A 60,948-nucleotide genomic window follows, 5' to 3' on the forward strand; every position below is an offset into this window, starting at 1 on the left:
CGTTGGTGGGTGTTACTGTGGGGGAACCCTTATTTTTCACTGTGTGCCCTTTGGTACTGTTTTAATTGTTTTTTACCACAAACATGTATTACTTTTTCAAAATTCATAATATGCTACTAGCTGTATAAATAAACATAGTTTATAAGAGATGCGAAAATCTGAAAAACCAAGAAACACAAAAGTGTTGCTTTTGTAAGCTGCTGCTAGTGATGGTATCTATGGGAAATGAAAGAGTAGCTCTAGGTTCAAATCTTGAAGGCGTATGTATGTGCTGTAGTGATTGACCTTATTGACAAGAACCATCTCTGCCTAAGGTACGTGTTCTCTCTTCTACCTCTTACCCCAACATATGGCATTACAAAAAAATATAGGAAGAGGGCTCCAAACATATTTTCTCAGGATGATGCAGGTTTTCCATTTTGCCTAACAGAGTAAAAGCAACAGTGACTGAGAAGAACCGAGAAACGGAAGAGGAGGACTACTCTGCGGGCAGAGATTCTGATACAATGAGTATTAAGAGTCTTGGAATCAATTCCCTTTTCTGAAGCTTCTGAGATGAGACACAAGAAAAGGGAAGCATGACAGTCTTCTTGAGAAACACACACACACACACACACACACACACAACCAAGACAAAACAAAAACAAAAAACGAAAGATCATTTCTGCTATATATATATTTCTGCTATATATATCACAGACATATGAAAGAAAAAGGTCTATTTTTCTCCTTAAGATTGTTAACCTGGAAAGTAGGCTTTCTTAAGTGAGTTAATGCATGTAAAGAACAGTGCGTGGCTCAGAATATGGGTAAGTGTAAGCTATCATTATGAATTTTTTTTAGGAAACATAAAAGAACAGTTGTTATATAGATGAAACAACTCTGTAAATGATGCAGGGATGGACTGGAAGGTCTCATATTTTTATAACTTAGATTTCTGAATCTAAGAATGCTAGTTTTCCAGACAGTGAACCAAGTAAATACTTGAGAGGCTACAAGGTATCTAAATAGCTTCTGATACTAATTCCAGTGTTGGCAGAGGGGGTGGATCCCCACACCATCAAGCATTTCTTGCTTGACCCCAACTGGATGTCAATCAATTCTGACATATCTACAAGGAGATAGCATCAGATCCCACAGGTTAAAGGTTTAGTCCTACTTAGACATTACTGATGAATCCAAAGGCCGGTGATGATGGATTCAGCAACCCACTAGCTTCCTCAGGCGCTTTCCAAAGTCATTTCATTAACATAACAAAAGACACTTTAATTGCCCTTTTAGCTTAGAAAATCCGAAGCATTTTAGGAACTCTGTGCAAGCAAGGGGGATAAAGAACACATGCATATTTCTTGTTGTAAATCACAATACCACAGTGACCAGTTTTTTTTTTAATTAATGATACAGTCCTATTTAAAACAGTTGTGAAGAACATGTGCAATTGGTTTAAAATTTGTATCTAAACTGTCATCAGTGGCAATTTAGCAAAAACATTATTAAAAGTACATCTTCACTAAATAAATAAAAAATCTTTAAAAAAAAAAAAAATAAAAAGGGGCACCTGGGCGGCTCAGTGGTTTAAGCCTCTGCCTTCGGCTCAGGTCATGATCTCTGCTCAGCAGGGGGCCTGCTTCCCCCTTCTCCTCTGCCTGCCTCTCTGCCTACTTGTGATCTTTGTCTGTCAAATAAATAAATAAAAAATCTTTAAAAAAAAAATTAATAAAAAAATAAAAAAAGTACATCTTCACAAACAGGCAAATATACCTATGACTGTTTTCTCTTTTATTTTGTTACTTTATTTTAAGATCTCATTAATTTGAGAGTGAGAGGATGAGTGGGGTGAGGGGTGAGAGGAAGAGGGAGAAGCAGACTCCCTGCTGAGTAGGAAGCCAGACCTGAGACTCCCAGATCATGACCTGAGCCAAAGACAGCCACTGCTTAACCAACTGAGTCACCCAGACACCCCTTATTTTGTTTTCATTTGCAAAGTTGATGAATACCCAAGCACTGATCCCCAGCTGGGTTTAAACTTTGCCCTAAATGCTTGAATAATGTCCCAGATTGTGTCCCTTTTTTAAAGCAACAGCCTTTCAGCCTAAAGCGAGTCACTCCTCCAGCAGATGTGGGTTTCTAAGTTGACAAAACCTGGGGACACAATCAGCGATCCTAGTTTCCTTGAGAGCTTCCAAACCTGCGTAATCCTGTAGATAATATGGTCTTTTATCAAGTTCCCTCCACTCCCAAGAGAAGAGGTTCTTTCAGTAAATATACCATACTTATATTTTAGAGGGCAGCAAGAAAGTTGGTTTTCAAAATGTTCAGTTCAACCTGGACCAGCATCCTCTGGGGGTCCCTCCCTCCCTTGAGTGCAGCTCCCAGATGCCTCATTAAAAAATATATAGGCATCTTCAACCTTCCCCGCTGAGCAGAGAGCCAGATGCAGGGCTTGATCCTAGGACTCTGAGATAATGACCTGAGCCAAAGGCAGAGGCTTAAACACCGAGCCACCCAGGCGCCCCCCTGCCACATATCTTTTGAAGAAAACCAGAGTGAGCACATCTGCCATGCAGGTTGCAGCTTTTCAGCTTTACGGAAATAGCTGTGATATTCCTTTCCATCATCTTTGTCTTTTCTCAGGCTCCTTCAGGTGGGAAAGAAGTATGCATTAGAATTTACTATAAATGTGAATCTAGTTGTACTTAATCTACTTTATACAGAGACTCAATAACCAAAAAAATCTCTAAAAGACATAGAGAATTAGAAAGCATTTGCAACCTAATGGGAATTTTTCCTTAAAAGAGGCGTGTATAATCAGTTCTTTTTCAGCAGGTAGCCTTGGGTGGTGGATTGTTTTTAGTGGAAAGGAAATAAAAAACATGGTGTGGTGCCTGGATGGCACAGTTGGTTAAGCATTGGACTCTTGGTTTCCATTTAGGTCGTGAGCTCATGGTTGTGAGATCGAGCCCCACATCAGGCTCTGTGCTCAGCGTGGAGTTCTGCTTGAGGTTTTCTCTGCCTGTCACTCTTATGCTCTGTCTCTCTCACACAAACTCACTCAAATAAATCTTAAAAAAAAAAAAATAACGTGGGAGCTCTGAAGTTTTGACAATGAGGGCAGATAAGTTTTATGGGGTACATAGTTCTCTCAGATGGTCCACCAGATTTTTAGGTTTTTTTGTTTTTTGTTTTTCTCAAATCATAGAGAGCGTGCACACAAGCGGGGCAGGGTAGGGGGGCGGCAGGAAGAGGAAGAAGCAGGCTTCCCGCTGAGCAAGGAACCCCATGCAGAACTCCGTCATGACCTGAGCCCAAGGCAGCTGCTTACCCTGTTGAGCCACCCCAGTGTCCCCAAGTTTTGAGTTTCCTGAAGGCCAGGACTATGTCTCATTCTGCTTGGTATCACCAGTGCCTATTAAAATCCCAGGCACAAAGTTTTAATATTAAAATCCCAGGCACAAAGTTTTAATATTAAAATACCAGGCACAAAGTTTTAATATTAAAATACCAGGCACAAAGCCTCTATAAATGCTTATTGAATAGAGTTTATTTGACTTTCCAGAAGCAGAAAGATCACTGAAGAGCGATACAGACCAAGAAAAGGGGACTGAACTTACTTCAAGGAAGGTCTTTTAACTGGAGTCTTCTGATCTTACTTCGGATTTAACAGAAATACCGTCAAGGAGATGCAACTATACTGATAAGCCCTTGGCAAACATATCTAGGGACAAACACCCCACCCCCAACCTTAAAAAACGCTGCCTTTTGAAGTGTCAGTATTCTGATCACCCAAAAGCAATGGCATCATCTGTGTCCTAACTGACATTCCTCCCCTTCAAGTCAATGTGCAATTTTAATATGGCCTTCTAGGGAAACTGATTTTACCTCAAGGAGCAAGTATAATGAGACAAAGAAGTCTTGGGAAGTTTTGGCGTCAAGTGGTGTCTAAAACTAGGAGTCAAAAATAAATAAATAAATAAATAAATTTTAAAAACCAGGAGTCAGAAAAACCCAAGTTCTTTGTTTGTTTGTTTGTTTCTTCAGGTTTATTTAGGTATAATTGATAAAAAAAATTATATTTAAGGTTTACCGCTTCATTTAAGATACTTACACTTTATAAGAATCACTGTAAAGGGCATATCCACCAATTCACTTAGCTTTTAAAACCCAAGTTCTTGACTTGGCAGAGATGACGAGACCCCCAGGAGAAAAGCTGGGGTGGGTGGGGAGTTGCTTGGGAGTCACAGCCAAGGCAACACTGGTTTGCTGGAACCCCCCAAAAGCCTTCTGACCCAATGACCTACTTCGTGCAGGGCTGGGAGTGCTGTAAATAACGGCACACGTGGAAATGGAAGAGTTCTCTAAGTGCAAAGCACCATGTCTGTTGTGCTCTTATATGAGGACTGTTTGTACCTTAACCAGGTAATTGGTTAACCAATTACCCACTCACCCCATCGCATGGGAATGTGGCTATTTTCTCTGAGTAAAACACCGACTAATCTTGGGATGTGGCCCAGTCTTCTCCTGTGGGAAGGGGGTGGGAGATTTTGACTCAGCTGACCACAGGAGCCCAGCCAGAAGGGCAAAAGATAGTGTCCTCGGGTAAGGCAATCCGTGTCTGGGATATCTGTTGTTTGGCGGTGGCCTCTACTCACCAACCAGCCTGGATTTCAGTGACAGGCTCTTCTTGGTCCTCAAGGAAAAAACAAACAAACTTAAGGCAAAACACCAGTACAAGGAGAGAAGGATGGTTAGTTAGCCTAGACTAGTACTGTGTGAGGCCTGTTTTCTTAATGTAAATATAAACAGCATCCCCTTTCATCATCAAGAAGTTCCTACTAGGGAAAACAAATGACAATCATGTCATTCTTGGCATGGAATTCTTGGAAGGATACCAGGAAAACAACTTTTGCAATAGGAACCAAGGCAGAAACTATCTTCTAAAAAAAAAAACTGGGATAAAGGGAGCCTGAAATGGAAACTGGCCCAGGACCACCCGTGGGAGCTTGAACGGACTGTTCTTGAGGTTACTGAGAATCTCAGAGTCAGTACTAACAACATCCACATCAGAATTGCAATAAGGGTCTGTGTCCTTATTCACGATGACTCCTGCCATCCTTCAAAATGCAGGGGGGGACATAGTTTTCCTACATTGTGTTTCTACTGTCCGCCTCATAGCTGAGAATGACTGGTATTTACTGAGCATATTAAAGTAGTGTTAAGTCTGCCTGAAGTAGAGAAAGTCTTGCACTGGGTATTCTTTCCAAATCTATGGGCAAGACCCTGTGCTGCATCTTACAGAGACTGCGAGTTACTTATAATCTAAGTGGAAAGTTAAGTAGTTATGAGTTTTAAATGGAAGTCTATGGGGCGCCTGGGTGGCTCAGTGGGTTAAAGCCTCTGCCTTCAGCTCAGGTCATGATACCAGTGTCCTGGGATCGAGCCCCGCATTGGGCTCTCTGTGTGGTGGGGAGCCTGCTTCCCACCCCTCTCTCTCTCTGCCTGCCTCTCTGCCTACTTGTGGTCTCTGTCTGTCAAATAAATAAATAAAATTTTAAAAAAATAAAAATAAATGGAAGTCTAAGGCAGCAACAGAAGAGTTATCACAACATAGTGCCCTGTTAACAGTCAACCCAGTTGTGTTAGCTGTGGTTTTTATGACAGTTCTGAGAGAATAACCAGCTAAGGTTGAGACGAAAGAAAATTTATGAAGGAAGTAGGACTTCCCATTCATTAAGGACATATTTCTTGTCTGACATTTTCGCATATGGATTCTAATGTCTCAGAACAACCTTGTGAAATGGGTATTAGTATCCATAATCTACAAGGGAGGAGACTGAGGATCAGACGGTTTAACCAAGTTGTTCTGAGTCACTCAGCCAGGAAATAGAAGAGAAGGCTTGAACCCATGTGTCTGCAAAGGAAAACAAAAAGCAAAAAAACAAAACCTACTCCTTCTGCGTCTCCCCTATTCTCAATAGCCGATGACAATACTAACTCACTCTGACACCAAAGGTGTGGGTTTTCCATATACCCACCAATTCTGGGATACCCCCAGGGTGTCCCACAATTTTACTCCATCCCGATGGTATCGACCTGGGCATACTATCAGATCCCACGAGTTAAGTAAGGGCTGTCAAATGACAAAAATAAAACAAATTAGTAACAAGTTTGATGTCCTTTATGCACTGGAAAGCAACCCATGGTTGGGGGAGTCCCGTGCCTCCCAAGCAGTGGAGCACTCTTCCCAAGGGCTGTTTGGGAGAGAGCGATTTTTAGAAAATGTTAGAAAAGGCAACGTGAAAACAGGGTATGATTGGCTAGGAGGTCGGGGATTTCCTTATAAGACTAGCAGGTCAATCAGAATCAGGAAAAAGTATTTGGCTTAAGTCGATTGGTTGAGGTCACATATCTGACCTTATTTAGAACAAGGAAATAATTACAATTTCTTGGCAGTTGAGAATTGGCTGGCTGGATATACTGCGATTCTGGACAAGCAAGCATTTACAGGTGTGCGAAAATTATCCAAGTTTTAGTTTGCTGATGTGGCACTCCACGCAGGAGCGTCTCCATCTTGGGCCTAGCAGTTTTATTTCAACAGGTCTCAGTTCCACAAGACTACCCACCCCCACGCCCCCTTCCCTTGCCAATCACAAGTCCAGCTTGCTACCTTTGCTTCTGACTGACCAGCTACAATTTGGAACTTCCCACAACCCCTCCTCGGGTTTGGTTAATTTGCCAGAGCAGCTCACAGAACTCAGGAAAACAATTTATTTGCTAGATTACTGGTTTCTTTCAAAAAGATAGAACTCACAAACAGCCAGATGGAAGAGATGCATGGGGCAAGTTATGTGGGAAGGGGCGTGGAGCTTCCCTGCTCTCTTTGGACACACCACTATCCCCAAACCTCCCTGTGTTTACCAATCCAAAGGCTCTCCAAACCCTGTCCTTTTAAGCTTTTATGGAGACTTCATGACATAGGCATGATTGATTAAATTATTGGCCCCAGCAGCGGATTCAACCTGCAGCCCCTCTCCCCTTCCTGGAGGCTGGAAGGTGGGACCAAAAGTTCCATCCTGTAATCATGGTTGGTTCCCTTGGCAACCAGCCCCTGTCCCTAGAATAACACATCTGTATTTATGTCACCTCAATAACATAAGCTCATGTGTGGTTGAAAGGGGCTTGTTATGAATAACAAGACATTCCTTACAGTTTTATGGCTCCCGAGCTATTTCAGGAATGAAGAATAAAAGACCGAATGGTATAACAAAAGATGTTCCCAGCGCTCCTATCACTTAGGAAATGCCAAGAGCTTTTGGAGGTCTGTGAAACGGAAGCAAGGATGAAGACCAAATCTATATTTCCCGTTATAAATCACAGTATCATGGTTATCTTACTTCAACATTTCTATTTTTTTCCCAGCAGGAGGGTCACAAAATCCAGTCAGAGGCCTCCAGTTAGGTTGAACGATGTGAACAAGTACTAGGAGATCTAAAAGTTGATGGAGATTTCAGGAAAGTAGAAGGGTGGCATCCCACCAAAAAAATTAAGTAAGGAGCACTTAAAACACCTTTAGAAAGTAAGGACTTTGTAAAAAGTTATTAAGTAGCAGTCCAGAGGACCCTGGAGAACCTTTCACATTTTGGGCCTGACCCTCCATGCCTGCAGCCCAAGGTGGGGCATGGAGTTCAGGGTCCTGGGTTGTCCGCTTAGGTTGACAAGCTGGGGCAGGGTAACTGCTATGGAAAGAGGACACAGCCTAAAATTAGAAGGAGCAGATAAACTGCAAAATAGAAAAGCAAACAAGAGACACTAGTGTCCTGCACTGCAAAGAACAAGGGCTTTAGAGTCAATCAAGTTTAAAATCTTGACTCTCCCACTCATTATATGCATGACCTTGGCCGTTCACTTAACATATCTCAGATTCAGTTTCCTCATTTGCAAAGTGTACCTACTTTACCATATACTTTGTGGTCAACTTCCCCAAATTCTTTTTATCTCAGCTGATCCATCTAAGGCAATGATAAGAATCCCATTCTCCTTGCTATTGATTGGGCCAGGGATGATGGCTAAGGAGATATGAAAGACTGTGGACTGAAATGTGTCCCCACAGAACTCATCTGTTGAAGCCCTCCCCAACAATGTTTCAAAAAAGCATAGAAGGAGCCCCCAATACCACCAGCACCCATTCCATATAACCAGGGACTTGAGCTTCAGAATACAGCAGACATACAATTGAGTAGAATTGCAGAAGAATGGAAACAGAACCCTGATTAAACCTTGCCTGAAGCCAATACTGCTTTTGCATTTTTCAAAATACAAACCAGTACAATTTCTTACTGTTTAAGCAGGCTTGAACCAAGGTTTATTATGAGGGGAAAATCAAATAATGAAAATAAAGACCTTATTCCAGCATCTGGTACATAAAAATAATAGCTATTATTATTTTAGGCAGACAACGAATTTGTAAGTCACCCAATGTAGTGGTCATGACTGGGAGATCTACCTGGATATAGAGAAATTTCCTATCAGTGAGTAAGGGTTATGGTGCACAGAACCACTATGGAAAAGGAGAGAGCCCTGGAGTAAGAGGTGGATAGTTGACCTAGGATTTGCCTCTCGCAAAGCAGATTTAGATTCTGGTTGATAGTGAGGAAACCAGCAGAAAGAACAAAGTAGAACTAAGATAAATGGTGACACCTACAGTCTCCTTCCTAATTTCCGCTTTTCAGCTAGTTTTCCTACAGTCCTAGCAAATCAAACAGCCAGCTCTGCTTTAGAAATTTCCTGAAGTCCTTTCTTCACCTTCACTAGATTTCCCATCATTAGTGTCTCCAGAGTGTGCCCTTCTATAAACTCTACTCTCCTGTTTAAATGTTTGTACTACTTAACCCAGGTAAAAAATGGTAAAAAGTAAAGGAGCTCCTTTAGTCCTTATTCAGTTGTATTTTCTTTAGATTCAAATGGCTCATTACAGATTTAAAGCAAAAACAATAAAACATCTGAAAATTATTTCAAAACCACATTGTTTACTTGATGGTAAGCAGCTTCGACACAAAACCAAAGTCGCCAGGAAGATGGTTGCTCTAGGCCACTGGACAGCTCTTCCTTGAATTGTTGTAGCTGGTAATTAAGCTGGTATACATGGTAGGATTGTTAGTGTTTTCTATTTTCGTCAGTTGCTCTTCTAAGTTCTGAAAACTGTTCAGGCCTTGAGCTACTTATGAAATCATTTCCTTGTTTTTAAGAAGCATGTAAAACAGATTAAATTAGCTATTATGATCCTAAAGCAAAATTTTAAGGAAAGGTACAGGTTTGACTGCAAGGATATTCAATGCAGCATTATTTATAATAACAAGAAAATAACCAAATGTCCAGTAATAGGGAATTCATTAAATCAGTTACAGTCCATGCATAAAATGCCATGCAAATGTGCAGTAAAACTATACAAATTCTCATGTGTCCATAAATAACAATATGAGCAAATGAAAAAAATTCCATATAATTATATGTATTAATATAGAATCGGTGATAGTAACCAACAGAGAGAAGGGTGCATTAAGAGTGTAGGTAAGGGACGCCTGGGTGACTCAATCAGTTAAGCATCTGACTCTTGATTTAGGCTCAGGTCATGCTCTCAGGGTCATGAGATGGAGCTCAGCATTGGGCTCGGGGCTGTGCGTTGGAGCCTGCTTCGGATTCTCTTTCTTCTCCCTCTGCTCCCCACCCACCCACCTACACTCACTCTCTCTCTCTGAATGAGTAGGTAAAGATATCAGGCAAACCACCCTGTGTTAGAGAATCAGAACAGCCCTGCCAGGGTATACAGCAGCAGCAGCCAGCAAAGCGTGGTACGATCTGACAAAGAAGGTACTGTGAGGCAGTGACAGTGCCCATGGGAAGAGACCGAGTTACAAGCCTGTGGGGAAACAGCTTCAGGCTGCCAGTGTGGCTAACCAAGGACCCCAGAAGCCCTGATGCTCATAGAGGAAGGGGTGGAAGAGCTCCCGCATCACTGACTGCAGGGCTGAGAATCGGTGAAATTGTTAGTACATTTCCATGTGCTTGTGAACAGGTAAGGCTTTGGAAAACTCGACATGTTTTTACTTTTCCCATAAGGAATGGTTTATCAGGACACGAAATAGCTGACATATTCATACACCTGAAAAAGCAAACCGTTTTCCATCACTTTCAAATAATTCAGAAGACTTCATTTGCTTTAAGGGTATGTTGACATTAATATTATGATTCCATTTCTCAAAAACTCCCTGTATTCCTGCATTTTGTGCTAAGTATACAGACGGATGAGAGAAGAAAAGGTTGCATTTCAAGCAGAACTCATTTTAAAAGTATCAGTAACTATGGAGTTGTTGGGAGTGACTAGATACAAGGAACCTCCCCCTTGCTATTTAACAGATTCTCATCAGGTTCCTACCATGTTTAAGACCCGCTAGATAGGGGCACCTGGGTGGCTCAGTGGGTTAAAGCCTCTGCCTTCGGCTCAGGTCATGATTGGGATCGAGCCCCACATTGGGCTCTCTGCTCCGTGGGGAGCCTGCTTCCTCCTCTCTCTCTGCCTGCCTCTCTGCCTACTTGTGATTTCTCTCTGTCAAATAAATAAAATATTTAAAAAAAAAAAAAAAAAAAAAAGACCCGCTAGATATTAGGTCTGTAAGGTTGAATGAGATCGGGTCCCTAAATGGGAGACAGACAAAGCACTTGATAATTGTGTTTCAGGTAACCCTTGAGATTAATGATTTCAAAATTAACATTTCTGAAATGAACAATGAGCCATCATATGATAGTGATATATGTAAGGCCAAATAATTGATCTGCTAATTGTTCCTCTCTGCTGCTAGTAAAATCCCTCAGCCTTCCTCTAGAAATAGATCATCTCTCTTAACAATTTTTTTAGGCTAAAGGTACAGTTGTGGATTCTTGAGTGTGACTGGAGGAGATCAGCTTGCAAATTTCTCAAAATTCATCAGTGCTTTATATATCTTGCCTCTTCAAGCAGTTGATCCAGTTAAATTGCTAATGGGCCAAGAGATGGATCCCTGCCCAACATCGATTGCTTCACTTTCCCGTTGGCTAGCAGCCCAGGGCTTGAGAAACTGATGACCTCTATAGGGCTATACCCAACCTGATAAACCCATCCCCTTTCCCAATCATTAATTCAGGATCTCAAGCCCAAGCTATTTAGACCATTCTTACTTTAAGTCTAGATTTGACTTGATTCAAGCCAATAAGGGAAGTTTGTTGTGGGGCTTTTGGGGAAGTATTTTTTAATATCTTATGACCATTCAAACTCCAAGTAATTCTATGACCTGGAAAGCCTACCATCCAGAAACAGGTTCCTTAATAGATATATATCCTTTAGGAGAGGATTTCTGTGCTGATGTTCACCCCAGATATAGCCAGAGAAGACACTGAATAGAAGAGTTCCTCCCAGAGGACAGACCTTGGGCTCAACAAAGGCAATAGAAAGGGAAGTCCCCTTGGGAGCACAGCTTCAGCTGTAAGGTCACATAGCTGGTAAGTGTCCATAGCCAGTGTGGCTAACAAAGTACCTCACCCCCATGCATGCGCGGGAACTCCTGCTATTCCCGCCCAACAGGAGAGGATATGTGTTTGGAAATGTGTGTTGCTGCCCAGCCACCCATGTTACAACTTTTTATAGTTGTCATGTTCTTTGTACACTTGGGGGGGGGTGATTTATAATTCAGACACGGGCCCCCTGAGTAGCTATAGCTGGAATCCATAAAGAGGACAACACAATGCCCGGCTTGCTGAAGATGGTGCTGATACCACAGCTCAATGTCTTTGGGTTGAGTCCTCTCTTAAGTGGGTCCCGTAGGAAGACATATGTGGTGCTTGCTGAGGGAACCGCCCATATCTCCCCTCCATGACTGAAGCACTCATACCCAGAGTCATGTCTGCCAGTGGTTCACAGCCCTGTCTCACCCTAGAAATTGTCCTGCCTCTGTGTCACACCTGTCCTCAGGGAAAGCCTGCAGCCAACATTCCTCACAGAGGGTAGGGAGGTGGAGTGAGCCCTGCCCACCTCTCCCTTTGGGCTGGGTGACAACTGAATCACAGTTCAACTCCTCCCTCTGCGCAATCCCAATCTCACTCCAGGGGTTGATTGCAAAGTACTGTGGGTTAACATGATTCTACCTAAATTCCTGTCTCAGAGTCTGTTCCCTGGGAATTCAACCTCCGGTAATAAATGATGATGACAATAATGCTAGCAAATACTTAGGGCTTACTATGTCCCTGTCACTCTTCAAAATGATTCACGTACATTAACTCACTTAACCCATCATTAACCCTGTCTTACTGATGAAGAGAATGGGGCACAGAGAGGTTCAGTAGGCTGTCCAAGGTCACATAGCTGGTAAGTGTCCAAGCTGGGATACAAGCCTAGGCATTCTGTTTTGAGAGTTCTGTTCTGCCTCTCATCCACTTGGGTAGTACTTATGATGTGCCAGCCATCTCCAGACCCAGTACTACTGCTCAGAAATTCAGGGCCAAGAAAAATAGCAAGTTGTCACAAGAAGCAGATGAGCCCGGATAAAACTCGGCAGCAGGCTCGGCTCACGCAGGGCCACAAGGATTACCGGCCCCAGGGAGCTCCCTGGCTCCTCCCCAGCCTGCCTGGCTGTCTCAGAAGGGGCTATCATCACCATGTCAAGGTTCCTCAGTGCAGACCAAAGACTCCAGTGTTTCTTAAGCAAGGAATGTGACAGGGGCAGGTGCTTCTGAAGACAGGAAGAAGTTTCAGAGAAAAGCCAGAAATGTGAAAGATCTCTGGCAGTCTTGTCTCCACAGCCAATGTTGTTCATAGCCATTGCTTCTCAGCAGGGAAGAGGAAGGCACATGTTCAGGATGCTAGTCAACCCCAAAGGATCTTGAGCAGACATTATGGAAGAAAATCCCTCATCTGTTCCTCGCCTGCCCTACACGAACCGCCATGATCTTCATATTCTCCATCCTGCATCCGATATTCCAGATGTTGGTTCAGGAACTTAGGCTTCCCCTGAGCACACGCCACCGCCCTGGCCACAGGAATTGTAGCAAGAACTGAGGGCCATGAAAATACACTGGGGACAGCAGGAAAACCTCCTTAAGTCACAGGTGGCAGTTGTTCTGCTACTGGCCTAAGAAGAAGATGGGCATGGAGTAAGCAAGACAAAAGGAAATGGTGCAACTGCCTTCGAATTAACTCACCCTAGAAGTCTGCCCTTGCTCTGAGCCTGCAGCTGCAGCAGCCGGTAAGTCTCCTTCTGGGTCCAGTTGGTGTGAGAGTCAGACTGTCCTTGCTCCCCGCTTATCGAAGAGACATCTGTGCACTTCACTGACACCGTCTCCCCTCCAGACCTATTGACATGTTTCTGAGACAGACAACTGGGCAAATGCTTAGAGCACTTTTTAGTATTATTTTTTTATTATAAAAAATCAGTTCAGAAGCCTGTGGCAAGTGACAAGAGCAGACTGTAACCGTCTTAAGTAAGAGAGAGACCTTCTCGGAAAATCGACACATTTCACAGAACCCAAGCACAGAGTCACAGCCGGGCCGTGGGAACAAAGCAAAGCCTGAAACCCTGTGGGGAGTCTAAGTGTCCTCCTTCTCCATCTCTCTCTGGTGCTCTGCCTTTTTCTCACTGTGCAAAGGCTGTCTTCTCTATCCCTGCAGGCCACAATGAAGAACGGGACTACGGATAGCTTCTGACGCTTACATGCTCTAGCTAAAGCAGTGAGAAATGGATTCATTTCCTCTCCTCCCTCCATTTCTCCCTCCTTCTCTAGCTTTTGACATCTCTCTGCCCAAGTTTCAAAACTCCTCCCGAACAAACTTCCAAGCCCAGCTTGGCTCAAGTAGCCACCCTTGAGCTAATAAACAGTGACTGGTGGCTGGGGAGGTGTGTTGGGTACAAAGTCACTTCTAGGAAAGCGGTTACTCTTGCTGAACCAAAAGGAGACAGTGGGGGTAAGGGGTGTGTGTGGCAACAATAAACCAAAAAGAAGTTTGCAGCAATATTCATATGAACCACAAAGAAAGGGAATGCGAGATAATGAAAGCAATCTTCCCAGGGCTATGGGATTATTTATGAAATTATTCTTCTCAACTTCGTATTTTAGAACAGAATATATAGTGTCGTGGTTAGAAACCAGGGCCATACAGGTGTGTGTCTACATTCCAGCTCCACCATATGCAGGCTGCACGGCCTCGTGCCAGTTACATCACTTCAAATGGAGAAAATAATACCTGTCCAAGAGCGAAGGATAAATGAGTTCCAATAACAAGAACACAAACAATCCAATTTTAACAATGGGCAGAAGGGTGCTCCTGGGTGGCTCAGTGGGTTAAAGCCTCTGCCTTCTGCTCAGGTCATGATCTCAGAGTCCTGAGATAGAGCCCTGCATTGGGCTCTCTGCCCAGCAGGGAGCCTGCTTCCTCCTCTCTTTGCCTGCTTCTCTGCCTACTTGTGATTTCCGTCTGTCAAATAAATAAAAATCTTCCAAAAAAAAAAAAATGGACAGAGGATCTGAATAGACATTTTTCCAAAGGAGACATCCAGATGGCCAGCAGGCATATGAAAAATGCTCACCATCAGTCATCAGGGACATGCAAATCAAAACCACAATGAAACATCACCTCACACCTGTCAGAATGGCTGTTATCAAAGGGACAAGGAATAACAAGTGTTGGTGAGGATGTGGAGGAAAAGGAGCTTTTGTGTCCTGTTGGTGGTCATGCAAACCAGGGAAACCACTAGGGAAAACAGGATGCAAGTTCCTGAAAAAATTAAAAACAGAACTACTATAAGATTCAACAATTCTATTTCTGGTATTTATCTGAACAAAATGAAAACACTTATTTGAAAAGATATATGCACCTCTATGTCAATTGCAGCATGATTCACAATGGTCAAGATATGGAAACAATCTCAGTGTCTGTCCGCTGATGGATGAATGGATAAAGGAGGTGTCACTGGGGCATCTGGCTGCCTCAGTTGGTTAAGCATCTGACTCTTCAGCCCAGGTCTTGATCACAGGGTTGTAAGTTCAAACCCCAAGTTGGGATCTACTTCGGGTGTGGAGCCTACTTTAAAAAAAAAAGGGAGGGGTCTCTCACACACACAAACACATACAAGGGAATGCTAATCAGTCATAAAGAAGAAAGAAATATTTTTTAAAAAGATTTTATTTATTTATTTTTATTTTTATTTTTTTAAAGATTTTATTTATTTATTTGACAGAGATCACAAGTAGGCAGAGAGGCAGGCAGAGAGAGAGAGGAGGAAGCAGGTTCTTTGCCAAGCAGAGAGCCCGATGCGGGACTTGATCCCAGGACCCCAAGACCATGACCTGAGCTGAAGGCAGAGGCTTAACCCACTGAGCCATCCAGGTGCCCAAGAAGAAAGAAACCTTGCCATTTGCAGCAACATAGATGAATTTAGATGGTATTTTGCTAAGTGAAATAAGTCAGAGAAGACAACAACTGTACGATTTCACTTATATGAAAATAAATCGAAAAGAATTTCGAAGAATCGAAAATAAAACAAATGAACAAACAAAACAAAACCCATAGATATGGAGAATAGATTGGTTGTTGTGGGGAAGCAGAGTGTGAAATAGGCAAAGCGGGCCAAAAGGTACAAACTTCCAGTCATAAAATAAATAAGTAATGTACAACATGCGGACTATAGTCAATGATAATATATTGCAAATTTGAAAGTTGCTAAGAGGGACGTCTGGCTGGCTCAGTCCGTACAACATGCGACTCTTGATCTCAAGTTTGTGAATTCAAATCCCACACTGGGCATAGAGCTTATACGAAAGAAAGAAAGGAAGACGGAAAGAAGGAAAGAAGGAAGGAAGGAGCGAGGAAAGATTGAAGGACGGAGGGAGGGAGGAAGGAAGGGAAAGAAAGAGGAAGAAGAAAGGAAGGAAGGATGGGAGGAAGGAAGGAAAGAAGGAAAAAAGAAAACTAAAAAAGCAAATCCTGAAAGTTCTTGTCTCAAGAAAAAAAAATTTTGTAACTTTGTGTGGTGACAGAGAACAGACTTACTGTGGTGCTCATTCCATAATGTATACAAAGGTCGAATCATTATATCATCCATCTGAAGCTAATAAATAGTTGTATGTCCATTATACTTCAGTAAAAAAGGGCAATGCCCTTCACACTTTACTGGCCCACAGTAAGCACCTTATGAATGGTATCTAATATTATTTATAAATTTTCTTTAAGTAGGTTAAAATACCATTTCAACAACAAGAAGTGAGAGGGGGGAAATTTTCTGCTGCTTTGTCTGAATCACGTCATCAATCACTGTCGCTGTCAGAAACGGTCTCTGCAGGGCCTGGAGGGGTGAGACTGAGGAGGGCGCCGTCCTCTGCTGGGGACATCAGTGGTTCACAAGACAGGCGGCTTCTGGCGCTGCATTGCCCTATTGATTCGCTGTGAAGGAATATTTTTTCACAGCGGACTTGCAGTAGAAGAACCATTAGTGGCATCTCCTTGAGAGCCATCTGGCATTGATTTTTCCCGTCTCCTGTAAGGGGATTCTCCAGAGCCTTAAAGAAAACAATGATTTTCCCCCCACTGCCTTACCTCTGCAGCTGCTGACCTAGGCTGATTTTTCTGTATTCACTTTGCTAACACAGAGACCAGCTAGAGAGAGGGCACTGCTCTGCTGTGGGAAAGGCCGTTATTTCTGAGGTAGGCCTTATAGGCGTCAGGTACATTGTGGTTCCATTTAAATATTTTGCTTCGTTTTTATTCCTGCAATTTTGTGTTTAAGGTAGAGTTAACCTTTGATGAATGTGAATTTTATATTACTTTAACATAAACTGCATTCCATTGAAAGCCCTCTTGTCCTTGTACGACTACTACTCCACAGATCACTATTAATAACTTTAGGTTCTGGCCAAACCTTCTGGCTATTCGTTCTCATTTGGCATGGAGTTCCAGATAACACTTTACAGCAAATCTAATGGAGCAATATTACCATTAAGTCTCCTGAGTTTGTTAGTTTATGTATTATGGTTAGCAATTATACATAAAGGTTAAAAAAAAAAAAGCAAAATTAGAGCTGCTTACTTTTCTTTAAGTGGACTGGTCTTTGATTAGACTCATATGTAAATTACAAAATTAATAGCTTCAAATGTGACAGACTATATTAATGCATTTCTGACCACAAAGTTGTTCATGATACACATGTTGGCATTTTAATAACAGCCCTCTTCATATGTTGAGTGATAGGTAGCCAGTTTCCTATTGGAATCAATTAGAAGAAGAAAAGAGGCCAATACAATTCATTAGAGGTATATACATATATTACAAAATAATCGTGGAAAATTCTTGACACACTGTATCCAATTGCCCAGGGCCATGAAGAAGGATTTATGAATTTAAGTTAATTCTCTTTGTATGACCTTTTCCTATAATCTTGGATATTGTGCTTTTAATAAACTCATTACCAGTAATGTTGTTTTGGAATATTGTACTGAGTTTGGAGAAATTCTACGCTTTTAGTAATCCCAGTTGAAGTTGTAAAATTAATGTTTCATCCAGTGTCCGTTGATTCACTACATCTGTTCCTTCAACAGCTTTTGCTCATTGTAAAGGGACAGAAAGTGACTCCACCCAGCCATCATGCCACCTGCCCTGGCAGGGCACCAGGTGTAAGAAAGTTTCGTGCACCTGGGACGGCATCTGGAGAGTTGCCTCACTCCATGTCATCACCCCACCTGGTCCACGGGTCTGCACCTACTTTTGTCCATGGCCCCTAATTCCCATGTGAGTCATGTCTCTCTGCCCCACTTTTCCAGCTGTTGAAACAAAAGGCCAAATAGAAACAGGGAGTGGGGAAGACACAGCACACAAAATATAATTGTTCTAACGTTTTCTTATAGGCAATTTGCTGTTGACTTCAACATCTGAGGACGCCGCAGTTCTTTCACAGGGTATAGCTGATATGGGTTTTGATAGAATGTCAGAAAATGATGCCCACAGCTCTTAACCACGATGCCTTTTTTTTTTTTTTAAAAGAAGTTGATCTTTTAGTTGGAGTCAGAGAAGAATAGCTCTTACCACCAAGTTTCCCAGAAATTTCTGCATAAAATCTCTACCCTAATTGTTGTCACTCCAGATCATTGGAGTTAAACCTCTACCATAATTTCTGTGTGTTTATTTTTCAGCTGACCTATGTTTCCAATTCTGAGGGCATCGGCTAGAAGTAAATGGTATTTTAGACCCCTTTATTTGCTTGAGTTTTCCATTTATGAAATCAGTATAATAAAGTTTACATCTGTTTTATTCCAGGGACATCTTCAATATTATAAGATACTTTAAGTTACCATCGTTGGGCCTTAAAAAAATCCAATCTGCCAGTTTTTACTATATCCTTTTATTTTCTGGGATTTGGGAATTCAGAATACTAAACTTCTAACACATTAAAAAAACAAGCAACATAAACAAAACAGACTCAGTCCAACCTATATGTCTGACGGTAGGATCGAAAAAATTGGTACCATGTTTGTACTGTGGTCAGAAGCAAAGACTTTTAGGAGGCTGAAACAACAAAGTTTCAAATTATGGCTCTACCATATAGAGATTGTTTGGCTTTGGGCAAGTTTTTCTCTGAGCTTAAATTTTGAAAAGGGGATAAGAAAAAAACTATTGTCATAAACATTAAACTATACACACATGTATATAAATGCACATGTATTTATATGTATATATACATGATTGAATTGTTATAATATCAACACATACATACACAACCACATACATATATAGCTTTAAACATTGTGCATGATCCATAGTAATCAATCAAAATAGTATCTCTTGTTTTTTTTTATTATCTACTAGCTTAAAGAAGCCTTCCGTAATAGGAACATATTTACATACACTCATATATACTGATAAAATATATTTCTATCTCCTCTCTAAGTGAAAAGACATGGTTTATCAATATTATTTGTTTATTTTTAAATTAACATATAATGTATTATTTGTTTCAGGTCTGTGATTCATCAGTCTTACACAGTTCACAGCACTCACCATAGCACATACCCTCCCCAATATCCATCACCCTGCCATCCCACCCTGCCCTCCACTCCAGCAACCCTCAGTTTGTTTCCTGAGATTAAGAGTCTCTTATGGTTTGTCTCCCTCTCTGGTTTCATCCCATTTGATTTTTTCCTCTCTTCCCCCATGATCCTCTCTGCCTGCTTTCTCAAATTCCACATATCAAGCAAGATCATATGATAACTGTCTTTCTCTGATTCACTTAGTTCGCTTAGCATAATACCCTCTAGTTCCATCCACATCATTGCAAATGGCAAGATTTCAATTTTTGATGGCCACATAATATTCCATTATATCTATCTATCTATCTATCTATATAGATAGATAGATATATATAGATGTGATATATATATATATATCAATATATATAGATATATATATATATCTCACATCTTCTTTATCCATTCACCTGTCAATGGACATCTAGGCTCATTCCACAGTTTAGCTATTGTGGACATTGTTGCTATTAAACATTGGGGTACATGTGCCCCTTTGGATCATGACATTTGTATCTTTGGGGTAAATACCCAGTAGTGCAGTTGCTGGGTAGTATAGTAGCTCTCCTTTCAACTTTTTGAGGAACCTCCATACTGTTCTCCAGAGTGGCTGCACTGGCTTGCATTCCCACCAACAGTGTAAGAGATTTCCCCTTTCTCCACATCCTCACCAGCATCTGTCATTTGCTGACTTGTTAATTATTATCCATTCTGACTGGTGTGAGGTGGTATCTCATTGAGGTTTTGATTTGTATTTCCTTGATGCCGAGTGATGTTGAACACTTTTTCATGTGTCTGTTGGCCATTTGGATGTCTTCTTTGCAGAAATGTCTGTTCATGTCTTCTGCCCATTTCTTGATCGAATTATTTGTTCTTTGGCTGTTGAGTTTGCTAAGTTCTTTATAGATTTTGGATACTAAACCTTTATAATGGCAGCATGGGTAGCAATTACATGTTTTGGAATTAAAGCTGAGGCATAAACATTCTCCTTGGGTTGTATGGGTAATAGAAGGATGTCCAATGACAAAATATATAATTGCCAGTGTTGTGCAAAATCACAAAAAAGATCTTATATTTGTATACAATTAATCACAACTATTTTCTTATATTGCTTCTAATTTTGTTTTAAGCTACTATTTAAGCAGGAGCACCTGGCTGTCTCAGTCCACAGAACAAGTGACTCTTCATCTCTGGGTCAGGAGTCCGAGCCCTGCATTGGGTGTAGAGATTACTTTAAAAAAAAAAAAAAAAAAAATATATATATATATATATATATATATGTATATGTATAAAATTTGGGGCGCCTGGGTGGCTCAGTGGGTTAAGCCTCTGCCTTCAGTTCAGGTCATGATCTCAGGGTCTTGGGATCAAGCCTCGCATCAGGCTCTCTGCTCAGCAGGGAGCCTACTTCCCTATCTCTCTGCCTACCTCTGCCTACTTGTGATCTCTCTCTCTCTCTGTCAAATGAATAAAATCTTGAAAAAAAAATAAGCTCCTATTTAAATCATTTATTGTTATTTTTATTTTCACCTTTTGTGATCTTGCCTCCAGAAATAGTTTATATCTTTTATAAACAGACCAACTCTTCCCAAGTACTTAGTGACTTAATTTTTCTTTCAGATGTGTCCATTTGAAATGCTGAAGGATGCAACTCAAATGCTTTCACCTCGCTGGAAATGTTTACTCATCTGCAAGATGAGAGGACTAGGTCAGATGCCTTCTGTGACCCTTTCCTGTTCCAAGCATGCCATGACTTCACGGTCACTGAAGTAAAACACCCCAAATGTGGACCTGGTTCAATGATTACATAGTTGTGCTGCCCACTAAAAGTCAACAACAGTATTCACTGAGAGTCATTCCTGGAGTAATGCACACACTTTGAAGACTTGCTGTAGTGGGACTGTTCACAGTTCCAGGAAACTGTAATGGGCAGAATGGCATGGCTGCCGAAATGTTATCTGGGAAGACTAGCAGCAACTAGGAGTGAGACCAGCCAACAGGAAAACTGAAGACAATATTCATCTTTGAAAAACCAGTTGTGCTGAAACCAAGGCAAAGGGTCCAGGCACTTGACTGACTCCCCTGGTTGAACTCCTGGGTCTCTCATTCAATAGAACTTCATTTATAATGATGTCCTTCTCCCTTGAAGAAGGGAAGAGTGCCTCATCTTACCATCAGACAACAGATGGTGGAGGTGTTCTAAACACTATTCAAGATCACTTCTTGGATATTTGTATTTCTGTAGAACATAATGAATCTTTATTCCTCTGCACAGGTTAATGGATTAGAAGTTTTTTAATGGTCTCCGTGAGTTCAGAAGTATATATGTTTCAGTGCCAGAGTATGAACCAGTGTAATGTCTCCAGTATCGAGGAGGCATGGCCGTGGTCGTGGACAGATTACATTAGGAATGAATGTAAGTGACTCTCTCCTCCCACCTGACATCTCTGCATCTTGTCAAAGTCACCCCAAGCATCTGCTGCCCATCGTGTGGAATCCTCTTTTCCAAGAGTGATCCATTGACCCCTGCATTAGAACCAGCTGGGGGACTGTTAAAAATGCAGCTTCTGGGCTGGCTCAGTCTGTAGAAAGAGCATGCAGTTCTTGATCTCCAGGTTGTGAGTTCAAGCCCCAAAATTGGGTGTGGAGCATACTCTTAAAAGTAGTGCAGCTTCTGTAGCTTACCCCAGCCCACCATTTTAAAATACCTTGGAATGGGGCCATTTTAATAAGCTACTCGGGTGATTCTGTTGCTGGATTAAGTGAGAGGACTTTTCCTTTTTGTATTTTATTTTTTAAAAGATTTTATTTATTTATTTGTACAGAGAGAGAGGGAGCACAAGCAGGGGTTGCTGCAGAGGCAGAGGGAGAAGCAGAGTCCCTGCCGAGCAGGGAGCCCAATGCAGGGCTCCATCCCAGGATGCCAGGATCATGATTTGAGCTGAAGGCAAACGCTTAACTGATCGAGCCACCCACGCACCCCAAGTCAGAGAACTCTTGGCATAAACAAAGTGACTTGTCAAAAATTGCAGATTTTGACATGTCTTTCTTCTACTTAAGCTCCTGGTTGGCTCCACCACACCACAAAGCAAGTTGAAAATATTTAACCTGCATACAGCTTTACTGACCTCGCCTCTGCCCAGAACTCCAGTTCTTTCCCCATCGCCCAGAGTAGGAGCCTTACATGGAGCTGGATCCCACCACTCTGAGATCCCTACCTGAGCCAAAATCAAGAGTGGGACGCTTAGCCAACTGAGCCCCCCAGGCACTGCAAGCACATGAATTTTAAAACAGAAGAAGATCTAGAATTAAAACATTGTTTTTCCATAATTTACTATGTGGCCTTTGCGAAGTTAAATTCTCTGAGCCTATAAAATGGGAACAGTAATATCTACCTTTGAGATTTGTATAAATTACATGTATAAATATATATGTCACCTCCTACATGGAAGTTACTTTATACCCATTATTTCTAACTCATGAAGTAGTTAGAGGTATCTCCAGCAAGATAAATAGGAAGGCAAATGCAGCAGGCAATGAGAAAATCAAGGATAATATGAGATGGATGTGGTGTAGTCACCAAACTAAGACCTGAATTTTGACCTAGAGGAAGTTGAAAGTGGTGGGTATTGGCAGGAAGTGTTCAGGCAGAGCAAAAAAAAAAAAAAAAAAAAAAACACGTGTAAAGGCCAAAGAGGTCAAAGAGGACTTAGTTACTCTAGGAACTGAAAGAAGTAGGAAAATTTAGGACCATGGAGAATAAGGGAGAGAGTGATAGCAGATGGGGCCAAAAATGGTTATTTGGGGAAGCCTTATTGTTAGCATATTCAATTACCTTATCCTCATCTTTCTAGGTAAAAGAACCCCAAGTTGTATTGTTCAGATAGAATTTCAGTTTTTTGCTAGTGATTGGTGTAAGTAAGGATGGTCATGGGACCCAATCTGGATCAGTGAGATATAAGGCGAAATCTGCAAAAGAAGGCCTCTAGGAAACATTTTACTACCATATAAAAGGACAGAGGTAGAAGGAGAATCCCCATCTTTCCTTTCTGGTCTTGGAGATTGTTTTGTGTAGATGTGATAGTTGGAACTGCTCTTGCAGTCTTTCTACCCTGAGGAAGGCAGTGCTGATACACCAGGGATGGCAAGAGGCCATCCCTGAACTACTGGACATCACTGAACTACTGAGCTAACTCTGGAAGTGCTCACCTCTGGACTAATTTACTTTCGATAATATCCTTATTGATTCAGGCAGTTTTAGTTAAATTTCCCTACCACCAAAGACATCTTTATTATATTTATTGAAAGAGAGATCACACAGGACTTTGTAGATCGTATTAATGATCTGGAATTTAATTCTGAGGGTTATGGAGAACCATTAAAAGTTTTAAGTATGGGATGAATTTTGCTTTTCAGAAGATCACTTTAGTTACAATGTGCATAATAGATTGGACAATGGCATGTGGAAGTAGAAGCAGGTGTAGCAGATAGAAACTATTACAATAGGCCACAAAGAGAATGCAATAATTTAAAGTATGTGGTTACCATGGGGTTAGAGAACTCATTCAAGAGCTACAGAGAGATACCCTGGAGGCAGAATTGTGATTGTGACTGTTACTGATTCAATGTGAATGAGGAAGGGGAAGAAATCAAGATGGCGCCCAGGCGTCTGGATTGAGCTACCTGCTGGATTATAGCACCATTTACTAAGAGAGGGACAAACAACTGGAAGTAGAGCAGGTGGGAGTTTACTACAATGAGTTCATTATTGGACAGGTTGAATGAAGGTGCCTGAAGCAACCAGGTGGTTATGTCAAGCAAGCAGTTGGGCATTTGAGTGGCCAAAGGAGAGAGGAAGACTTGGGAGTTTTTGGAACCAAGATGGTAACAAAATCTATGTAAGTTTTGAGATTCTTAGGGAGGGAGCAAGGAATGAGAAAAGGTCCTAAGACAGATACCTAGGACCCCTAGCACTTAGCTTTTCCATGGAGAAGAAGAGGCCAGCAAAGGAGATGGAGAAGAATAGCCAGGAAGAAAGAGGGAAAGCCAAAGAGTTTCTACAAGGAGGGAGTGCTCTATACCAACAAATGTAGTTGAGAGGTCACAGAAGAAAAAGACTAAAAAGATTCTTTGGCTTCAGCTATAAGAAGGCCACTGGTGACACTGGTACTGAAGCAGTTTTTAGACAGAGGGAAGTGGTGTGGTTGGTTCAGAACCCGGGCTGGACTAGATAAAGAGAAGATAATTAAGAAAGGGAGACACAGATGGTGGAGAAGCAGGTCAAGAAATATGGCCTTCAGGAGGACATTGGGCAGGAGCTGAGGGACATGTGGAATCAAGGGAGGAGCTTCTTTTTAAGATTTTATTTATTTTATAGGGAAAGAGATCATGTGTGAGCGTATGCATACATGAGTGTGGGGGAGGGGCAGAGGAAAAAGAAAGAATCTTAAGCAGGCTCCACACACAGCATGGAGCCCAGTGTGGGGCTCCATCTCACTACCCTGAGATCATGACCTGAACCAAAAGCAAGAGTTGGGCACTAGAGCAACTGAGCCACCCAGGTGTCCCTGTTTTTCTTTTAAAGATAGGAATGGTAGAGTGCCCTCTCCCTCTTTTCTTTTAAAGATAGGGATGGTGGGGGCATCCCTCTCTGTTCCCCTCTGTTCCCCATCCCTCTGCACTCATGCATGCACTCTCTCTCTCCCATAAATAAATAAATAAATAAATAAATAAATAAATAAAATCTTTAAAAATAGGGATGGCTATTTTTCCTTCACCTCTACATCCAATTCATTTGCAAGCCCCTTTGCATCTTTCTCATAAATGTATCCCAAATCTGTCCATCTCTTGCCTTTGACCCAGATAACTCCTTGGTTCAAACCATTATCATCCTCACTTGGGCTAACTCAGTCTCCTCTGATTGGTTTCTCTGCTTTCATTCTTATTTTGTTCTTAGCTTTTTGAAACCACAAAACACTCACAGTAAATGGAATCATGGTTTTGAAATAAAATCCAAATTCTCGGTCCTGACCTATGAGATCGAATATAATCAGGCCCTTCTCCTATCTTAAGGGATCCCATTCTACCCTACTGGTCCTGTGCTCTGTCTCTACATGGCTTCTTTCTGTTCTTTGTTCCTTGCTCACTCACTGGTCCCAGTGCTTAGCAAGCTTTTTCCAACATCTCTTAATGGCTGACTCCTTTTCATTATTCATGACTGCTCAAATGTTGCCTTATCCAAAAAGTATTCTCTGACTTTCTTATCCTTCCCACTCCCACCTTCAGTCCCTGTTTTACCTTCTTCATGGCTCTTATCATGTGAAATGATCTTGTTCATTTGTTTATCTGTTGATTACTTTTATCTTCTCATTAAAAGTAACATCTGGGGAAAAACGGGTAAAGTTTATGGGATTGTTACATATTACATGTATTACTGCATGATGTATAGTGTAGACCATATATTACATATATGTATATGTATATTTATGTATATGTATATTACATAATTACATATATTACATTATATGTGTTATGTATAAATGATAAGTGTATGGATCGGTATCTCAAAAGAAATGCCTTTGCTTTTGTTTTTTTAAAGTAAGTTCTGTGAGAACTGGGATTTTGTCTCCTTGTCAGGAACTGTGTTCCCCTTACTGGCATGCAGCGGGCACTAAAGAAATCTTATTAAATGTGTGACTTATTTTTTTTTAAGATTTTATTTATTTACTTATTTATTTATGTATTTGAGGGAGAGAGAGAGCAGTGGGGGAGGAGCAGAGGAAGGGGGCAAAAGAGGGAGAAGTGGACTCCCGGCTGAGCAGGGAGCCCTAAGTGGGGCTCTATCCCAGGACGCTGAGATCGTGACCAAGCAGAAGGCAGACGCTTAGCCGACTGAGCCACCCAGGCGCCCAAATGTGTGACTTACTAAATGATATATTTGGTCATGTCTAAAAGAGGTTGGGGCAGGGAATCGGAGCAACAGCAGGAGCCCCTGAGCTGAGGAAACTGGGGTGGTAGAACTTAGCACTAGAACCCTTGTCCTAGAGTTGAGCTTCGAATCTGGGTCTCCAGAACCCTTTTCACTGCCCCATGCGACCTCTCCATTAATGGAGTATTGATTGATCCGATGTTCAAGTACTGGTTAGCATGCTCTTAGGAGACGCACCCGTCATAGATGGCCTTCGTTGCCTTTTATGATTACAACAGTGCAGGGCGGACAGGATCATCACCTTACCAGCGGGTTCTGGTTCCCATAAAGCACGACCAGACCCACATTCCCTCGAACTTGCAAGAATGGGTAAGGAGGATGTATGCGAATGCCCGGAAGGCTCACGCCCGGCCCGGGTCTCTGGCTCCGCAGTTGAGGTTTCAGGTTTCAATTCTCCCAGGAGCCCGGGCTGTCGCATCGCGCAAGGTGCGGCTGCCGCCTCCGCCTGCACGTCTCCGCCGAGGCCGCCAGCAAAAGCCAGTTCCAGGCGCGGCGGCGCACTCGTCTGCCCTAGACGGAGGTTGGGCGCCGGGGCTGAGGCTGCTGCTAAGACTGCTCTAGCTGGGCGCGCTGGGAGGCGGCGATCACAGCTGGGCCGGGACTTCCTTCCTCTACCGCAGGACAACAAAACAACCGGCAGCAGGCACTGAGCTCTTGGCAGCTGTCTGGGCGAGAAGCGCAGCGATGGGCTCCGTGCTCAGCAGCGATAGCGGCAAATCCGCCCCCGCCTCGGCCGCCCCGCGGGCCCTGGAGCGCAAGGGGGACCCGGAGCTGCCCGTCACGTCCTTTGACTGTTCCGTGTGCCTCGAAGTGTTGCACCAGCCTGTCCGGACCCGCTGTGGCCACGTGTAAGTGCCGGGGGAGCTCGGCTTGCGCCCCGGCTTCTGGGAGGGCGAGGTGGGGTGGGGGAGCCGAGGGCATGGAGGATTTCAGAAGCCCGCGCCTGAATGGTGCTACTGCAGGGAGACACCCGGACCTGGGGAGTCCAGGCCACGGGGAAAATGACCGGTCGGAAGGTGACACAGGATTTCAGGAGGCGAAAACAGCAATAAGCGGGCCCCGCAGCGCCTCCCGCCTCCCTACCCACCCGCCCTGGCCCCTCAGCCGGTCGCTGCTTGTCCCCGAAGCCTAGGTGTAGAGCCCAGGGATGGGGTTCCCAGGCGAACGACCCTCCAGGAGCTAGGGCTCGGCAACGGGGGAAGGTGCTCTTGGCCGGACAGCCGGCACCTGCTTGGGCACAAGGCAGTAAGCTGCTGCAGAGCAGTTACCCGCCGAGCTCAGCTAATCGGGAAGTGCTTCCCTCACCGCCCCCCACCCAGGTCGGATTTATTTTGCTGGCTCTCTGCACGTGTCCAGAACGCCCACTGAGGCTAGCCTCTTGAGCAAACACAGATCTGTGCAAACTTCCACTCCCACCTCCCTTTCCTAATACAAACACTCAAGTCCCTCAAAGATCAACTCAAATTGGAACGTCCAGGAGACTCTCTCGTCGTTAGAGTTTAAATACCTGTCAGGGTGTGGCAGGGACTTGAACGTTAGCCCCAAGCCTTGAGTGAGCCCTTAAAATCCAACCACGAAGTGACAGGAGGCTACAGTCTGCTTTCGCAGCGCTTCCCTAAATCGATGAAAGTATAGATAAAAACGAGTAGTTTCTAAAAAGAGTTTGAAAACAGAATCCCTGTATAAAATTGGCACGCCCTTAATGTGTGCTTGAGTAACTAGAAATGGGAGCTGGATCTGTGGATTCGTGTTCTCGGTTTACTTAGAAGCTTTCTTGCCGTGGCTGCACGGGTGTGCCACCGGGTGTGTGCATGTTGGGGTGGGCGGGGGTGGGGGGGAGTTGCATAGAGTGGGGTGGAAGCCCACTTAATGTCTTTGGCTGACCTGGGCCATACCGAAACGGCTAGGAAGTGCTTCTGGCTTATCAGGGGGAAAAATACCATATTATAAATGCAAGGGCACAAAAGGTTTTTCGAAGGACTTAGTTGGACCTTGACACCTATAGACTGGTAACTGAGAAGCACCACTGAAAAGCCGGCTGCGATCCAGGGAGAAAAACGCAGCCCACACAGTGTTTAAATAGCGAGTGCCCTAGTCATTATTTTGTGGCTCTATTTTCAAGGCCTGTTGTTTCAGCTGTGTACTTTAAACTCCAGTCTAAGTGACCTCCTGACTGATTATTGATGTTGTTTCCCAGCTGTCCAGATGTAGCCCATTGACATAAATCCCAAGGCCAAGATGGAAGCCAAGGTACCATTGTGTAACAGTTGTAACCTATTGATTAGTTCAGGGTGGTAATAACCTCCTGGTAACTGTGGGGAAATTTAGTCTGTATGAGCATTAAGTTGCACCAGGGATCCACATTAAGTTTTGAAGGTTCCTTTTGTAGAACTGAAGTGGGTGACTTTGTTGCTGGAGATCGTTGTCTGATTGGGGATTGTTTTCCCTGGTTTGGATTTTGAAGGCTGTAACTTGCTGTTTGCTGTGTTTTTTGCCTCGCTAAAGGATAATATAAATGTGTAAAAAGTTAAATCTTTTGTTTAATCTTTTTCTTTGTTAGAGTTTGAATAGGAAACCAGCAACTGGAAAAATAGTCATGGAGTAGCACAACAAGGGCTGGACGAATGGCCTTCCCTCACTTTACTGTTCTTTGTTTTGACAAATCTATGTCCATTGTTCTGGCTGTGGGCAGAATTTCCATATTCCTCCTTTTGGCAAATTTACTTGGACCCCCTCCACTTTAGAAATGTTAACTAGAGTTCCCTCTGCACTGGCGATAGTGAGTGCTAGTGACACCATTTGTACTTCCTAACTGAATTACTCCCTTCCATTGACCTTATATGGGACATGAAGAAAAGCAAATATTATCCCATATTGAAGCTAATTTCCAAATTTGTTGAACTCTTTTGTTGATGCTGATGTCTGTTGAAACCTATTTCTAGTCAAGCAAGTTATTAATAATGGCAAAAATGCATTGAATGATTACGTATGTAGCACTCCATAAATTGCAGAAATGGTGGGCTTGAGAGCGAGCAGGATTTGAATTCAGCCCTGCCACAGACCTGCTGTGTGACCACCACGTTGCTTAATCTCTTTTACTGTTTCTTCATTTGTAAAATATCGTGAATAATGGAATTTTTATATGAGTATTTAGTGGCCCATCATAAAGACTCAGCACATAATTTCTGTTTCTTTTAAAGTCGTCTCACAAAGCAAAAATCCAGGAACGAGTATTATGTCTTATCTGTATTTTTTTTGGAATAAAACTGGGCCACAAAAGATAGACCTATGACATTTCTGAGATGTCCCAGATAGCCTTCCTTTTAGCGTGGTTCTTTTTCCTTGGGTGGCCTTTAATTTAAGAAGTTCTGTTTTAATGTGCTGTCATTTCAAATTGACTTTATTCCTACCTCTGTTTATCAGTTGTTAAAACATTTTGGGGAAAAGGTTTCCTACCTCTGCCTTTTCTTCCGTTATCAGTGGGTGGGAGGAGGGTGCTGATAAGTTGAAGCTGTGTAAGTGAAACTGAAAGGGAATCTGATTTACGTTTAAAATAAGTATAAAGAAATGTGTTGACCAGTTGGGTAGGAGAGATAAAGGGGGAGAGAGGAGTGGAAGGCAACTCCGGAACAGGTGACAGAGATAAAGTGGGGCAGAGGTCGGCTCTGGAGATAATGAACTCGTGATGGAGCTTGTCAGGTGTATAGTAGTCTGATAGGGAGATACCCAAATGGAAATATCCTCAAGGTACTGGAAGAATGGGTTTGGGGGAAGGTCAGAGCTGGAGCTCTGGGAGTTACCTAAAAGGATCCAGAGGTTGAGAATGGCTTTAACAAACGTAATAGGTACAGACTGGGGCATACTTGAAGGTACAAAGAGCCACATCTTCACTGAATTGAGTTGGATTAAATTGCTCTAAGTCACAGAATTTTCCTAATTTTTAAAAGGAAACTCTTGGGGATAATTCTGAAGGACTTTGAGGTAAGCAGATTAAAACTTTCCATTTGTGGTCAAGCACAGGCTGCATCAAATTAGGGCTTCTCTAAGGAGGGCCGGAGAGTTTCCTGGTGAGTTTTCAGCTGACCCAGAAATATACAACAGTGCTTTCAATCTTTTTTTAAAATTTAGTATATTTTATTTTTTATTTAAAAAAATGTTGTCAAGGTGTAATTGACCTATGTTAGTTTTCAGGTGTTCAACATAATGATTGAACTTTGTACATATTGGAAGACGAACACCACAGAAAGTCTAGCAAGCTGTCAGCATACATAGTTACATATTTTTTTCTTGTGTTGAGAACATTTTAAGATCTATTGTCTTAGCAACTTTCAAATATACAACACAATCTTCTTTTTTTTTTTTTAAAGATTATTTATTTATTTATTTGACAGAGAGAGAGAGATCACAAGTAGATAGAGAGGCAGGCAGAGAGAGAGAGAGGGAAGCAGGCTCCCTGCTGAGCAGAGAGCCCGATGTGGGACTCGATCCCAGGACCCTGAGATCATGACCTGAGCCGAAGGCAGCGGCTTAACCCACTGAGCCACCCAGGCGCCCAGTAACACAATCTTCTTAACTACAGCCACCATTCTGTACCTTAGAGCCCCATGGCTGATTTATAACTGCAAGTTCGTACCTTTTGACCCCCTTTTGCCCATTTTGCTGCCCCATTCCTTCTTACAGGAGGTGTATAATCCCAAAGACTTCATTTTTCACATAAGATTATAAAGCTACTTGTTTTATTTATTATTATAGATATTTATGGCCCGCTCACATGTTATTTGTTAGTGAGGGTTCTGAGAAACAACCAATAGCGTGTGTGTGCGCACGTGCACACATGTGTCAGAAAGATTGATTTTAAGGAATTGCTTTACGTTATTGAGGATAATAGTCTCTTTACTTAAAATCAGCCCATTATAGGTGTTAACCACACCTACAAAATACCTGCACAGCTACACCTAGATAAGTGTTTGATTAAATAACGGAGTCCTATATTCTGCCAAGTTGACACAGGAGACTAACCATCCCATCTACCAACTGAGTCTTTTTTTTTTTTTTTTAATATTTATTTGACAGAGAGAAATCACAACTAGGCAGAGAGGCAGGCAGAGAGAGAGGAGGAAGCAGGCTCCCTGCAGAGCAGAGAGCCTGATGTGGGGCTCGATCCCAAGACCCTGGGATCATGACCTGAGCCGAAGGCAGAGGCTTTAACCCACTGAGCCACCCAGGCGCCCCTACCAACCGAGTTTTTAAGTTATCAAAAACAAAAATTAGATCATTATCAGGCTTTCCGATAGGCCCTTTATTTTTTTATTTTTTATTTTTTAATTTTTTAAGATTTTTTTTTTATTTACTTATTTGACAGATAGAGATCACAAGTAGGGAGCGAGGCAGGCAGAGAGAGAGAGAGGAGGAAGCAGGCTCCCTGCCAAGCAGAGAGCCCGATGCGGGGCTCGATTCCAGGACCCTGGGATCATGACCCGAGCGAAAGGCAGAGGCTTTAACCCACTGAGCCACCCAGGCGCCCCCCGATAGGCCCTTTAGAAGTCTTCTAAGAAGTCTGGCTGTCAGGCACCCATGCACACACTCAAGCAGACAGTAGGAATCGGCAAAGTGTTCTTTAAAATAAAATCTTTGTTCATTTACTTCATCCTTATCATTTGGTATTCTCTGGGTTGTTTGGTTAGATCTGCTGTCGCATGGAGTGCTGTCATTTATCGATGCAGCAAATCTGCCCTGTTCTGTACTGAGCGCGTAGACACAATTGCTTGCCCTCTTGGAGTTTGCATTCTCATGCATCAGGTGGACAACAAACAAGATTGCAGGCAGGAGTATGTCGCTTGTTATATAGTGACAGGTGTAAAGGATAAAAAAAATGAGTAAGGAAATGTGATAGGAAGTATGTGGGGGAGTAGCAATTTTAAGATATTTAGAGCAGCGTTTCTCAAATTATCAGCTGAAAAAACCAGTGAGGTTTGATTTGGTTTGTTGTTTTCAGCCCATGGCTGGCTGATACTTTATTTTATATTTTATAAAATAAAATTATAAAAAATATATATTATATTTAAGTATTTTATTTTTTAGTATATATAAATATATAAAAATATTTTATATTTTATAAAATAAAAATGTATTATGGTAAAACGAAATTAAAAAACAAAGTTATATAAAATACAAGCCCTCATTTTTAAAATTACTAATTTCATTCAACAGACATGAAATTATTCTGTCAGATTTCTATACAAGAGAATTGAGCACTGGATATCATAATGTGGAGGCTCTTGGGGACCTTGAGAAGAGCAGGTTCAGTGGGATGGTGGGCCCCACTGCTTGGGGAGGGGAGTGGGTTTGTGAGTGATCACAGCCACAGACAGGGAGCGTAGAAGGCCCTTTCATGGAGTTGAGAAGCAAAGCGAAGAAGAGAATTTGGGTAATGCTGAAAAGAGAAGTGGGATCAAAGCGTTTTCTTAAAAAAAATTTTTTTTAAGAGAAGGAAAATGGAATATTCTGTATGGTTATGGAAATGACCCAATAGGGAGAGGGAAACTGATGCACAGGAGAAGAGAAAATTTCAGGAGCAATGCCATTGAGTAGGAGAGAGGAGCTGGGAATTGCAGCAGGGTTTGGGGACCAGGGGAAGGCTTGGCGTTAGTAGGAGAATGGACGATTCATCCATTTCATGGGATATAGGGCATTAAAGGGGCACAGATGCAGGGAGTTGAATTGAAGAGGTGGAATGTTGTGGAAGTTTCCATCTGATTTCCACTTACCATTGACATATTACTTGACCTGTGACTTGACTTCAAGATGAACCTTTGAAGTTTAAATATGAACATCTAGGCCTCTGATGCTAGAACAAATGTATATAGAATGCTCCCTCCTCCCAATGTGCTTGGGTAAGCATCACTTAAAATGGGGTGGTGAGAGTCTTTGGTACCCTCAAGGTCCAAAAACTCTGGTGAGCCTTTGCTGTAGGAAAGGAATGCTGCTTTCTACATTGCCACTCCTTCAGGGCCTGGTGCTTAGTGGGTGTTCAGTATTCATTGAATTAATGGGTGATTCCAAAATACCATGCAGTTGGAATACTTTGGTGAATGCCCCTCAAGCGAGGACAGCCATTCTATAGTGCCAGCCAACGGATGATCTGTGGTTGAGTAATAGATAGGAGTCCCATGGTAGTTTCTGACCTCCATTCTTTTTATGGGGTTGCTCATCTGTCCTTGGATTACTGAGAATTTCAGAAAGATGTAATTAAGCTGGCCTGAAATTTACCTCCTCTGGTCGTTGGACCGCTGTGTGTTTATTTAGTAACATTAGTATTGTCACAGGTAAATTAAATATTAGTGATCTATTAAATTATGTATTCTCTAACAAACAGAACCTAAATAATGTAGCAGATGGAGTTTTATGCCCAGATTTTCCTTAGAACTTGGCTACCAGCCCCGTGGACCAGCAGCATTGTAGAATTTTGGGCCCCATCTCCCACCTACTAAATCAGAATCTGCATTTTAATAGGATGTTCAGGTGATTTATATTCTCTTTAAAGTTTGAAGCCCAGCTTTAGCTAACCCTATTTAATTGACAGTAAAATACAGTAAGTTGAGGACCCCGTTTGAAGGTTCTAGAGAGGCACCCCGCTAAGATTTTAAGTTAAAGGAAATAAAATAATCTCGAAGGGGTTAAATTTTAAATCAACACATAGTGCGGTGTAGAAATATGCAGAGTCGGGGTTTGAAGGCTGAATGAGTCCCAGGATGGACTCTGGAACCTAACTGAATACAGAAATAACATCAAAGGAAATCTTAGGGGCAGTGGCTGGAGGGCTTTGCTCTAGGAGTAGCTGCACTCAGGGCTATCTAGGCTGACCTGCAGGCTAAGAGGGAGGGAGGGAGAGAGAGAGAGAGAGAGAGAGAGAGAGTGTGTGTGTGTGTGTGTTTATTGCCTTACACTGGAATATTTTAGTGTGAGACTCTTATAATCACTTAGAATAACAATAACAATAACAATTCCCCTTATTCTGTTTAAAGCTCACGAAGCCCCTTCTTGAGGGCTTCTATCCATTCAGCTTCGGATTGGTCTCCCCATAGTGAGGCAGCCTAGTGTTGAGAACATAAATAAAATGTTACATTGGCCTCATGTTGCCAGTGGCTTTTGCAGAGCCATATTTGGGAACCATGTCTGAATACTTATTTTGCCTGTCTAGTGCTAGACCAATGGAGTCCCTAATGCATCCCTTCCCTCCTTAAATTTACAATACTTAGGGTTCAGTTTTACCTCCTAAGATTGGATGCCTAATTTTATCCAGTGTCCTCATCAAGCCTTTCCTTATTTTTCTACAGTGCCTTGCTGACCTCTTCATTATAAAAGGGTATTATTGATAATCACTTAATTTAGGGAAACAGAAAGGGGCTAATAAAATTATCAAAGGGAGTAGGGTATTTAAGTTTCCACCTGGTTTCAAAGTTCATAGAGTCATTATCTAGTTCCTAATTCAGGTCTTCAGGAGCTGCAAACTGCCAGGTAATGTAAATGAATGTGGAGGGTGAGTCCTCCTTAGGATAGGGGTGCCAGCCCATGGGACCACGTGGGAATTGAGTCCAGAGTTGGAGAAGACTAGCTTTTAAAAGAAGCCACAGGGGCGCCTGGGTGGCTCAGTGGGTTAGGCCTCTGCCTTCGGCTCAGGTCATGGTCTCGGGGTCCTGGGATCGAGCCCCACATCAGGCTTAGCAGGGAGCCTGCTTCCCCGACCCCCACCTCTCTCTGCCTGCCTCTCTGCCTGCTTGTGATCTCTCTCTCTCTTTCTCTCTGTGTCAAATAAATAAATAAAATCTTTACTAAAAAAAAAAAAAAGAAGCCAGAAATTTGGGTTTAGTTGTAAAATCTGATTTTTTTTTTTAAGGTGGGATAGGGCAGAGGGAGATGGGGAGAGAGAATCTTAAGCAGGCTCTGTACCCCCCGTGAAGCCTGAGACCCCGGACACCCCACAAAATCTAATATTAAAGCAATGGCAACTCAGAATTTTTGAAAACATTGAATTGGCCTAAAAAAAAAGTAATTGACTCCTACCCTCAGCTTCTTTCACCTAATTTCTCCTCATTCATCATTCTCAGCCACCTTATGAAGGTGGAGAAGGGGGAGACAAATGCAAATCTCTTATCTCTTTAGGTTTGTGTTCATTTCTATCCCTGGGTTCTTTCAGAAGGACCCAGCACTCTTAGGCTCTTCCTTATTAATGGGAATGTTGGGCCCTGCCCAGAAAATTTTCCTCTGATCCCTTCTGCATAACTGCTTCAGTTATTTAAATGTACAGAGTAATTACTCTGTGCCTGGAGTGCTGGAGGAGGGAGGCCAGCAAGATTCTGAATGGTTCTGAGCTGTGTGTATTTCTGTGATCTGCTTCATGCGATGGTTGTTTCTGGCCTGTTGTCACTGGGGCATTTTTGTTTGGTTGTGTTGTTTTTCAGTTTTATTGAGGTGATATAGTATAATTCATACAAAGTATAAAAGTCGAGGAATTTTGGTAATTATATAACTTCCTCCACAAACGAGATCTAGAACAGTTAATTCCATTACCCTAAAAAGTTCCTTCAAATCTGTTGTGCACAATCCCCTCCCGAAAACCCTGGCTCCAACAACCCCATCTGTTTTGTATCACTAAGTTTTGGAATCATACAATAAGTAGTCTTTTTTGTGTTTGACTTTTCTCACTTAGCATAATATGTTTATTGTCATTGGTATGTTGTAAGTCCCTTTTCCTCACTTCCAAAATAAATCCTCAATCTGTCTGACCACTTACACTACCTCCTGTTACTTTGTTGGTCTAAGCCAACAAACTGACTCTCTTGAACTGACTCTTCTAGTGGTCTTCTAGTGGCTTAAACCTGAGCTCCTCAAGGCTGTGGCTCTTGTACCTCTGTAATCTGTTCTTTACACAACAACCAGAGTGATCCATGTAATGTAAATCAAACTCTGTCACCTTCCTATTTAAAACCGTCCAAGTACCTATCCATCACCCTGAGTTATGGCTTAATGCTCTGTCTCCTGTCCACTTTACTCCCCCTCCCACATCTCCACTTACTCTCCCTAGGGCCCCTTGCCTTTCATGCATGCTGGCTTTCTGTATCTCAGAAGGATGGTCCCCATCTTTTGTACCCTTTGTTTTCAGTTTGGAAAACCATTCCCAGATCTTCCTTAGAGGGGTGCCTTCAAATATCATCTCAGGAATGACCCACCTAAATGCTCCCCTTGCCCCACTCACTCTATTTTCATTTCATTGTCAAATGTTTTCTTCTTAAAGGATTTATCATTTGCCAGTCTGTTTAGCTGCTTAATGCCTCCTGCCTCATTCTAGAGCTCGAGAGAGCAGGGACCTTAGGCACTGCCACAGTTTCATCCCTGGCGTATTGTCAGCTGTCAGTAGTAAGCTCTTGCTAAAAGTTTCACCAGTGCATGAATGCTTCTATGGGTGGGTCCAGGGATGTTTGTGCACTTTTATATATTCTCTCATAGCCTTCTCTAGAACCATGGATTAACTGTTCTTGCTAAAAGCTACACATACCCAGTTTTAGATGGTTTATATTTTCTCTCCTCAGCCCTTTATTATATTCAAAATTGTTCTGTTCTTTGTTTATTTAAATAATCATAAATGCAGTGTAATCTTTTCCTCACACTAAATTTGAATGCCCTTAAAAATACTTTTTTTAAATGTTTTTCTCTTCATGTTCCATTAAAAATTTCAGGCCTCTTACCCTCCAAACATTTCCCTTCCTAATTTTACAACACAATTTTTCTCAGGAGTAAATAAAATTTAAGTCATAGTAATAAGATGGTTAATTTTTCTAACCTTTTCCCCCTAACATTTTATTATGAAAAATTTTAAACGTAGAGCTAAGTTGAATGTACAGTGAACAACAATATATTCACTACCTAGATTCTACATTTATCAATTTTACTATATTGCTTTTTTCTCTCATTTTATCACATACCTACCCATCATCAATTCATCTTCTTTTGGATGCATTTCAGAGTAGGTTACAATGATCAGCACATTCTATTTCCTTCTTATATCAAGATACACAATATTAGAGCACCTGGGTGGCTCAGTCGTTAAGCGTCTGCCTTCACCACCTCGGGTCATGATCCCAGGGTCCTGTGATCAAGCCCCACATCGGGCTCCCTGCTCAGCGGGAAGACTGCTTCTCCCTTTCCCACTTCCCCTGCTTGTGTACCCTCTCTCACCGTTTCTCTCTCTGTGTCAAATAAATAAACAAAAATATTTATTTAAAAAAAAGGACTGCAGATCTTTCTTGACTCACAGTGGGGTTAGGTCCTGATGAATCCATATCCTAAGTTAAAGTGAGTCAAAATGCATTTAATACACCTAACCTACCCAACATCCTAACAGCCTCATCTACCCTAAATATGCTCAAAACACTTTGCTAGTCCACAGTTTGGCAAAATCATCGAACACAAAGCCTATATCATAATAAAGGTGTTGAGCATTTTGTGTAGTATGTTGACTGCTGTGGTGCAAGTAGAAGGCAGAATGATGGGTGGAGAGTAGTTGCCGGCGTATCCATTGTTCATCTGCATGGCTGACTGGGAGCCGCCCAGTGTGGAGAGAAGAAGACTTACTGCCAACCAGGAGAAGTCAAAATTCAAAAAATGAAATACAGTTTCTAATGAATGAGTATCGTTTTTGCAGCACCTTAAAGTCAAAAAATCCCAAGTGGAACTATTGTAAGTTGGGGACTTCCCCTCATCCTTCTTGAGCCTCTTCTAAAACTGTGTGAGGGTCACAGTCCTGCTGTCTTCAGGCTGTGTAAACGCGGCAAATTGTTCCGTCTCTGAACGTCTGTTTCGCCTCCAGTTAGGTGAGGAGAGAGCAGAGCAGCATGTTAGGATCCCTCTGAGAGCTAAACGAGATCCTGTCCATCAGCGCCCACCGCAGGGCTTGGCACCAATATCTTCTGTTTGTACTGGTATAAAACTTGAGTAAGTTGTGAGGAAAGGGGAAGACTTTCTTTGATGAAGAAACCTGGGTGGCTTCAGGTTGAAGCCTCTGCTTCGGCTCAGGTCATGGTCTCAGGGTTGTGGGATTGAGCCCCGCATCAGGCTCTCTGCTCAGCAGGGAACCTGCTTCTTCCTTTCTCTCTGCCTGCCTCTCTGACTACTTGTAATCTCTGTCTATCAAATAAATAAAATCTTTAAAAAAAAAAGAAAAAGTATCAGCCGCTTGCCCCTAAATCATGTAAACGAGTAATTCATGTCAGAACCCTAGATGTTGTATGAGGGTTACAACTTGAGCATCTGAACCACTTGTAATAATAATAGATTCATAATAATAGATTATTACTTATTTTTGCTCGATATTTTTTGTCATCATCGAGACTACACTCTGAGAGCCACTTCTCAGGGACTCAGAGAAATGCAAGGGCAGATTGTGTCTTAGAATTTGGAGTTCATCACTTGAAGCACAGAGAAGTGGAAGACGGCAGAGAACTCAGATCTTTGTCTTCAGCAGGGGATTGTGGGCCCCTTGACCGAGGTCCCACCAGATTGTATCTTCTATAAGAGGTACAGTTCCTGCAGAGTGAAATCAGGGTGCTGTTGCAAGAAAAAGAGGAAATGGTTGCTGGACAGACATAAACATGAAGCAGATGCCTCAGCATCTTCTGTGTGCATGTAAGAATTTTATAACAGATGCAGAAGAGAGTTCTTTAAGCATCAGTCATGGCTAATACACTTGAGAGTTCAGTTTGGGAAATTTCAATGAACTACATACCTCTGATATGTGAAGATTTCAATATATATCATATATTTAGATTTTTTAGATTGATTTATTTATTTGGCACAGAGAGGAAGAGAGGGAGAGAAAGCAAGGGGTGGGAAGAGGCAGAGGAAGAAGTAGACTCGCTGCTGAGCGGGGAACCCGTTGTGGGACTCGATTCCAGGACCTTGAGATTATGACCTGATCCAAAAGTAGACGCTTAACCAACTGAGCCACCCAGGTGCCCCAGTATATTTAAATTTTAAAAAGCTTGACTTTTGCCATATGGTAATACTCCCAGATAGATAGAATATGGTGAGTACCTTAAGAGCACTCCGGTCACTCTAATGTGTGACATTATCTAAATGCCATTTTTACATTTGTGCGCACTTAGCCTTCAACAGATCCTATAAAGAGGTCCAGATTTTCTGTGAATTCTGTTGATTGTGTTAAGATTTTATAATAATCATCTTTAAATAAACCAGAGAATAAATTTCTTGACTCAGAGGACATTCCTAATAGTGGTCATTTGGATTAGATAATTTTCTATACCTGGGGAGGACATGAAAATTGTTACAAGACGGATAACATGCATGGCATTTTGCCTCCTTGGCCTCTTGCTATTTTCTTATCTAACATACAAAATCCCACAGAGCAAAGACCTATTTCCACCCCCCCCCAACCACATTTGGGTTAAAATAGGATTAGAGAAAAGGTAGAACACATTAGCTATCCTTTGGGTTATAGTTTTAATCCTGTGTATCGGAATGCTCTTTTCACCACTTTGTGCCCTTCTGTTCAAACGCATGCAGTGCATGTAGTGAGAACGTGTGATTCCAGAGCAGTCTTCCTGGGAAGGTAAGAGGCTCGAGGGTGCAAATTGCACCGTGAACTCGGCAACAGAGCTCCTAGTGTACAAGGTGTCATTAAAATACCCTTTACACAGAGGAACACATAGTGCCAGCTCCCTTATACCTTTTAAGGAAAATAACATCTTCTCGGTTTGTTTTGGGCAGATTCTGCCGTTCCTGTATTGCTACCAGTCTAAAGAACAACAAATGGACCTGTCCTTACTGCCGGGCCTATCTTCCTTCGGAAGGAGTTCCAGCAACTGATGTAGCAAAAAGAATGAAATCCGAGTACCAGAAGTGCACTGAGTGTGACACCCCGGTATGTGACCCTCTTTCTGCCTGTGCCCAGGGTGACTGGCCCGCTGAGAAGATTGTCACGTGGCAAATCATTTCACCTGTGCCTTTGGCTTCATCCTACCCCATCTTTCGTAGGTTTATTGTCTCTGCCTCTTTCCTGCCTTTTCTCCAATTTTGTATGTGTAGGCTGTGGTGAACTTGGCACCCGACTCCTACCGTCTCCTCATTTTTCAAACAAATGCTTTCACTGACCACCTCCATCTCCTCCCTTCCCATCACTCCTGTGACCAACCCCCCCCCCCAATCCTGTGGCCTCCTGTCCTGCTACCCTTTTGCAGCCTGTCCATGAATAGCTTTATTATTAAATCGGGCGGCATAATTCCTTCTATATTCTGGACTTCGCAGTATTTCTCTGTGTTGATCCTGTGCCCCTTGTTGCGAGTTCCCTCCCTTGACGCCGTACTAGCCTGGTTAGATCATGTGAAGTCTTGGGAGGCCGTGGAAAAGAGTCTAGATTTTATCCTAAATGCAGTAGTGAGTCATGGGAAGAGTATGCTTTTAATCAGGTTTAGGCATCTATTTTTATCAAGATTTTATTTGTTTATCTGAGAGAGAGCACAAGGGGGGTGGTGTGCAGAGAGAGAGAGAGACTTCCCTTGCTGAGCAGGGAGCCCGATGTGGGGCTCGAACCCAGGATCCTGAGATCATGACCTGAGGTGAAGGCAGATGGTTAACCATCTAAGCCACCCAGGCGCCCCGGATCGGGTATCTGTTTTTAAGATAACTGCTCTTTCATGTGAATGGAGAATGGCCTGGAGGGGGCAAGAGCAGGATTGGTAGAGCCAGTTCACTGGCTATTGGGATGGGTCAGGTAAGGAAGCTGGATTAGGGTGAGAGCATTGGGCAGGGAATAAGAGGTTCTTTTAAGGGGCACTTAGGAGAGAATTGAAGGAAATTGGTAACAGACTAAATGTGGGGCCGAATGAGAGTATCCAGGGTCAAAAATACCTCCTAGGTTTCTGACACGTGTAGGTGTAGGTGAAGGTGCTGAGACGGGGAGCAGATTTGGAGAAGAATCCACCAAGTTTTAAATATGTTAACGTTTGAATTGCTAACAGGAAGGTACTATCATAGGGAGTCTTGAGATCAAAAGGGAGATGATGTGTTAAGGGTCTGAAATTTTTCAAAGAAACATTGTTAATGGACATCACAGCCCGTTACGCTTTCTGAGTACCCTGCGCTTGCTTTACATACTATTTGTCACCATTTGGAATTATGCTTTTGTGATTTTTAAACTTATATATGTCAGTTATCCCCACCAGAGTTATGTTCCATGAGGGTTAGGACTGTGTATGTTTTACTGGAGACTGGGTGTGAACCCAGCCCTTTGAACAGTGATGGGCACATAGTTGGTGCTTGATACAACTTTTGAATATTTGTCAAAGACTCAGTAACCGACTCAGGGCTGTCTGACTACAGAATGTATACACGGTCTTTGGAGTCAGACTTTCTGGGATCAAACGTGAATTCCCTCACTCATTATTTGTGATGTAGGGACGTTATTATCTAAGTTTTTGTTCATCTTTTTGTAAAAGGAGGGAAAGATAACATTCATGTCACACAATGGCGAATAGTTGTAAGGGAAAATGATAAAATATATATGGCTTGTAGCACTGTCTGGAACATGGTAAATGCTCAAAATCAGTAGCTTTTTACATTCATAATAATATATTATTACTTATTTTTGCATTGGTATTTTTGTCATCATATAAAATTCAACACGCACAAAGTCAAACTCACTATAGTATTCTGTCATCCAATGTTTCATCCCACCTTTGGTGTCTGTCAGAAACAGGAATAGTCTCTCAAATATCCAGCCTAGAAAGCCCCTTGCTTTTTTCACTCTTTATATCTGATTATTCGCAAGTATTTTTATTTTTCATTTAAAGTATTTCTTATATCCATCCCTTCCTTTTTATTTTACTCCTCTTGCCAGGAATATTGCCATTCCTTCTAGAATCAAATGTTCAGATTCTCTTTATTCTTCAGAGTCCCGGTGAGGTCTCCATTCCTAGTATTGCAGTCCCTAGTACCAAACAGTTTCCTGTCTACTTGTCCAGGTGTGGTTCCCCCTCCCCATTAGGTGATAAGCCCCTTTAGAGCAAGCCCTGTGGCTTATGTTTCCTCTGCCATCTCTTACAATGTCTTCTATAATTTTGTGTCTAGACACGCCATGATTTCTACTTTGTATCAAGAATGCTTGCTAAAAAAAAAAATGCTTGCTTATCTCTATTGTTCAAGGAATGCAAAGAAGAAGAAAGGCACTTTTAAGAAAAGTAATAGAGTTGCGGGAGAATTGATGAGCAAAGCTGGATATGAAAGCTTGGAAAACTGTGTGTTTAAGGCAGCTATTTCAATGGGGCCTAGGTAGATATTGGTAAAACAAGGATTTGTTTTCACTTTTCCACTTGCTCTTATTTTTTTTTTTTTTTAAGATTTTTAATTTATTTATTTGACAGACAGAGATCACAAGCAGGCATAGAGGCAGGCAGAGAGAGAGGAAGGGAAGCAGGCTCCCTGCTGAGCAGAGAGCCCGATGCGGCGCTTGATCCCAGGACCCTGAGATCATGACCTGAGCCGAAGGCAGAGGCTTTAACCCACTGAGCCACCCAGGTGCCCCTCCACTTGCTCTTATTTTTGTCTTTTGTTAAGCAATCATAACAGTTTCCTTAACTGGGTAGATTTCATGTTTGAGGTTTAACTTCCGCAGCTCAAGCAAAATGAAGCAGGGTGGGTGGACCACCTTACCACAGCTATGCAAAGCTTCCTTTAGTGAAAGATCTTATCAGAGTTTCTAATGAAACATTTAGTAGACTGTGTTATTTAGCCCCAGATCCCTCTCATGGTGAGGATCTCCGAATGTATATCTGGAGGAACAAGGGCTCTTTATTCTGCCTTGGTAAAAATGAACTGTAAGAGCAGTCTTTTATGTTTGCTCTTAATGGGGTCATTAAGTATACTATGTATTGTGAATTCATGTAGTACTGCTGGATATATTATAAAACCATGGTATTTATATCCTTCCCCAAGGCACAGGATTTCCTTTTACTTACTATGGCCATCTTTAAAATTAAAATGTATCTGTTGGTTCTCTTTATCTCTCTTTTCCTTTCCATCTCTTCTCACTCCCCCCCCCCCATCTTGCTTGATCTCTTTCCCCTCTCCCCTTTCTCTTTCTCACTTCTTACCATCACCAAGTTAGGTAGTGGTGTCCAAAAAAAGTAAATTTGAGTTAATATGTCTTTCCACTTTATTTGTTGTTGTTGTTGTTGTTGTTAAAAATTTTATTTATTTGAGAGAGAGCATGAGCAGAAGAGAGGGGCAGAGGGAGAGGGAGAAGCAGCCTCCTCACTGAGCAGGGAGCCCAATGTAGGACTTGATGCCAGGACCCTGGGATCATGACCTGACCAAAGGCAGACGCCCAACTGACTGAGCCACCCAGGTGCCCTGTCTTTCCACTTTAAAAAACATATGCTTTCTAGGGTAGCCTGGGTGGTTCAGTCTGTTAAGTATCTGACTCTTGATTTTGGCTTAGGTCATGATCTCAGGTCCTAGGATGGAGTCCTGCATCAGGCTCTGTGCTCAGTGTGGAGTTAGCGTGAGGAGTCTCTCTCCCATCCCTCTGCCGCTCCCACTGCTCAGGCGTGTGTGTGCTTGCTCTCTCTCTTTCTCAAATAAATAAATGTTCTAAAAATAAAAATAAAATAAAAAACCATATGCTTTCTAGAAGAACAAACTCAAGAACTCAACATTTGGGTCTTCTAAGTACTAGAAACATTTGTAAAGTGTTATTCTTGATAATGCCTTAAGTTTGTTTTACTCTTGTCAGGAATATATCCTTTCAATCAGCTGACCCATTGCTATGACCTTATTTGCAATAATGAAAGTAATAAAGCTGGATCACATAAGACTTCATTGAGCCCCTTTTCAACAGGGACTTTATTTTGAATTTGCTTTTATATAGGTTTGCCTCAGCGAAATGAGGGCACACATAAGATCTTGTGAGAAGTATATAGATAAGTATGGACCGCTGCAGGAACTTGGGGAGACCACAACCAGGTTTGTTTTGACACAACGTAGTTGATTGTTAAACTTGATTTGCCTGTAAAGAAGTTAATAGGCTGGACAGGCTAACCTTCTTATTGTGAACATATGTCTGGAGTAATAATTAGGCTCTGAACCATAACACCTATTGTTGGTAGTCATTTGTTAATGGCAATAATTGTGAAAGAATTTTGCTTTTTCTACTTAAAAAACATTTCATGAGGAGAATCAACTGAGTGCTGGAGAGATTGGGAGAACTTCCTCAGACAAGTTTGCATTAAGGAAGATCCAAAAATAGAATGTGGAAGTGTCCTAAGTTCCTCAACACTCTGCTTTCTGACTAATGGCTTTAAGTCGGTCCTGGTTCAGAGCCACTGCTCCTTTCCTCTGGTTTTGCTGGTTTGGATTTAGAAGGTAGGAAGTGACATCTCAGTATATAATCTAGCAAGGAAGAACAGGCCTGGGCCAGGCATCCTGAACCCAGTACTTTTTGGTGGGTAATCTTTTATGGAGCTGGAGGAAGGATGGAGGTGGTTAGTAGGGGCAGTGGAGAATATTGATCATTATTTGTTTTTCCTTAAAAAGAAAAAAGAGAGAGAGAAATGAATCTGGGCCATTACTATCCCGCTAGGCCATGACCTATCCTATAATTGCAAAGTTTGGAGTCTCTCTCCCAACAAAATAAGGAAATGATCTGTGTTTCCCTACATAGGCTAATGGCTTGGAAACCGTTAAATCTCCTTACAAGCTCAGTTACGAATAGTGGTATTTCAGTAGGAGTGTGATTTTCTTTTTCTCTCTCCTGAAGGAAAATGTTAGTCTTCATTATTTACGAAAATACACTCAAAGTGTAAATTTCCTAGCCTGAAAGTCTAAAAGATTGCCATACTTCCTTTTGTTTACTAGATACTGCTTTGCACATGTATTCTTTATTGTAGGATTCGTTTTATACTGTGATGTTATAAATTTAAATGAGGATTTTAGCTCAAAGCAGAGTATGAATTCTGTTAGATTGGCTGCAAGGACCAATAAGAAGGAAGGATGTAATAAATAGGCTAAGAAAAGGTGTGGGTTTGATTGTAAGGTTGTAGGCTTCATGAAAATTTAAAAATATATGTGAGCTCATTTAAATCCTAATTTCTTCTGCTAATTAGAATTGATAATAAATAATTAAAATAACAGAAAATGAGGAGGGGTTTTGATTAATCAGTCTTAGAAGATAGATTAATATTTGCATCAAAGGTAGAAATCTTTGCTTTATAAAAGAAGTTATTAGTACATAATTGAAATTTTTAAAATTCTTACACAGGCAGCTTATCTGGAGTACAAGTGTCAGGGAACAGGAAGTTGTGTCTATGATGGAAAGTGAGCAAAAAATTCCAAGCCTCCATATTGTCCCTAGGAGTTTAAGGCAGCAGTGTCCAATAGAACGGATAGGTAATTTCAAATTTTCTCATAGCCACACTAAAAAGTGAAAAGAAACAGTGAAATTAATTTTTAGTATATTTTATTTAACTGAAGATAGCTTAAATACAATCATTTGAACATGTAATTGATATCAACATTATTGTGATATTTTACTCTTTATTTAATATTAAGCCTCTGAAACTCATTGTGTATTCTGTACTTCCAACATAACTCAATTTCAGTAGCCACATTTCAAGTGCCAGTAGACTGTATGGCCACAGGCTCCTATAGTGGACAGCACAGTGTAAGGCACAAATACTCCTTAGCTACACTGGTAGTTAGAGATGCTTGGTGAAGTTGGAGAACAAGTAACACCCAGTTATGTGACCTGAAATAGGAAAGGGAGGGAAAAAAAGAAACAGAAAAAGTACCCCAGAGACAGCTGGGTGATGTGATTCCCTGGTTTCTCAGTCAGTGGGAGCTCAGTCTGCACTTCTCTTCCGAAGAGAATGAAGTGCTTCGTGTTCAATTTATTTAACTGTTTCTCTGTCCTGTCCCTATGAGGGTACTTAACTTTTCTCAAGAGAAAAAATGTGGGCATCTGCCCATTATCAGAATGGAAAAATAATGTCAAATCGGAAAAAACAAGGACTGGGAACTAGATCTGTGTACATTCTATTTTTACCTTTAGTGAAAAGCCGACAGTGTTAGTAATTTTTGTATTCTGTGCGATTTCCAGGTGTGTGTGTCCATTTTGTCAGAGGGAGTTGGAAGAAGAAAGCTTGCTGGATCACTGTATTACTCATCACAGATCAGAAAGGAGGTCTGTGGTAAGGAATTTCGTTACTAGACATTTCTGTAATGTCTACATGTAATATACGCTAGAAATCATTGAGTAGGCTTCTACTCATAGTTCTAAAGGATAGTTTATGTCAAGGTTGTGATAATTCCTTTTTTTTTTTTTTTTAAGGTTGTGATAATTCCGAGACTGTTAATGATATGAGAAGGTGTTGAATTGAAAGTGGCAAGAATTACTAATGTGCAATCATTCTTTCATTTATGAACTTAAACATTCTCTCTTACACATAATTACGGGCATAATCAACTAAGGAGATCCAAAATTCATAGCTAAGATCCAACTTAGGTATACTAACCGTGGTCACATCCTAAGTAAAAAACATTTTTTAATAACACAAATAGGGATATCATGACAATTAATTAGAAATTAGAAAAGTAGAAAGTTACTCATCTTACTCAGTTTATTGTTTTATTTCATAGTGTATTTACCCATATGTACTGCTCATCATTTCCTAATTTATTATGATGCTTCCTTTCTTTTTCTTTTCAGCCTGGCATTTTAGTTCTACTTTGCAGTGTGGCTTTGTTAATTTTCATTTTTGTATAGTTGTGAAGGAAGGCAGGGTGGTTCTGGGTACATCCTCATTTACTTAACCATTTTTACTATTTTTTGTACACTTGTTACCAATTTTAGGATTTTAATTCATTTTGTACATTTGAATTTTTCCTTCTATTAGACTTTTTTCCCCAAGAGGAAATTCCTTAGATTTATCTTCTGGGACCAAGAAACTGCAAACTTTTTAATAGTTTTTGAAATATGCTTCTAAGTGCATTCCAAAAAGGTTGTGTCAATTTATATTTCTGTCTATAGTTTAAGAGTAAACCACTTTCACCTTAACCTGGCTTATACTGGGTACATTTATTTTAAAATTAAAATAAAGGCTTAGGAGATATAAAATGTTTTATGTTAAAAATATGTACATGTATATATTTGTATATATGTATGCATGCGTATATATCTGTATACAAAGACGTGTATGTGTGTGGTTAGTATAGATAGGAGTTTTGTTTTTTTTATTTTGAGTATTAAGGATTTTCTTTTTCTATAAAATCCTCCTGGAAAGTGATGAGATTGAAACATAGTTACTATACTAGATAGATAGATAATTTACCAACAAGGATAGTTCTCACAGTCCTAGAAGATAGGTGTGATTGCTTCCATTTTACAAATGATAAATTGAGGCTCAGAGAAGTTAATTAAGTCTTGTAAGTTCACACAGCTGGAAAATAGCTGAGCCAATCTGAATACAGTAGTCTAGCCCATGAGCATGGTGAACCCCTGTGCTCTACTAGAAAGTTCCCAAGAAAAGCCACACAGTACAGTCAAAGGAATTTGTTACTGATCCTAATGTTTTAGGGGTTTTGGTTCTTAGAATGGCTTGATGTGGGTTGGGAGAGCAAGGGAGATTATCATGGGGTTTTACTGCTGCAGTTTCTCTGTGGGAGGAACTGGGTTACAGAGCTGTTTATGACAGATCCCTGGGGAGCTAGAGGAAGTTAGAAGAAAGCCTTAGGATGGCATAATAATAGTGACCACTTAACTGAGTTCTAAGTGCTCCTTTGCCTCCTAGCAACCCTAAGAAGGTATTAGCCAGAAAACCTGAGCCCTAACCACTAGTACCCAGGTGCTGCTCTGGCTGGAGGAACACCAGGTGCTTGGGACTGTGGTCTTGGGCTTCATGGCAACTGCACTCTGGGGCAGGTCATGTACTGGGCTGGCCATTGGTACTGTGCACCTGTTCCAGCAGGAATCCCAGTCCCCATGCTGCTCAGTTTGACCATCAGATTGAAGGTGGCCCATGGAAGCTAGGTCTTCCTTGATTTAGAGGTGATAGAGGACACTGAAGAAAGTGGATCTAAGGAAAGAAATAAACCAGAAATGGTGGGATTGGTTTGGCCATAGAATTAATAGTCAAAAACCTAGGCTTTGGAGGAGATAAACTTTGGTACCAATCCCAGTGTCTTTGCCTCTCTTTCATCATTTGTAAAATGGGGATGATAATGATGCCCTTTTCACAGGGTAGCAGTGAATGAGTCAGGGGTTAATGGTGGGCTACTACCACTTTAGGAACTACATAAAACCAAGGCTAGTGGAGATTTTGAGGAAGCCATGTACTCTTGCAGTTGGGGAACCCAAGCTGGAAGGGTAGGGGAGTGAAATGGTGAATTTCAAAGGACCAGGATGCTGTCATGGCCTTGGGGCAGGAGCAGATTGTTCACAAAATCTGTGGTTCTGTAATCCATGAGGGCTGTCTAGAGGTGGTCTCTAGAACAGAAAACCTTCAGTTTTCCTGCTAATGTTTTATCCTTGAGTAGAAACTTGAGCCACATGTCACTCTGAAGGATCTAGAACCACTAGAATTCAGGATATGTGCTTCGGTTATGTAAAGGCTGGAAGTAGATACTGTGGTATATTTGGGGTTCACATGCTTAGGGATGCCCAGTGGGGACATGTTGGCGAAAACACCCCAGGAGAAGTCCTAGATCCAAGGCTGATTCTGGATTGGTGTGGAAGTTAGCAAGGAATTATTGCTCTGAGGGGCTGGATTGTTGGGTTTGCTTACAGATAAGATCAGTGACCTCATCTGACTTAATCTGGTGTAAGAAGTTTCATGACAGTTGGAGATTTGAGCAAGTGATTTTGCCTTCTAGATAAAATTAGATAATTCTGAGATCGAACCCTGAGCAACTAATCTTTTCTGAGCTGCTCACGACTAAGAACACGAAGGAATTTTGACTTTTCTTAAATGCAGCTTTAAGAACGGACAGCTCCTTTGTGTCACATAGTAATTATTTCTGTCATGTTTTATTTTTTTTGAAGATTTATCTGTTCATCAGAGAGAGAGCACTCGTGGTGGGGGGAGGGGCAGACGGACGGAGAGGGAGAAGCAGACCCCTCCCTCCCTGAGCTCTGACGCTACACGGTGCTTGATCCCAGGATCCTGAGATCATGACCTGAGCCGAAACTCATTAACCAACTGAGCCACCCAGGCACCCCTGCCATGTTTTTTTTTTTGAAAATTTGTGTCTGTGGAATATTAAACTCACAGGAGACCAGTGACATAAGCAGCGTGCTTCAGATTGAATTGAGAAACCACTTTTGAGAGAAATTTGGTATTTTGTTTTGGAGAGAGGAAATGTTTCAGCAAGAGCCACACTTTCTGTCTGTTCTCTCCGCAGAGTGCTCTTTCTTTCAGTGGTTGGCTCCTATTCATCCTTTAGAACTCTGCTGAAATCTTTCTTCCTCAGGGAAGCCCTCCATGATATTCAAGTTACTTTCAGCTCTTGCTTTCCTCCCCTCTTTTTTTCTCATTTATCACAATTTGTAATCATGTGTTCATTTCACATCTGTCTCTCCTTATAAGCTGTCAGGTTTATGAAGTCATGGAACTCAACTTCCTTGTTCAACACTGCCTGCCCACCTCTTGGCGGAGAACCTAGCGCATGGGTGGCTATAGTGATAATGAAAAAGAAGATATTAAAGAAAAACATAATTCCATTCACCCAGATTCAAGCATTCCAATAGTCTCTTATTTTCTGCCTTCCTCCCAAGATTCATTTCTTAAGGGAAGGGACGGGACTTTCATTGGTTTGGAACATAAACTATGGTGACTAGAGCCTGAGCCACCTGCCCCACAGTGGTTTATTTCTGTGGGTATTTAGAATATCTGTGAGTTGACTAGGCTGTGGGAGTGTATGTGCATAAATGTTTTGGAAGGAAGAAAAATCTTTATTAAATTTGCTTTCAGACTGTCGCTAAATTAGGTGTGCAATCTGGTACCTTAATTTTGGTTACATATTTGCCTGTAATTATTTTAGCGCATATCTCTTTTCTCTTTTTTTGGATTTAGGAATTTTGAATTTCTTCCCCAAATGGCACTAGCCATCAGATAGTTGCTGTGGAGGTTAATCTAAACCATAGATAGAACTGGGTTTTCCTTGTAATAAATGTTCTGAAGGATTGAAGTTGGTGGTAACTTCTGGTATGGTAGCTGTTCTCACCTGTGGAGTTCACCACCAGATAAAGTCCATACTGAGATGAGGTCAGCATCCTTTGAATATACACTGTGCACTGATTGATTCCTAATACGAGTATCATGGCCTTGGAAGCATTGAGTGGAGGCACATAATAAAGGATGAGCTGATGGTAGCAAACTGGCAATGTTAGTGAGAATGTAGGTGAATACTGAGGTACTTGGCTATGATTAGTCAGTCTCTTACCATTTCTTTCTCCTCCCTCAGGTCAGATCCCTCGATTTAGGACACAAAATAAATCCTTAGAGTAGTACAGATAGTCACCTGTTGTTTTCCAGTGTCGTCCTGGAAGAAATCTCTTGAGTTACACAACTAAATACTATGAATACTATGTGCAGCAGAAGACCAAAGTCTGCATTACTTCCTGTCAACATCAGACTGAAAACAAAAACTACTTGGCTTAAAGTTCCAGGTTTTCTGTATCTTTCTTCTTCTCTATATAGTCACTTTATAGTCACTTACGATTTTCTAAAGCTCTAGCTATCTTAATAGTTGGAATCTCCTTAATAGTTGGATCAGGGCTTAGCATCTCTGTACCTCTGACTCTTGACATGGGTCCTCCAGAAACCCTAATAGGTGCTCAAATATCTGTTGAGCAGAACTGGTCCCAACTTATCCTTCCAAACTCGTCCCCTACCACTTCCCCCAACATGCCCTACCTTCAGCTTCCCAGAGCTTTCCCCATTCCCTAAGCAAGCCTGTCCTTTTCCCACTTTAGTTTCTCTGCCAGTGATGCTTCTCACTCTGGCATTGCTGGCTCATTCTGCAAGACTCGTTTCAGTTACCAGCAGCTTGGCTGATGCCTTTCCTGATTTCCTGGGCAAAATTCATGATTCCTTTTTTAGGTCTTGAACTGCCTTTTTGAGTATAACATTTGAATATATGGTGTAACATCTTGGGTATAGCACTTGCTATGCAGTATTGAAAGTGTCTGCTTACATGATAACGATAGCAACCATTTATGATTTGTGCCAAGGACTGAGCTAATAGAATGACTGAGCTTCATAATGTTAAATGACATCTTTTAAATATACAAACAGCTCTGCAAAGCAGAGTTAAGTCTCCTGTTGTAGGTTAAGATTAATGATTTGCCGAGGCCAAGTCAGTGAGAGGCAGAGATGAAATTGGAAACTATTTTCCCGGGCCTAGGAATGCAGGAGTGAATAGGACACATGGACTTTCTTCCTTCATGGAGCTCCAGCTCTTCAGAAACAAGGATCAAACAGTAGTAAACACACGGTATTTATTAAATGCCTAATATGTACCTGGCACCTAGAGGACATTATCTTCAAACATCATAACTACTCTACAAGTTAGGTGGTGGTATCTCCACTTGACCCAAGAAGGAAGTTCATGTGCTGAAGTAAGACACACAGCTGGTAAGAGCTGGTGCTGGGATTTGAAGGCTTTCTGACTTCACAGGTCATGCAGCACAACTGTGTCTTCACTGGTTTCCATATTCCAGGTGCACAGCATATAGTCGAGGGCACCATAAAGAGTACTGAGTGAACAAATTTCTATACTAGTGCCCCTTCACATCACAAAAAAATTAATGTTGATTTTTTGTTAAAATATTTCTTGGTCTCAGCTATGTTCTCATTACCGCCTAGGGGTCTCAGGGTAGATTAACTGCTATCTTGGAGATAGCCAATGTTGGTAAGTAACGAAGACAGCTAGAGCTTTAGAAAATCGTAAGTGACTGTAAAGCAGTAGTAACTTCAGTGATGTGATTCTATTCAAAATAAGACAAAGGTTAATGGAGTAAAGCAAGATTTGGAAGTTGAACTATGTTTAGATACTGAGCATACTGAAACTGAGACCCCCATAAAACAATAAGAATTATAAGAAGGCCTCTTTTAAATTTAAAGGGAGATGTTACCATCCAGACAGATAAATTAAGTTCTATTATAATATGAAAAGAATGTTGAATTGTCTATTAGAAGGCCTAGATCCCAGTTCTGATATACAGTGGTATGAATTTAAGCTAATTTTTTTTTCTTTCTGAGATTGAGCTCATGAAAGAAATAGGATAATAATTAATTCACTAGATTGTTGGTGAGGATCAGATGAGAATACCACCTAATTTAATGCCTAACACATACCTGGCTGTCAGTAATGGTGCTGCATCTCATATTCTAAAAAAGGAAAATGTGAAGAAATAGAATTTTAAAAACCCTAGGTTAAAATGTAATAAAGCAGTAAAAAAAAAATAGTAATAAAGTAGTATATATTTTTTAAAGATTTTATTTATTAGTGAGAGAGAGCACAGGTGCATGTGGGGTAGGGGCAGAGGGAGAGGGAGAAGCAGATTCCCCACCAAGTAAGGAGCCCAACATGGGGCTTGATCCTAGGACCCAGATAGCATGACCTGAGCTAAAGGCAGACAATTAACCGACTGAGCCACCCAGGTGCCCAGAGTCTTCGTCACATACACCCCAAAAATGGAGTTCATGCAAAAACTGGTGAGATCTAACTAAGGTTTGTAGTCTAGTTAATTGCTAATTTCTTGGTTTCAGTAAAGTACTGCTTTGCTTACAAAGTATTAGCACTGGGGAAGCTGGATGATGGAGTCATGGGAAATCTTGCATTATTTTTGTAATTTCTCCTGAGTTTATAAATACTTGAAAATTAAAAAGATTATTTTTTTAAAGCCATTAAGTATTTAAAAAGGGAGGCAACTAATTAAGCAAGTTACGGTACATCTACTAACTGCAATATTGTTTAAATAATAGATTGATAAATATGAAATAAATAGCTATACTGTTAAGTACAGGAAATGCATTTGAAGAAATAAATGCAATTTTATTTGGTTAATATTGTTAATATTTATGCAGTTTTTAAATATTATGCTGAGAAATGGGCAGTAGATTCATAAAGTTAAATTTCATTTTGTTGAATGGTTATTTAATTTTTTAATTCCGACACTGATTATTTTAAATTCTGTCTTGAACTCCTGACTTTCTTTATTTCCAGTTCTGTCCACTTTGCCGTTTACTACCTAATGAGAATCCAGGCAGCTTTAGTGGCAGTTTAATAAGACATTTGCAAGTCAATCACACTTTGTTTTATGATGATTTCATAGTAAGTACATTATTTTACTTTTATATTATGTTTCTGTTTGTTGTGCCTTAAGCTTACCTTTTTAAATCCAAGTGAATAAAATTACAGCAGAAAAAAATATGTATAGACCTGAAGTTAAGTATTAGCATTAAGCAAGAAATTATAAAAATATAATGTTTATAAATTTGACTATTGATATCATCTGCCTTAGACGAAATTATTTTCTTTGTGATCTGGATAATTAGTTATTGTATAAGGTACTAGATTTCACTTTCAAATTATTTTAATTTCTACTCTAGGCCCCTCCCTATATATAGTTTTAATTTTTATGAAGTTGAAAACTTACGTAGCTGAGATGAGATAAAATCACATCAGTAACGAAATGGCTCACTTTGTTCGGCCTCTTGCTATTATAGTGTATTGAATGGCTAAAAACAGATACGGCGTTATCGGTGTAGTAAGACATACAAGCCTCATTTTTTATTTAAATTCCATAGACCGAAAACTCGTGTCTACTGAATGTTTTTAAGCTGAAAAAATTGTATTATGAAAAATTATAAACATACAAAAGGAGACAACACAGTACCACGGACCCCCATGTATCAGTAACTACCCATCAGTAACGACCAACTAATGGCCAATCTCATTATATTAACCATTTTTGTCTTTCTGTTTTATTGAGAAACAGTTGACATGTAGCACTGTGTAAGTTTAAGGTATACGGTACAATGGCTTGACTCACGTAGTGTGACATTATCACCACAATAATTTAACATCCATCATCTCCTAAAGATACCAAAATTTTTTTTTCTTTGTGATGAGAATTTTTAGGATTTACTCTCTTACCAGCTTTCAAACATGCCATACATTAGTGTTAACTATTGTCCTCATGTAGTACATTACATCCCCAGTATTTATTTAACTTACAAGGGGAAGTTTGTGCCTTTTGATGCCTTTCCTCCCATGCTCCCTCCCCTAACCCAAGATTTTTTTTTTTTTTTTTAGGATAGAAGAAAAGTTAGATGTAGTATGAATAGTTCTAACTTATGACTGTATTTCCCATGATCAGGAATGAGAATTACAAGTGAAAAGTTAATGTAGCCTTTGTTCTGCTTTGCTCCATGTGTTGCCATGTGAGGGTAATGTGTTGTCTCCTGAGTCCCTTTCAGCAAAGGGGTATTTCCTATTATGGAAGGAAAATCCTTCATAGCCATGTTGTGAAGTAGTGTATTATTATTGTCACCGCTGTCTAAATACATGAAGTGTTAAGAGCTAAATTTAACTTTGCATGTAATTTTCACATGATTTTTGACTGTCTTTTTATGCAATTTCAAGATAGAATTTAATAATTGTTGAAGATTGTCCCTTGAAAATGTCTCCTTGCCTTCTGATCTGCCCACTGTATTCAGATTCAACACAAGGAGCTTGGGTTCTGACCTGGGTTTGAGTAACAGCTCTGTCTCAGTCACAGCTCTGTGACTGTGGGCAAGGTACTTAACCATGGAGCCTGTCTGTTCATCTGTGAAGTGAGGAGAGGAAAAGCACTTCATCCCCAAAGCTCTTGTTGAGGATTAAATGGGACAGTGTGTGTAAAGTGATTTGCATGGCTTGGGCAAGGACGTTAGGGTAAATGGAGGTACTAGGACCACTTGAAGAGCCGAGCAGGCGCCACAGCACAGGTGCTCAAACAATGTCTTTTCTGGGAACCTGAAACGCACACGGACTCAGCAGAGGCTGGTTCTGGTCTGTAGGTTCTCATTTTTTACAACCCATAGCGCTTCCTCTTTACCTTCGCTCCATGAGATGTTCTAAAAACCAGGTTGATTCATATCTGTCCCAGCTATTCATGTTCAGTCCGTTCTTCTCAGGATTTTCCAAAGTATGATCCAGGACTGGTCAGGGGGAAGTGACTTTGATGAGACTCCTTTTCGCCCACTCAAAACTGGATGCCACTTGGATGTGGCAGTGAGGTGGAAGCCATGTTGTTTGTTTGGACTTTTGGTTTCCCAAGCTACTGGGTACTAAACTGTGCACCTTAAGTATAGTGTCTCATTTTATTCCTTACAGCAGTTGCTGTGAAGTGAGTGTTGTGTCACTGTCCTCACTTAGCCGGAAACCTCTTAAGCTTAAAGGTTAATAATTGCCTACAAAAAAGCCAGGATTCACTCCAGATCTTGTGCTCTTCTGGGCTTTATGGCTTTCCTTTGGATTTTGTTGATTCGCCTTTATGCTTTTATGTTTTAGAATGGATTTCCAAAAGGGATTTTACTTTTTTCTTTTTGTTCGATCTATTGCAGGAGAGGAGATGGATTGCAGAGAATAGGGCTCTTAATAGTTTTTGTTTTATTTACAGAATGTGCTGACTTAAAGTTTTGAAAGCCATTTTGGCCATAGGGAGGCAGGGAAAAAGAGAGTTTTGTGTTCAACATATTTTTCAGAAATAGATACTCAGTAGTACTGCTGAGATTGGTGAATTCTACAGGAATGTCTTGACTTTACTCTGTATTACATGTTTATTTGGAACATAGCACCGTAACTGCGATTTATAATGTTGACTAAAATTACTAATTTAAATTCCAAATCAAGACTATTCTACTATGAAAATAACGAGTTAGTTGTTAGGCAGTAAAATTAAATAGAAAATGCACTAGCCCCAGAACAGAAGTCCTGGGTATTTATGATAGTTTTTGTGGAAACTTGGACTGGTTCAAGTTCAGGGCTCTACTTTCCTGCCAAATGAGGCACTGCCTTGACCCTTATCCTCCAGTTGCTGAAAACTATCATTTCTGATTATATGTTTCTAATTATTTTTCTTTATTGTAGGATTTTAATATAATTGAAGAAGCTCTTATCCGAAGGGTCTTAGACCGGTCACTCCTGGAATATGTGAATCACTCAAACACCACATAATTTTATTAAAAGGGAAGAGAAGGAGACCATACACTTGTACCATTTGTTAAGATGCTGCTTGAACAAGTGGAGGGGAATTGTCAATGTCCGATGGGTGAAAATGTTCAACACCGTTACACGTTTGTCCATGTTTCTTGTTATATTGCATTTTAAAACTGCTTTCATTTTGATGGCTTCAATCTGTTTTACGTTCTTGAGTTTTTTAGAAACTTAACAAAAAGTAGTCTCCATCAGCCATTAATATATGTAAGAGAACATAAGGCAGGATATGTGGGTGAAGGGTCTTTATTTGCAAATTGAATGATACTGTGTGTAATGTTACATATTAATACCTACTATCATGGTTGAGCAAGATAACTAATCTTTGTTCTTTGTAAAAAGATGGAGAATAAAACCAAGTGTGGACATTCAAGGAAATAGAAAATCTGTTCTAGTGCACATCTAATCTCTAATAGGATAATATGAGTAGCTTGTAATAGAGTAGAAAAGGAAAATTTTGGAAGTCAACAAAGCCCACTTAACCACATTGTAAAACATAATACTGTAACAAAATAAATTTTGTGTTAGGAATGTATACTTAATTCTTTGAATTTTATAACTATGCACAATAAGAATCTAATATTATATTTTTCAAATATTTGTAGCTTATTATTTAGAAATATTTCTACAATGTAGGCAGTTTCTTAAGAACCTGATATTTATAGTAGAAGTGTTCACATCCATAATTTTTAGTGGAAAACCCTAAGGGCTTTGATTTTTTTTACTTCTTTTCCTTTAGAAAAAATACAAAATATAAATACTGAAAACCAAACAAAATTTAGCTTTTTATATCATTATAAGGAAACACTGTTTTAGAACTCTGACAGCCACTTGGTTATCCTCTGTGTGTCCAGTCAAAGTTATCAACCATCTTCCCAAATTCCACAGAAGTAACCACTACAGTGATACCCATTATAACCACCTCCTTGCATTTCTTTATTATTACCCAAGTGTGTATCTCTGCACACTATATTTTAATCTTATCCACTTAAAATTGTTATATTGGCTACATCTCTTACATCTTTTTAACCTATAGGTTCTCCCTTCTTTCTTTTCCTTAGAATTTACTGAAGAGCTTCGTCTCATGACCTATAGTTTCCCACAATCTGTATTTTGCTGACTATGTACTCATGGTACTCAGCATGTTCCTCTTTCCTCTGGATATTGACACATGGATCTAGATGTTTGAATAGACTCAGGTTCAGTCCTTTTTGGCAAGACTATAGGTTATGGTGTGTTCTTTCACCAGAGAGCACACAAGTCTGGTTCTCTCTATTTGTGATGTCAGCTGAAGTTGATATTCAATGCCTAGATCCATTCACTGATTTATTGTGAGTTGGAGGATATTCTAATTCTATCATTTCTCTTTCATTTATTAGTTAGAACATTTTTTTAAAGATTTTATTTATTTGACAGAGAGAGATCACAAGTAGATAGGCAGGCAGAGAGAGAGAGAGGGAAGCAGGCCCCTGCTGAGCAGAGAGCCCGATGCGGGACTCGATCCCAGGACCCCAAGATCATGACCTGAGCCAAAGGCAGCGGCTTAACCCACTGAGCCACCCAGGCGCCCTAGTTAGAACATTTTTATAAAGAGATGTTTTCCTACATCCACTATTTGGTTTACCACTGGTCAAGTTTGTACAAGAAAGGGAAACTAAATATCTATATTTTCCTCTCATTTACTAATTTTCAAGAAATAAACTTGTTTCCAATTACCTTCCAGAGATCACTATTTTTCCAGTGTTATGAACTCATGGGTTCAAACGTATTTGATAGGCTTCAACCCTATTTCAAATATTACCTTATTTAAGTTCAAATTGTCCCCATCTTTTGCCATTGGGAGCCTCACCAAGTTGTCTCTGAGTCATTTTGACACTACACTAACTGTCTTTATTACCTTCCTTGCTATCTGGAAGACAAGATATTCCAGGCTCAACTTGGTGTGTTTCCTGCCCCAGACATGGAATGAGCCATTTCTCTAAGAAGCCTGGTTACTTTCAGTAAGAAATGGTATTTCAAAACCATAATTAGGGCTCTGAGAATGCTCATTGCTGTTAGAGTGGCCATTGTTTCTAGGAGAGAGCTAGGAAATCTCTATTTTTTTTTTTTAGTAAGATGAAACACTTAGTGAGTTTATGGTGAAACTTCCAAATCAAACTGAGTACTACAGAGTTTTTCTTAATGCTTTCTATTACAACTGTATTTCCATTTTCTATACTGAGAATCCTGGTTTTCAAGAACATATACAGGGCATGATAGAGTTAGAATATCCCACAATTACTCATTTCCTTTACTTACCTTCCACATGCAGCAGCCTCAGAATAACAATGCTAATATAACCACCACCAATTTGATAACTGAAACAATTAAAATTTTTCCATTTACCTTTCCCATTCTCTGTTTTCAGAAGTCATACTATGTCAGCACGTCCAGAACATACTGGTATAACATACTATACTCTCTCCCTTCTAACCCCCATTTAGTCTTAGTTCTTCAAATAACTATAGAGTCAGTGCTTGCTGCTAGTGATTATCTGATGGCTCTGTTTTTCATGTCTGGCTCTTTAATGACGCATCCAGGATGCAGAATGACGTCTCTGTAGTGTAAGCAAGCAAAGGAAGCTATGAAGACTAGTGATAACAACTGAGGATAAAATACTTGGCCGTAGTTAGCTTTCTAATTGTCATCATTTATGAACTTAGTTCCTTACACATAAATATAGTCATAGTCACGGTGCCCCCAATTTTTTATAATAAATTATCCTTTCCTTCTTTAAAGACTTGATTACTATTCTGCCATCCACTGTGAAGTATTTAGAAAAAGGTAAACTCAGATGAAATCTGGGGAGCCTTATTCCCTTCCTTTTCAATACTGGTTTCAAGCTTGCTTTTCACAGCTGCAGACAAGTAAGAACAGATTTTTAGTTTCACAAGCTCTTGTCCTGCAATTTGGATGGTTTATCCAATAAAGCAAAACCCGCTGGATAACAAGTGCAAAAAGAGAGGAATTTTTCAAAGATAATCAGATTAAAAATGTAATCCCTAAAAAATAAAACAATGTTTTATTGAGCTTGAGTACCGACTGTCCAGAAAATAAGTCTTCGTTAGTTCAGAGCTACACAAAAGGCATCCTTAAATCTGTAAAACTTGAAAAAATTTCAGAACTTTAAAACCTGGATTTTAAGTAAAGCTTGAAAAAGTCACCGACCACTATTAACCTCAGTGCAGCGAATCTGCAACCTCTCCCTGGATTCCTCTTAGGATAATTTTGCCACCTACAGGACAAATGAGGTGCTGGCCACCTGAATTATTTTGCCTTCTGAATTATTTTGAGTTCTAAAATGGTGAAGTGCAAATATTCATTGTTTCACTGTGCCTTTAACCTTTTATAAAAAGGAATTTATAATTCATTGTTTTAAAAAGGGAAAACCACAGACCAAGCCATCATACTGTACACCTTAAACCTTATACACTGATCTGTGTCAATTATTTCTCAATGAAGGGGGGCATGAAAACCAGTATTTGAAGCTGTTGACTACTAACAAAGTTTCACTCATTTTCTTTATAGCACCTCAAGATGCATTTTTTTTCAATGCCTTATAAAGGGAAAAACTAATTCACATGTTACTCTTTAAAAGCTAAAGTCTTCTAACCCAACAAAAACCTACAGAGATTTTCTTCATGTGCTTTTTCCTCAAGTTTCTAAAATGTGGGTTGAAAAATTGGATAGTGCATCTATGATAAACAGAGCTTCAGATCAGATCTCCTAGGAGATCCTTTGTTGCTTCATTTCTTTTCCTGGTGCTAAGTGTCTTTCATTTTGAAATGAGCTTATTCCGCTATGGAAAGTTTATGATATCATCATTTGTACCTTTGAACATTGAAGTTATTTTAAAAAAAATCATTAAGAGATTTGTTCTTTTATTATTCAATTGCAACAACAAATCTGCATAATGATCAGAATTTAAAATGTACAATTCTTTCCCTTCTGTAAATATGTATTATTGTTAGAAATAAAGAATGGCAGGACCATTGCTTTCATTAAAATATCCGCTGTGTCTGTTCTTAATATGGATTTGATAATTGTTTACAAAGTTAGATTTTTAAATTACCATCGTTGGCAATGTCTATCACAAACATATACCTTCATTTTAGACCAGTAATTCTCCAATAGGGGTGATTTTGCCTCCCAGAGGACATCGGCAATGTCCAGATATATTTCTGTTTGTCATAACTGGGGTGTGCTATTTGCAGGGAAGTGGGTAGAGACCAGAGATGCTGCTCCACATCTCCAGTGCACTCTCAATAGCAAAGAATTACCCTGCCCAAAATGTCAGTAGTGCTGAGGTTTAGAAACCCAGATTTAGGCCAAGGTAATGCTGAGCGTCACGGACTTAGTACTAGTTCTGTTTAAAAGGGGCTTCATTGAAATTTAAAAGGTAAGATGTAAATGGACTCTCTAAATCCTACTCCTTACTAAATACATACGAAATTTTGGGTGGCAATAGCTATCATATGTACCCCAGATCAGAATATGTTCAAACA

At 40.8% G+C, this 60,948-nt stretch overlaps 1 protein-coding gene across 2 annotated transcripts; it reads left to right on the forward strand.

Moving 5' to 3' along the window:
• The first annotated feature begins 26,518 nt into the window (after window positions 1-26,518).
• RNF125 (ring finger protein 125) lies at window positions 26,519-60,444 on the forward strand. 2 transcript variants are annotated; one of them, XM_046025278.1, is made up of 6 exons: window positions 26,520-26,925; window positions 39,860-40,013; window positions 44,016-44,110; window positions 46,242-46,332; window positions 53,369-53,476; window positions 56,279-60,444. In XM_046025278.1, exons 1-6 carry the CDS (start codon window positions 26,762-26,764, stop codon window positions 56,363-56,365), a joined length of 699 nt encoding a protein of 232 aa, XP_045881234.1. In that variant the 5' UTR covers window positions 26,520-26,761; the 3' UTR covers window positions 56,366-60,444. The 2 variants fall into 2 exon arrangements, with proteins under 2 accessions (XP_045881235.1, XP_045881234.1); XM_046025279.1 differs by lacking the exon at window positions 44,016-44,110 and having other exon boundaries at window positions 26,519-26,925; window positions 46,242-46,325.
• Window positions 60,445-60,948: the final 504 nt, after the last annotated feature.

This window comes from Meles meles, chromosome 12 (genome assembly GCF_922984935.1).
Source record: "Meles meles chromosome 12, mMelMel3.1 paternal haplotype, whole genome shotgun sequence".
NCBI classification, from domain to species: domain Eukaryota; kingdom Metazoa; phylum Chordata; class Mammalia; order Carnivora; family Mustelidae; genus Meles; species Meles meles.

Excerpts from the sequence above, each read along its gene's own strand:
- RNF125 (XM_046025278.1), top strand. The coding sequence starts at position 26,762 with ATGGGCTCCGTGCTCAGCAGCGATAGCGGCAAATCCGCCCCCGCCTCG. Across the intron at positions 40,014-44,015 it reads GCACTGAGTGTGACACCCCG|GTTTGCCTCAGCGAAATGAG; the intron begins GTATGTGACCCT and ends GCTTTTATATAG. Across the intron at positions 46,333-53,368 it reads GATCAGAAAGGAGGTCTGTG|TTCTGTCCACTTTGCCGTTT; the intron begins GTAAGGAATTTC and ends CTTTATTTCCAG.